Source organism: Hevea brasiliensis, chromosome 5 (genome assembly GCF_030052815.1).
Source record: "Hevea brasiliensis isolate MT/VB/25A 57/8 chromosome 5, ASM3005281v1, whole genome shotgun sequence".
Taxonomy (NCBI): Eukaryota; Viridiplantae; Streptophyta; class Magnoliopsida; order Malpighiales; family Euphorbiaceae; genus Hevea; species Hevea brasiliensis.
In genome coordinates, this window is record NC_079497.1 from 100,266,416 (window position 1) to 100,338,504 (window position 72,089).

General features: G+C 32.1%; 3 protein-coding genes across 5 annotated transcripts in view; all 3 read left to right on the forward strand.

The window, feature by feature from the left end:
• The first annotated feature begins 36,434 nt into the window (after positions 1-36,434).
• On the forward strand, positions 36,435-38,030 carry LOC110671742 (uncharacterized). Its single transcript, XM_058147748.1, has one exon. It carries the CDS (start codon positions 36,435-36,437, stop codon positions 38,028-38,030), a length of 1,596 nt encoding a protein of 531 aa, XP_058003731.1.
• A 13,303-nt stretch (positions 38,031-51,333) lies between these two features.
• LOC110671734 (UPF0481 protein At3g47200-like) lies at positions 51,334-52,884 on the forward strand. Its single transcript, XM_021834290.2, has one exon. It carries the CDS (start codon positions 51,380-51,382, stop codon positions 52,847-52,849), a length of 1,470 nt encoding a protein of 489 aa, XP_021689982.2. The 5' UTR covers positions 51,334-51,379; the 3' UTR covers positions 52,850-52,884.
• Positions 52,885-67,195: 14,311 nt separating this feature from the next.
• The window catches only part of LOC110672781 (L-galactono-1,4-lactone dehydrogenase, mitochondrial), an 8,178-nt gene continuing 3,284 nt past the window's right edge, over positions 67,196-72,089 (forward strand). For all 3 annotated transcript variants that reach the window (XM_021835651.2, XM_058147251.1, XM_058147252.1), the window contains exons 1-5: positions 67,196-67,986; positions 68,859-69,109; positions 69,576-69,761; positions 70,760-71,180; positions 71,735-71,875. In XM_021835651.2, the coding sequence (XP_021691343.2) occupies positions 67,333-67,986; positions 68,859-69,109; positions 69,576-69,761; positions 70,760-71,180; positions 71,735-71,875 (1,653 nt within the window). In that variant the 5' untranslated portion in view covers positions 67,196-67,332. The remainder of the gene's footprint in view (positions 67,987-68,858; positions 69,110-69,575; positions 69,762-70,759; positions 71,181-71,734; positions 71,876-72,089) is intronic.

Here is a 72,089-nt window from a genome sequence, read left to right on the forward strand (position 1 = left end):
TATTTACATACCCATTGTTGGTACCCCTTGGCTTTTGTTCTTAATCTTAGATTGAAAGACCGAGAGGTGAAAATCTATGATAGATAATCAAGATAATGAACTTAATCACCTAGTGTTAGAAATAAACTAATGGGTTAAGAGGAATTTCAAGTTGATTAAAGTGCTTAAAGGGTTTTGGGTAATTAAACATCGCATGAGAATGGGGTTTAGTTTCCTTTAACACACATTTTAGTTTGCTTGAAAGAGAAATTAAAGGAAATCAGAATCAACTTCCTTCAAACTTATATTTTCCTCAATCTTGGTTTTGCCTATCCAAATTCCAATGAAATTTACTTCATGAACCTCAACTCTGGAATCAATTTTTACCATTAATTAATTAAATCTTTTGTCACTTAGTGAAATTTTAATAAATTAGTATAGTGCTTAGAATTTTAATTGCTTAATTCATTATAATTTCCTTACTTTCTCAATTTATTTTGCTGCATCTCTTACTTTACTTTTGGAACACATTATCGATAGGTCAAATAATCGTGACTTTTATAGTTTGCCACTCAAACAACAAATCTCTGTGGGACGATATCTTTTCTTTACTACTTGAATGATCCGTATACTTGCGGAATGTGCAATCACAATAATAGAGATATAAGGATATTTTTGGAATAATAACATTTTGAATTGAATTCTTTACTCGTACCAAATACAAAATTCATTTCATTTTTTGATATACAATATACCGAACAAAGAAATATGCCGAACAAAGAAATTCATTTGTAAATGAATTTTATCATGAAATTCATTTACAAATGAAATGAATTTTACTATAAAATTAAACCAAATATGGTATTAATTTCATATATCAATTAATACATAAAATTAAAATCACCTACTGCCACCATAAAAAAAGATAGATTTGAGCAGTAAAATTATATATATATATATATATATATATATATATATATATATATATATATGCAAAAAGAAAAATATGGTAATAAACTAGATATAAAAGACTACCGCTAGAAAAAAGAATGAATTAAAACAACCAATATTTGACATAGAAACATATTTTACAAAATCGGGTATGAAACCAAATCAAGTTCAAACAAATCTGAAATTTGAAAAATCATTAGAAATTGCAGAAAATAAGTTTTTGAGTGATTCAAAAGGCTATTTCATAGGTAAATGACCCAATGAATCCAAACAAAGGAGATCATTTACATGCCCAAAATTGAGAAAAATAAAAACATGTCAAAATATACAAAATTAGAGTATAGGAAGGTGCCCGATCAAAATTACCTTTTTTGTAAATCTTCTTTGAATTTCAATGACTTAAAAAGATAAAAATACTCAAGATAGTAAAAAATAAAAATAAAACAGAGCCTATCTCTTGGCAACAAAGGAATTTTCACGTTTTATCTTTTTTTTTATTTTATCCCTTTTTTTGTTTTATCTAACTTACAATAATAATAATAATAATAATAATAATAATAATAATAATAATAATAATAATAATAATAATATAGAGGTAACTTTTTTGGCCAAACTTTTTTTTTTCATTTTATTAATTAATCAAAAGGTCTTTTAATGAAGCTCAAAATGTTCAAGCCAACATTTATTTATAGCTAAAAGTAGAAATTTTAATGGGTTTCATTATTTAATTTAATTTAATTAAATATTTCGTAGGTACATTTAAAATCTTGAAAAATATTAGATTAACCAATTAAAAAATATAGGCTCATAGCCCTTAAAACCTTTTGTTTTCCAAAGTTATTTTATTTTAGTAATTTTTTAGTCATTTCATAGCCTCAAAAATATTTCAGGGTCTTTACCGTCAAATGATATTCTTGATCGTAAGACTCCTCACTACTTCTATAAACATGCTTAAAACAAAGGGTAAAAAAAGTAAGTGTCTATAACTAGGACTTGCGAATATAAGATGGTATGATAAAAGGAAAATAAAAGAGTTTGAGTTGTTCAAATTGATGTTTTTACTCCTTATTGGGATTCAATATAACAATAGTTAGAATGGAAAATGAAAAGTAAGTATGATAAAAGTAGCACCAAATGAAATTGGAGAGAAAAACTTAGGTATACTTGATTTGGACTTAAGACATAAATATGTGGATATCACATATTTTATATATGAGTTATTTCTTAAGTTCATGATAAAACAAGTCCAAATAAGAATTTCTCTCTTTAACTTATTAAAATAGATTCTTTTTACTACTTGACATTTCTTTATTATAACTTATAAAATTTTTAGCCTCTATAGTTAAATTTTAAAATTAAGCTTAAATTTCTAATAAAACTTTAAAATTAATTTTTTATATATTTGGATATTCTTATAATATCTTTTTTTGAAATAAGGATAACAACAATTAAGCTTTAATTTGAAATTAATTAGGTCAACTTATATTCAGTTTCTTTAGACAGCAAATCTGCACCAATATTTAAAATTTGTAAATTTTTAATACCACTTTTCTTTAGTCATTTTAGATCTCTCATTTCCTCTTCTCACTTCTTTTTTTTACTAACTTACACTACAAAAATTATGGCTTTTAACGACCAATAATTAACGATAAAATAAAACCTTCCTCGTTAATGACATATAAATAATGAGCAATAATACAATTGGTCGTAATTATGTACAATTTTAACTACCATTTTAAAAACCCTTGTTAAAAGTTAAAATATTAGTCGTTATATGTAAATTTTTGTTTAAATTTTAATTTCCTGATTTTAGAAGTCTATCACGAGGACAAAATTGTCCTCATAAATGAATTTTTTTTAGATTTTCCTTTTACCTCCAGCGGTCTTTTCTTTCTTAAGAGGTTATTTCATAAAAGGTTTCTAATTAATAACTCCCGTATACTTGCGCAACTTGGAAAACTGAAACAGTCTATCACTGGCTTAATGAGTTCCTCCCAAGGGTTTTGCAAAATTGAAAGTCTATTACTCCCGATTCTCATTGGAAGCCTCTGCTGTGCCAAGTGTGGATTTGGAAGCTTCCTTCACGCTGTGTGTGTCTTCCATATATAGGTATGCCTCACATTCACAATTTCCATTCCAATTGTTGAGTCCCTTTTGATGGTTAATTCATTTAGAAACTTTAGATTTTGGAAAAAAGTCTGTAATGGGAGAAATTGATGTGATCCATGGTTGTACCCTTTTTTTCTTTTAATTTTGTTGGAATTGAAAGTGCTACAATCGGTGGGTTGATTCCCCATATTTGGTGCAATTTTCTCCTAATTTTTTCTTTATAGAGGTTCCTCATGGGTTCTATTATTCTTTTTTATTTTTTTCATGTATCTGTTTTTACCCCTATTCTATGTAGACTTGGTTATATGTTTTAGCAACAAATTGTGGTTGAGGGTTGATGTTGGTTTATGAATTTAATTTGGTTGATTGTCACTAATTGTCTTTATTCTTTTAAAATGCCTTTAGGTGATTTATTCAAAATCTTATATTGAAATGAATTTCTATTGGCAATCCTTTTAACTTTCAAAAGCCTTAAATTTATATTGATATTGGTAATTATGCCTCAAGTTATGTGATTTGGGAAGTTGGATTTATAGATGTTGGCTACTGAACATATTACTTTCACGAATTATTAATCTGAAACCTTGAAAACAAGATCTTGGATCTAGAACTTAGAAATTTGGGAAATAGGAGGAAATAAAATGAAATAGGAAGAAAGAATAAAAAGAGCACATAAGGGAATTAGAGAAAATAACAAAATTCTTTATTAATTTCTTGGACTTGTGACCATTATTTCTTTATTTTATGGTAGTCCTAATAGAATTTCCCTCCTAATTGTCTCTAACAGAACTTATCTTAAAAAACTACTCTTGATTTCCCTCTAAATTCTTTTTTTGTAAACTTGAGCTCTCTACTTTTCTCAACTATGTTCTTAGCTTCATTAATTCTTTTCTTTCTATATCTAGTCCTTCTATGTGTAACAAGAATGTGCTTACTTTGTGTATTTTGTGTACAAATGGACGCAAGCCTATTTTGTGATTTCCATCACCACACCAACTAGAAACAAGTTGTTCTTGTAATATGGATGAGTATGAATTTTAGAGGATCGTGTTTTTCATGTGCTATTAAAATGGAGAAGTTTGCTTTTATGGCACCTATTGATGGTGATGCTTGGTTTTCAAAATCACAATTTTACTTTTAAGGATTTTTAGAATAACATGTAATTAAAAGATTTTTATCCTAAGAAGTTTAGCTTGAGGATAATGTGTTGGTCATATGTGAATATGAATAAATTTATTAGCCATGAATGAACATGATTTGTTTGCCCTTCTTTTATGTTCTTATTTTTATTTTTATTTTAACTATCAAGTGTGGGCATGACATTGATGTAAAGCTAAAGTGTTGATAATAGTGGTAGGAGGTGGCAGTGATGTGGAGTTGGACATAAGGGGACTTTGTCAGAAGGATTTGTTTTTTTTTTTTAATTTATAGCTTACATTTAAGAATTTGGAGTTCTTATGTCACAATAAAGTTTTTCAAGTATACTCAAATGAAAAGCTGTTGTTGACTGAGTTTTGACAGTAAAGCAACATCCCAAACAATGAGTGTTCTAGAGATAAGTATGCCATTATGGAGGGTGGTACTGTAGGAACAACTAAATTATGGTATAAACTTAAATGTGGACAAATGGATTAGAATGAAGGAAAATTAATTAGAGATTTATGAAAGATGACTTGTTAAGAGTGCAGCACATCAACAGTACCTAGTTTTATCTTTGATTTATAATAATTGCATTGTTAATCTTGGCTTATTTATACTTTATAGAAACTCAAACTAATTGAGAGATACAGATACTAATCTGTAAGTATTTATGTATATGGGATCCTATAGATTTGTTTCTCTTCCCTTTTAAGTGTTCTTTGTGTTCTACACGATCACTTTTAGATTAGCTAATGGAAACCAAGGTTTATTTTTTCTTAATGAATTTCTTCCTTATTTTTCCAGCATTTGCAGTACCAAGAACCTAGGGTGCGGTTTATGGTGACCCTTCTATAGTTTGAAAACGTGGATTTGAAATTATTGAAAATGGATTCCTTGCAGAAAATTTGATTTTCTATCAGATATTCTAATGCATTGTATCTTTGCTATTGATTAAAAAAATGGAATAACTCATCTTTCTTTATCCTAAAATAAGTGGATTCTGCCATTTGTGAATTTACTGGATTTTATTTTGAAGGATGGAATTAGTTTAGTCATGGAGGTGCACATACTTAAGTTGTAGAATGAATTTTATTACCTAGTAGAGATTATTGTTGCTTTAAGTGTTGCTAGACCAGCCTTCAACATGAATATAGATTATAAATCTATAATCTATTATTTTTGAGTCATAAGGAAATTTTAAATATTTTCCAGTCAAAATCTTGCATATCTATCCTTTGCTCAGTTATACATTCTTTTCTAGCAAGAGCACCAAATGCATAACAGAGATGGTATTCAATTAGCAACTTATGATTCTAGTCATGTAGATGGATTGCACTTTGCCAAGCTTAAAAAAGACATCTTAAGAAAAAAAGACATCTTAAGACAAAAGGTAGTTAGGCTAGAGGGTTAATTTTGTTTAAAAAAATTATTCAAGTGATGCCTAGCAGATTGAGATGGATTGTGCAACCACAAACTTATAAAGCTATGTTTCTTATTGGCCTTTTCATACACCTCATTCCACAATAATGGTTATTATTATGTGTCGACACCATATTTTGGCCGATCCCCGAAATCAATAAACTTTGAAACCGATCCCCAGCACCAAGTCTCTCTTTGCCAGTTAATCACGTTTCCGATCTTTCTTCAAAAGGAATCAAATCAGTACTAAGTCTCCATATCATTTAAAGCCTCACCGATCTCTCAAACCAATTGTCAAGTCTCCTGGCCAGTCAATTACATTTCCGATCTCTCTTGTCAAACGAAATTGAACCAACATTAGGCCTTCATGCCACCAGTCTTATTGCCGATCTCCCTTTTAAAAGTTTGGGGATAATCGTCTAATAAAGTTAAGGTTCCAATCCGGTTTAATGATGATTCCGATCTTAAGTGTTCAAATCAAGTCCCGTTTGGCGTTTGTTCTCAGCCGATCTCATGCTTACAATGTTTTCCGACCTCTTACACTTGGATTAATAATCACCTTTAGTTGTTGTAATATGTTCAGACAATCAAGTGCTTATGCAACTTAGATACTTTTCGATCCCATCCATTCATTGAACAAAAAGGGGAATTTCATTTCATTTCAAATCGAAATATATACAAGTCATTCGGCTGGAGGTGATGTTCTACATTTTGTTCACCCCCTCTATCACCCTCGGCCTCCTCCTCGCTATCCTTTTCGTCTCAGGGAGCCAGGTCCACCATCCAGGTGAAGTCCTCCTCGGGATAACGCTTCCTGAGCTCGGCCAAGAGATCCCCATGAGCGTTCACATAAGCACCGGCCTCCCTTGTCACTGCCTCTTCTTCTTTTGCTTTAAGCTCCTCAGTGAGGCAAGTGACTTCAGCAGCTCGGAGCACCCGAACCTCTTCAAGAACATGAGCCTGCTCGGCCAGCTTTTCCTCGTAGAATTTCATCCGCCCTTCAATTTCAAATATGTAGTTTTGAGCGAATGAAAGTTGAGATCGGAGGGAAGCAGCTTCCTGACCACCTTCTCGACCTCCTGCCTCAAGCAGTGAGCCTTCTCCCGGACAATATGTTGGTTCATCAAACTCTCCACGCTCAGGCTCATAGTTTGGGACAAGATATCATCGAGGTTGTTCGGGGTTAGCCTATCTCGATCCTCCCGAAGGCAGATGGAGGACCCCAAGACCTTAGCAAAGCCCAGATTCTCTCAAACCGTGCGGTTCTTCTCCAGCGAGTGGATCAGGATTTGAGCGCCGCGGGAAAGGGTCCTCACAGGGGGTTGGGAAGGACCCCCTTCCGCACTTGAAGCAACCGGAGGAGGTGGTGGCAGCTCTTCTTAATGAGGAGGAGACCGGACCACTTTTATGTCCGAGATCGGCTGTCCCGACGGTTGCGACGAGCCTCCTTGCATCTCCCCGGGATCATGCCTGGGCATCTGAAGCAGCTCGGAATGCTTCATCTCTCACACTTTCCGGGAGACCTCTCTCTTCCGCTTCCGGCTCTCCTTAGAAGCCTCGCCGCTTGCCATACCTGCACAGAGAAAAGGTCAATGAGATCGCTAAGGCCCAAATATCAGAGATATAGAAAGTACCGAAGTCGAGGTCAAAGAGCTGAAGCCCGCATTCTTGGCCGGTGACCAGCTGCATAGTCCAATAATGCAGTTCGGCCGTCACTGCATCTAAACAAGAGAACTTCTTTCTGGCCGCTTAATCTTTCAGTTCCATCACCATTAGGCCATCTTCCCTATTCAGGGTGATGCGCTTGAAGCAGGCCCCGTGCAGCCAATACATGGGAAACCTCAAACTGCTCAGAATTTCGCTCCTCAGAATAAAGAAGCAATTCTTCCAATTCTTCAGGGAGGAGGGCAGATCGGTAAAGAGCCTGCAATGTGGCTTTGCCTGAAAGAACCAGTACTCGTCGTCCTTTTGGCGAGTTAGCCTATGTAGCTCAGTGAATACCTTTGCCGTTGGACTGAGTCCTTTGGCTCGACAAAGGCCTCTGAAGGCTATTAGGATCCGCCATGAGTTCGGGTGAACTTGGGCTATGCACACTTAGTGAAATTTTAGAACTTCCTTGAAGAAGTCATCAAGAGGGAACCGCAGCCCGGCTTTTAACTGCTCTTCGTATACCATAATCATATCATTCTCTTCGAAGAAGTGATTGGCTCAAAGATCGCCGTGACACTTAATGAGCTCGTGTGAATCGGGCTGAATGTTATACTCTTGGCTGAACAACTGTAGGTCGGTTTCTTGAAGGATTGATGGCAGCTCGTCCATGGGAAGGTTTTCTCTCCCTGAAGAATGTGTTTGCCTTAAGGGTACTGCTTGATCGTGGGCTAGAATGGAGGTCCTAGGGGGTTCAGATCACCCGCTTGTTCCGACTACCTCTACCTCATCTGACGACCATGAGATCTGAACGGAAGGGGGGCTTGCCGCTCTCTGACCCTCGGCGCCGCTCATCTTCAAAGAAAAGAGAAAATTTAAACTGAAAGAAAGATCAAAACCCTTATCGGAGTGTGATCGGTGTCGGAAGAACTTGAAAAAATGAGTGGATTTTGGAATCGCTCGCGAAAGGCTGAAAATGACATAAGGGGACAACTGGCGGACTCACCCCCTATTTATACTAGTTTGAGCATTTAATGCTCATGGTGTCCCAAGCGGCGCATTGGTTAGCGGGATTCGCCAGCTTTTTCTGACACATCTCACGAATATTCCAGAAATTCCATAATAAGGAGAGATCGGCTAGTTAATGATCAATGAATTAAGGCGGATGTTTGGAATTGCGGATTGGTTAAGGGTTGTTCAGTTAGGAATCGGATGGGATAAACACATCAGAGATCGAAAAATAATCAATGTAACAATAACAAAATGATAATTGCCAAAATAAAATTTTATCACATCATTTGGGCGATCTCAAGAGATCGGATTACATTAAAGGTCAGATTACATCATTTGGGCGATCTCTAGAGATCGGATTACATTAAAGGTCAAATTACATCATTTGGGCGATCTCTAGAGATCGGCAGTACATCCTATCTAGTAAAGGCCTATGTCAAAGCCTAGTCTCGTGGCCGAATCAAAAGATGTGTTTGACCAGGAGACCGGCCGTCGACATCGGATAGATGTATAGCTCAGATGGGGTGACTATGACTCTCATGAAAATGAGAGAGATCGTCATCAATGTTATCGCTCGGAACCGAGCAGCTGTCGGGACACCCAATGTGGTAAAAAGCCAAACGAACTTCGAAGGGAAGTCACCAAAGATCGGAGGGAAATTAGCAGTCTTCTCACCCGAAGTCAGTTCGCCGATTATATCGGTCGGCCGACTCGAGATTGATACGTTCGATATTCTCGATCTAGATCAGTAAATTAGTCCGGTCCTCTCATTATCATCAAACATGGCCATTGTAGTTTCCCGATCACTAGGGTCATAAACTTTCAGTCGGTAAACAAGATGGACAGCCGAAAAAAGATCAAAAGCAACTATCATGGCCAGGATTATTGTTGGAGCAATTAGAACAGGAAATGTGAGAAGGAAAGAAGAGAAAATCAAATGCGGAGCGGCATCCCGTTGAAGGTATATATATAGGGAAAGTCTGACCATTTATTGCTAGCAGAAAACGAAGCAAACGCCTCGGAAATTGAAGGAATAAATGCTTTGACTGAACAAGACCAGATAAAAGAGAAGACTGGAGTAGGAGAGATCGAAAGAGGGAGGCCCAGCATGAGAGATCGGAAAAGGATCGTGTTAGAAAGATCGGAAGGGAGGGGAGATCGGAAAGCAAAGAGAATAAGACAACTTTCAATAATTGTCGTCATAATCAGAGCCGAGGTAGTTAAAGCATTGCAGACGAGATCTCCACCGCACGCCTCATTTACAGAATTGCCCACACTACTGACAGGTGCCAGAGTATGTCATGATAGTTTTGTACATCCCAATCTCCACCGTTAATCTTACTTGTAAGGACAAGTCCAGAGCCCTTGGATCAAAGAACAAGACGACAAGATCGGCGCTTTTTATTCTAAGCCTTCGGATCGCCCTTGACAAGAAAATTCAGAGCCGTCAGATTAGAAAGGAGAAAAGACAAATATGCAGAAAAGGATCTCAGTCGTTCATTTTGATTCTCTTTAATTCCCAACCATTAGATCGTGTCCTTTAAAATCCAAACCTTCCATTTCCCTCAAAGGAAATCCTGACCCTTCATTAGGAACATCCGCTCCCTATAAATACCTGCATGAAAAACTGTTAAAGGGGAGGACGAAAAAAAAGGGTCGTGATTATAGTGGAAAGGCTCTGAAAATTGATTCAATTCTGCTACTCTGCTATTTTTAAGCTAGAAAGACTTTAGAAACCAGTTTTCTAAAGTATTTTCTTTGAAGAAGTGTTGGACATTGGAACTCTTGATTTTCAGTTTGTTCATCACTCTGCGATACCCTTTCTTAAGTTTCAGTTCTGTTTTTATCACCTTTATATCCACTTTTATTTTTTGAGCTCAATCTCATTCATTGTCATTCCAGCTCGATTACATGCTAGCTAGGCGTTCTTCATTTCAAGGCAAGCATTAGTCCTCAGACCATTAACACGCAACTCTGCAACATTCGCGACTCCATAGTTATTTCAATAGGTTCAACTTCCTGCAGATGAGTATCTGAACCATTGCCCTATCCGGTGTTCGTCTTTACTTTCTTTTTACGCTCGTAATTTTCGTTAAAGTTTATCTTACGTTGGAAGGTCCCGCGTGGGTGGTTATCCTCTTGAGTTTATTTTTGGTGTATCAGTTCATGTTATTTATTTATTCTTGGTCTTTTATTATCTCCTAATGTAGGTGTTCTGGTTTCGGGTAACGTACAGGTAGTTTGATAAAGTGTTGGTAGCAGTATCTTAACATAAGAGGTTTTTTTTATAAACGTTCGGATAATAAATCAGAAAGTTATGAAGTTGAACCACTAGACTAGCTCAAGAAGATGACTGGGTAAGGGGAGAGTCAGAGTAAAATTATATTTCAGGCTAGCAAATGAAATAGAGCAAATGTTGCTTGTCGAAAGGTACTGGTGAGCCGATCACGAAAAAGATCAGTAAAATTTAGTCCGGTGTTCCCTAATAGACACAAGGCACCAATGAGTTAAAAGAAGCTTAATCCGGGCTCCCAATGTCTTCGGATGCTAGAACCCTTAGCCCAAGGTCCTTACTCAATACGATTGTAATTAAATTTCAAGAGATCGGGGGAGAGTTCTTACCTGATCCTCATCCAAACAAAAGGAGATCGGACGAGAGTTCTTATCCGAGATCTTTCATTAAAATTCTCAAATTGTATTTTTAAAAGAGATCGGAGGAGAGTTCTTATCCGATTCTCAATCAAAATTTTAATAAATATTTAAAAGAGATCGGAGGAGAGTTCTTATCCGATTCTCAATAAAAAATTTTAATAAATATTTAAAAGAGATCGGAGGAGAGTTCTTATCCGATTCTCAATCAAAATTTTAATAAATATTTAACAGAGATCGGAGGAGAGTTCTTATCCGATTCTCAAAATCAAATAAATACGCAAAGTAATCTTATAAACAAAAACCGCAACACAACATCAAATCACTAAGGTCGTCTCATTTACTTATGTATCTGGGTAATCCGAAATCTAGTGAAAAATTAAATATTCCCTTTTGTCAAAGGGATTAACATCTCCATTCGAATCCCCTCTAACTATCGATTTTAATTTATAAAGAGCGTAAAGTTAAATCTGCTCACCCTCATTGAGGGACAAAGTGGAGTGCCTAACACCTTCCCCGCCCGTATACGGACCCCGAACCTAGAATCTTTGTTTTCGAAGTGGTTTTATGTTAGTTTGTTTTCATAAATGGTTTCCTTTAATTCCCCTCAAAATTAAAGTGGCGACTCCTCACTCTTTCCCACTTCGGTGAGTGTCCGTCCAGGCGACCGCAAAACACCTTGCGACAGCTTGGCGACTCCACTGGGGATACCAACACAGTCTTTAACCCTAGTCTAGAGGTCCAAAAGCAGATTTAATTTTACGATCCAACCATAGTTAGGTGGGCTCAGTTTGCAAAATTCCTTATGTTAATTATTGTTATTTTTTCTAGCCGTTTTGCTTGTTTTATTCCCTACAGCATTCTTCGTCTAAAAAGGAAAAAATAATAAAACACCCCCCTATACTGGGAAGAGGTAAAAGGTGTCCCTTCACACACTGAACACTCACACAATGTCCTCACACACTCCAGCCCTATACCTAGGCTTTCTTATCCCATTTAGGAAAATAGGAGGGAGTCATGTAGCGGTACCCGTGGGTTTTACCCCATTAGTATCCGTGAAGGCTTCTGCTCAGATTGAAACTCGTTCTATTTACTGTGATACCCGTGGAACTTTCCCGACAGTATCATGGGGGATAGAATGGGGCTCTACTGTTTACAGTAGGGGCAATTTGGGAACCTGTGGCTTTTAGAAATTAGACCTTGAGCTAAACTATCATGATAGTTGGAAGCCGTAGCAAGCTACCTTATAAGATAGAACTATCCAATTAGGTAGCACCTAGCCGGTACTAGGACTCTCCTTATTTTAGGACAAAAGGGGCATACTTACTCTTACCCTATTCTGCTTGTGTTTTATTTTGTTCTTATTTTTTAGGGTAATCTTGAATCATACTGTTAAGAAAACCTACACACTTTGCTACTTTGATAAATGTGTAGGTGTCACTCTGCCAACAGTATAATTCAAAATTACATGAATTTACCCTGCTAACAAATTTTTCCCATAGGCATCACCAAATTAAGGTCTGTAAAAGGATAAGCATCATTTTTAACATGGCATCCTCGAGTTAGTCGGCATAAGAAGTTCTTAGACCAGAACAGAATGCTAAACCGTGGCCCGAACCGCCTCATAGTTCAGTGCCCCCACAAAGTGATACTAGCTTATTACCTCCATTGGACCTGAGCAAAGTTGAGGTCAGAATGAACAGTCTCGAGGGTCTATCTAATGGTTGGAAGTCATTTCCCAATTAGGTCAAGGCACGATTTGAGGAGAAATATGGGAGGATTGCAACCTTGATACGAGTCAAAGTCCAAGTCCCGGCATTAAAGGCCATGCTGTTAGTTTGGAATCCTAAGTATGGAGTGTTCTCTTTCAACGATATTGATACTGCTCCCACTATGGAAGAATATCAGGCATTGCTAGAAATTCCTTATGAGGCGCAGAATCGGATCTACCTACACCTTGAGCATAGGCAGACCTGGAAACGGTTCGCACATATGATGGGGATTCCCCCGGAAGAAGCGAAGGCGAGGGAAACTGTCAAAGGGAACACGCATGGATGGTATTGGACTTATCTCAAGAAGTGGTTGGATCAATACATCCAAGATGAACAGTGGGATCAAGCTTCATTGGCGCTCACCTTAGGGATCTATGGCCTGATCTTGTTCCCTGGACCTTCGGGAATCATAACCTGCAGCGTTGCGGAGATATTCTGGGCAGTAGAAAAACAGGAGGTCAATCTAGTACCGGCAATTCTTGTCGAGACTTTATTAACCCTTACTTACTGCAGACAACAAGGCAAGGGATCTATTAAGTGTTGTTCTTAATTATTGCACCTTTGGATCATCAGTCATATGTGTCCTGTGGAGACGAAGGGGTTAACATGGTATCTCGATCAGCCTCTTATCGAGAAAATGACCAGATTAGTAATCAGCCCAAAGGATGAGTTGCAATGGCAAGAACGGATTTTGAGCTTCAACAGCCATGACTACTGTTGGAGGAAATTGTGGATGTCGGGTCAATCCATTTTGGTCAGCACGGGGGATAATCAATCAATATCCCTAATCGGAGTGACTGGATACACAAGTTACACTCCAGCATTAGTAATGAGACAGTTTGGCTTAACACAGTTCAGAATTAACATTGAAGAATACCACCGAGGTCATTTCTACCATGAGCTCAATGATGAGGAAGGATTGAAAATAGCTAGCAGATCCTAGGAAAACATCACTATAATGGAAAGGTAGCCTAAAGGTCCGAGTGCCACAGGCGATTATCTTAAATGGAGGGCTGGCAGGGATCAAGGACACTTAACTACAGATCCAACCAAATTCGAAGGCAGCAACCCTCGATAAAATGTCCTTTCAGAAGAAGCTACTGATCATTTGGCCGATTCTCTACAAAAGGCAAATACCGAAAACTCGCAACTGCAAGAACAAATAAAACAGTTAGAGGACCAACAGATCCTCAAAAGAAAAGTAAGAAGGCTCAGGGAAAAGGCAAGGACCGAAAAGATGGGGTTTGAAGAGCAAGAGACACAATGGAAAAAGGAAAAGAGCTCTCTCCAAGCTGCAATAAAAGAAGCAGAAATGCAGAATGGCAAGCTTCAAGAAAAAATGAAATACCAGGAGATACTCGTAGAGGAGTATAAACAACAAAGCAAAAAGAAGAAGCTTGAACTGAAGGAGCAAGCACAGCTTATCAATGATATCCTGAGAGAATGTGCCAAAGAAAGGAAGAAAAAAGAAAGACAAGTCACCCTTTATCAGGAGCTAAAAGAAAATGTTGACCAGCTTGAGAGAATGATAGCGCAAGGGAAACAAGAACTCTTACCTGAATCCGAATATGCCCTGAAGATATTCAACACCGCTAGACAAGAAGAAAGGCTTTATGAATATCTCAGGAAGTGTCATTACATTATAAAGAACCTTCCTGAGCCTAGGCCAATGTAAAGAATGGCATGTATGAACTATTCAATTAATGGAATAACTTTGGGCCACTGTTTAGCAAAATTGTGAATGAATAGTATGACTCTCGTAGGAACCCCCTCGCTAGGGTTATGCGAAAAATTGGATGCGCCATATGGACAGGTACCATAAATGCGCATCCAATCCAGTCATTCACCGTTGGACTATCGAACCATGCCATGATAAAAGTGATGTAATTATCCTTCTGCAGATTTCATTTCTGGCTCTCAGATGACACCGTATCCTTTGTCCACATCAGGACCCTTTTAATTTTAATCAAAATTCACTAAAAAATTTTTCTTTTTTCAACTTCCTCCAGAAAATCAATATTGCTTCAAACAAAGCAAGCCTGACCAGACACGCAGTTCAACCTAGACGAGTGTACTTAACAAGATCACAAATAAGAAGGCTAATGGAAGACCAGAAACAAGTCCAGAACCTACAAGGACAGGTTTCCGAATTGAAAGACCAAGTCTCGGAGCTCATGAGACTAATGAGGGAAATGTCCCATAATAAGCCTGCTTCAGAGCCTAACTTACCACTACCTCCCCCACCTTCTACAACGATTGATTCTCATCATGCTTCAACCTCTTTCACCTTCCAGCCATTGATCCCAGATCCGACAATCACCGTCAATCTGGCCCCACTGAATAATGACCCACCTTGCTCTTATTATCTGGCTATCTCGAATACCGAACCATACCCTTCAGTCCTGATCCCTCCAATTCATTCCACCCCTCATTTCCCAACTGGGGGAGTATCTCTTGCAGTGGGAGGAGAAAATAAGACGAGAGAAAATGAGAAGCTATCCGCTCTAGAAGAGAGACTAAGAGCAATAGAGGGACTGAACATGTATGGTTCAGTTGATGTGGCATCGCTAAGATTGGTGCCTGATGTGGTGGTGCCTCCTAAGTTCAAGGTCCCGGACTTCGACAAATACACTGGGAATTCAGACCCTCGCATTCACTTGGCCACTTATATTGCCAAAATGTCTGCCCTGACAGAGGACAATCGACTCCTGGTTCACTTCTTTCATGAGAGTCTCTCCGGGGCCGCCCTAAGATGGTGTATTCAGTTGGACAGGAGCAAATTGCACTCCTGGAAAGATTTGGCAGATGCTTTCCTGAAGAAATACAAGTTCAACTACGACATGGCCCCCACAAGGAGAGACCTCCAAAACTTGGTGCATAGGGACAGGGAGAGCTTCAAAGAATATGCCCAGAGATGGAGAGAGAAAGCGGCAGAAGTATATCCTCCGGTTACTGATAACGAGCTTTGCTCCCTATTCATTGAGACATTGAAGGCTCCATACTTCAATTTGATGATTGGAAACACTTCCAATAGTTTCTCGGACATCATCCAAGTTGGTGAGAGAATAGAAGCCAACTTAAGGATGGGACAACTGCAGGAGTTGACTGAGAGCCCTGCCAAGAAAAATGCCAGCTTTGGCAAAAAGAAGGAGGGTGATGTGCATTCCATCACCCGGCAGAACAATCACTCCCTACTTGCTCAGAATAACTACCGGCCATATCCTCCCCCTCATGGCCAAACCATTGCAAACATTCCACCCCCTTTCCCGAATTATCCTCACCCACGCCCACAGTATCCACCACCGACAAACTACCAGCCCAGACCACCTCCTCTACCTACTCAACCCAGACCACCTTAAAATAACCCGAGACCACCAAGAAATCCTGATCCACCTCTTCCCCTGCCACTTAGCGAAATATACCGATACCTCGTCGGTATAAACCAAATAGTGCCGATTCCCCTTGACCCAATTCAGTCGCCATACCCCAGGTGGTACGATGCCACTGCCTGGTGTGAGTATCATGGAAGGGCACAGGGACACTCAATGACAATTGCGGGGCACTCAGAGGGAGAGTGCACACCCTAATCAGGAATGGGTGGTTGAAGATTGAAGGGAATGGTTCCCTCCCCAATGTTACCTCAAACCCATTGCCCAATCATAGTACGGGTAATGGTGTGAACATGATAGAGTCAGAAGGAGAAGGGTCAACCCCGGAGGTAGATGAACTGATTCCTCACTTTGAGGAAATTTTTAGGATGGCAGTGAAGGAAGGTTACCTCTACCCTCAAGCACCAGAACCTGAAGATAAGGCGGAATGCCCCTATCATGGAAGGGCAGCTAACCATGAGCTGCAAAATTGTGAAGAGTTTAAGCAAGAGGTTCAGAACTTACTGTCCCTCAAAGTCTTAAGATGCCAAACGAGGTCGAAGATGGAGGGGGGAGTAAACACAGCCCGATTCGGCCAAAATGCCTCCACCTCTAAACACAGAATCACCTTCTCAGCCCCAGCCTCGTCACCACCAATAACAATCATCCGAACCCCATCTCAGCTCCTTGTCACAAACACCCATGCCGTACCTTGGAACTATAATTTCCAAGTCTTCACTCAAGGAGCATCAAGCAGTACACCGACTCCTAGCCTTGCCTCACCTTCAGTACCTCCTAAACAGTGCTTCGCTCCTCACGAGCACTTTAATATGACCTACGCGGGACCTTCTGATAATATTACTCCCCAATCTAACCCTCAGCCAGTCACTACCACAAAGTTCTCCCCACCTGAGCAAGAAGTTGAGTTTATAACCCGAAGTGGGAGGTGTTACGGGAATGAAGAAAGGGAAAAGAAGAGAGGGAAAGCAAAAATGGGAGAGCCACGGGAAAATACGGAAGAAGAGGCTGAGAAAGCGGAGAAGGAAGAACCTGTCAGTCCAAAAGAAGAGGAGGAACTATTGCTTCAAATAATGAAGCAAAGTGAGTACAACGTGGTGGAACAGTTGAGGAAGACGCCTGCTCGAATTTCACTATTGTCCCTAATTCTGAGCTCAGAGGTGCACCATCAAGCCCTGCAGAAAATTCTAGATCAGGCCTTCGTGAACCCCGACATCACATCGGGGTAGTTCGAGAAGATAGTAGGACAAATTCAGGCATCCAGTTTTGTCACTTTCTCATAAGAAGAGATAGACCCTGCAGGCTTAGCGCACACTAAGGCCCTACATGTGACAGTTAAGTGTAAAGGTTGCATAGTGGCCAAGGTCCTTATTGATAATGGATCCGCACTCAATGTACTGCCTAATGCCACCTTGGCTAGGCTACCGGTTGACCGTTCAAATATACGTCAAAGTGCTATGGTGGTAAAAGCCTTTGACGGTACAAGAAGAGAAGTGCTGGGAGACATTGATTTGCCCCTCTAAATTGGCGCATGCACCTTCAACGTCACATTCCAAGTGATGAACATTGAACCTGCGTACACTATGTTGATGGGGAGGCCTTGGATCCATTTAGCGAATGCCATTCCTTCGACTTTGCACCAAAAAATCAAATACATTATGGACGGTAAAATCATCACTGTGAAAGGGGAGGAAGCCATGCTGGTTACCAAGCCGCAATCACTTCCTTATGTGGAAGCTGCTGAGGAGTCATTGGAAAGCTCTTTCCAGGCTCTCGAATTACAAGAAACCATCTCAAGAAATGAAGGGGCTATGGCTATAGTAGCTAAGGTGATGTTGAGGAATGGGTATGAAGAGGGCAAGGGGTTAGGCGCCGCATTGCAAGGGATTATTGAACCTATACCGACTATCCAGAAGGTTAGCCATTGCGGTTTGGGTTATGAGGAAGACGCCCTTATGGATGGGCGATTCTGGATGAGGAATATGCTTCGGGATCAAAGATTTGATCAGAAAATCGGGAAAATGAAGGTAGTCCCGAGAGTCATGGAGGTCTTCACCAAACCGGTCATTGAAAATCCGGCAGAGATTGAAGAATCACCCGATGAACCATCCATCGATGTCATCCATCTTGATTCCTTGTATGAGGCTCTAGTCTCGCCAATAGCTAAAGGGCAAGAACTGGACAACTGGACAGCAAAGGACATCCCTGTACTTAATTTCGAGTAAAGTACTTTTGGTTATCCACACTTGATCATTTTGTCCATGGTGACAAGTGTAATACTGTAAATGGACCCTTTTCTTATGTCATAAATATTAATGAATTAATAGCGCATTTTATATTCAATTCTCTTCTTCCTTCCTTTTGAAATCCATTCTTATAATATATTCCATTTTCGTTTCTTCAGGAGCATTCATCAATTAACACCTAATAATTCAATAGACTCAGAAATTCCTCTGGTTAATTTTGAAATCCCCATAACTGCTATTACTTCAAGTGATTCTGAGGGAGAACTCGTAGAATAAAGGGATGGAAGAGATGAACCTTCCCTAGTGCCTTGCAGGGACGAAACACACACCGTGAATTTAGGCACAGAGGAAATAAAAAGGGAACTTAAAGTTGTGGAAAGTGTAGAATTAGAAGATATGGTCAGTCTGCTCAAAGAATTCCTGGATGTATTTTCATGGAGCTATGACGATATGAACGGCTTAGACCCTCACATAGTGATGCACAAAATTCCCCTAATGCCCGTGACGATCCCAGTAAAGCAGAAGCTAAGAAGAATGAACCCTGACACACTGCTCAAAGTCAGGGATGAAGTCAAAAAGCAGTATGATGCTGGGTTTCTGGAAGTGGTCAAATATCCCCAATGGATAGCTAACGTTGTCCCCGTGATGAAAAAGGACGGGAGAGTCAGGGTGTGCGTTGATTACAGGGATCTTAATAAGGCAAGCTTGAAAGATGATTTCCCTCTCCCTCACATAGATGTGTTAGTAGACAATGCTGCGGGATTGGGCAAGTGTTCCTGTATCGATGGGGCATCTGGGTACAACCAAATCCCGATGGAGGAGGAGGACAAGGAAAAAACTACTTTTATCACTCAATGGGGAGTATTTTGTTATTAGTCATGCCTTTTGGGTTAAAGAATGCTAGCGCCACCTACCAACGCGCTATGGTCACATTATTCCACGATATGATGCATAAAGAAGTGGAGGTGTACGTGGATGATATGATCATCAAGTCCAGGGGAAGAGAAAGCCATGTGCAGGTGCTGAGTAAAGTATTCGAGAGACTCATAAAATATCAGCTGAAACTGAACCCTGCCAAATGCATATTCAGGACTAGATCTGGGAAGTTGTTAGGATTCATAGTGAGTGAGAAGGGAATAGAAGTAGATCCAGACAAAGTTCGAGCTATTCAAGAGATGCCATCCCCAAAAATAGAAAGGGAGGTGCGCAGTATCCTGGGGAAGTTGAACTACATCTCGAGATTTATTTCTAACCTCCCTGCAAAAGTCGAGCCAATTTTTAGACTACTCCAAAAGAACAACATTACTCAATAGGATTCAGTTTGCCAAGAGGCTTTCGAGAAAATTAAGCAGTACCTGTCAAACCCACCAGTATTGGTTCCTCCGGTGGCAGGAAGGCCACTGATTCTGTATATGGCGGTCCAACAGAGCTCAATGGGATGTGTTTTGGGCAGCATGATGATACTGGTCAAAAGGAAAGAGCCATTTACTACTTGAGTAAGAAGTTCAATGATTGTGAGTCAAGGTACTCTTTCCTGGAGAAAACTTGTTGCGCGTTAGCCTGGACGGCAAATTGGCTTAAACACTACATGCTGAATCATAAGACATGGCTCATCTCTAGGATGGATCCTATTAAGTATGTATTCGAAAGCCCGTTTGTGCCGGGAAGGATAGCAAAATGGCAGGTTATACTCTCCCAATATGACATTGTCTACATGACCCGGAAGGCAGTGAAAGGTAGCATAATCGCTGATCTCCTAGCAGAGAACCCCATCCAAGATTATGAAGCCTTGGATTTTGAATTTCCTGATGAGCATGTTAATGAAGTGGAAAGCGAGGAAAAAGAATCCGCTGATGTATGGGAAATGTATTTTGACGGAGCTGTCAATTTGTCCGGTAATGGGATTGGAGCTGTGTTGGTATCCCCAGGGGGGAAGCACTTCCCGATAGCTATCAAATTGAGGTTTGACTGCACCAACAACGTCGCAAAATATGAAGCCTGTGTGATGGGTCTACAGGATGCCGTCGAAATGAAAGTCAGAAAGTTAGAGGTATATGGATATTCAGCCTTGATCATTTATCAAGTAAAGGGAGAATGGCAAACTAAGGATCCAAAGTTAATCCCATATCAGAAGTACTTACTGGAGCTGATTAAGAAATTTGAACAAATCTCTTTCACTCACCTCAGTTGAGACAAGAATCAATTTGCAGATGCCTTAGCCACCCTGGCTGTCATGGCTCAAATGGAAGAAGGGCAGACGACTCAGGTATTAAAGATTAAAGCAAGGAGTGAACCAGCATACTACTTCATGATCGAGGAAGAACCTGATGGTAAACCCTGATATCATGACATCCTGGTCTACATCAGAACCGGAGAATTCCCTCCAGGGGCAAGCAGAAACGAAAAGAGAATGATCTGGAGATTAGCGTTGGGATACTTCCCCAGTGGAGAAATTCTATACAAGAGGAGCTACAATGGCGAATTGTTGAGATGCGTGGATGCAAAAGAAGCAAAGAGGATCCTTTTCGAGACTCATGAGGGAAATTGCGCAACCCATGCCAATGGGCGTATGATGGCTAAGCAAATCATGAGACGGGGATACTTTTGGACTACCATGGAGAAGGATTGCATTGAATACTTTCGGAAGTGCCATAAATGTCAGATCTACGCGGATCCGATAAATGTTCCGCCTCACCAATTGTTTAACCTCGTCTCACCATGGCCTTTCGCAATGTGGAGCATTGACGTAATTGGTCCCGTCAACCCTAACGCATCCAACGGGCATAGGTTTATCCTGGTAACTATTGACTATTTTTCTAAATGGGTCGAAGCAACATCGTATGCTCACATCACGCAGAACACGTTCCTCAAATTCCTCAGAAATAATATCATTTGTCGGCATGGCCTCCCCAGTGAAATTGTCACTGACAATGCCAAGAATTTGAATGGTCCGAAGATCCAGAGGTTATGTGATCAATACAGGATTCGACATCTTAATTCCTCCCCGTACCTTCCCCAGATGAATGGAGCGGTAGAAGCTGCAAACAAAAATCTCAAGAGAATAATCCGAAAAATGACGGTCACTTATAGGGATTGGCATGATATGCTTCCCTACGCCCTTCACGCATACCGGACTTCTGTAAGAACATCAACTAGGGCAACCCCATACTCACTGGTTTACGGGATGGAAGCAGTACTGCCTATTGAAGTTGAAATTCCTTCCCTAAGGATTCTGAAGGAATCAGGGATCGACGAGTCGGAGTGGATCCAGTCAAGGTTGGACCTATTAAATTTGCTAGATGAGAAAAGGCTAGCGGCAGCATGTCATGGGCAGTTATATCTGTAACACCCTCACTGTAGCAATTCCGTACATTCTACTGTTCTGATGACCGGTGTCAGTCCGGACAGCTAGAACGTCTAGAAAAATAATTAGACTAGAGTGAGGAGTCATAAATAACTCAAATATTAATAAGAAAAATTTAGAAAAAATTTTAGAAATAAAATACAACCAAGTTAAATGAGCCGGTGCCCTAGCAATGGGTAACCCAGTGGGAAGTTGCGGTCTTCGCAACTAGGAGCCCTAGACCCGGGAGAAAATTCATAAAATAATTTTTGAGACTCCAAAAAAGAGTCATTGAGGTTTCTATGGCATTAGAATGCCAAGAAAAGGTTTAGAAAAATTTTTCGATCGGTACAGACAATTTTAGTCTGTTAAGCCAAACGGAGGGCATTTTGGTCATTTCGTCTTCAGAGATGATTTTTGGCCGACTTGTCCAGTTAAGTAAATAATTATTATGATCTAAAATATGAATAAATATTGTTAAAAATTAAATTGAAAATGAGTAGAAAAGAAAAGAAAAGAAAAATGAAAGAAATTGGGAATTATGACATCACATGATGTCATTAACATGCCCCCACCCAATCACAATTTGACAAATTAAATAAAGAGATAAAAAGGATATAAAAATGAGATAAAAACAAAAGAAATCAGCAGCCTCTTCTTCCATAACAGCCGCACCAAAAGAAAGAGAGACCTCCATTGATGCACTCACCCAAGCTCCAAAACCTAGCCAATTACACCATAAAACCCCTATATGCCTTCATAAAACTTGGTTCTCACACCTAGATCAAGCTTTGGACAGCAAAAAGAAAGGAAGAAAGTGAAGTTTTGAAGTCTTAGAAGTGGCTCCATTCAAGGTTAGTGCTAAATCTCTTACTTCTCCCTTTATATTTTTGATTTGAACCTTGAGTTAAGTTAGAAAATGGAGAAAATTTGAAGAAAATATGCATGTTATGAACATTCTAATTTTTGGCAGCCATGGGAGAAGGTTGAGAATTGTTGAATTGATTGAATTAAATTGCTTGGGAATGATGCTTGATAATTATATTAGAGTTAGAAGTTGATTTGTGTATATTAGATAAAGTGATGGATTATTAGGGTTAGGGTTTTGAGATTTAATTGTGGGTTAAATGCTTAGATGTTTAAATTAAATTCTAATGGTCAATTATTGACCATTTGATGAATTTTGACCTTAAATTGGAGACCATTGTGGTATTGAAATTGAAAGTGGTATGCTACCCCCAATGTGCCAGAATACTGGACTTGAGTCCAGTGTATTCCTAGGGTCATAACTTGAGCTATGTTACTCCAATTGATTCAAGGCCAATTGGACATGAAACTAGAAACATAATGGCACAACTTTGGTGAAGAAACCATGCCCAGAAAACCAAACTAAGTTGACCAAAAGTTTGCCCTAATCCAGGTGACCTGCAATCTGCCTAGGCAAAATGACCAAATGAACAGTGTTTGGTCATTTGGCCATAACTCAATGTAGAAAGGTCCAATTGACCTGAAATTTTACCAGCAACAAGCTGAGATATAGACCAACAACTTTCATGAAGAAATCTGACCCAAATTATGACTATAACCTAGTTAAATTGCCAACTAAACTTAGATCACCAAATCTGGCAGAACCAATTTGCCCAGAAAATCTGGGTACAGGTCACTCCGACCAGTTATGGTAAAATGACCATAACTTGAGCTACAAAACTCCAAATGGAGTGATTCAAAAAGGAAATTAAAGAAGACACAATAAGGAACAACTTTGATGAAGAAAGGTTAGCCCAGTTTCCACTCTAAAATTGTCCAATGGAATAGTAATCTTAGGTAGTAAAAACTGAAAATTTAGAAATGCATCTAGGGGACTTTAAATTGCAATTGGCAATTAATACTAGCAAATGTAAAACTCAAAATGTGGGATCTTGGTGTAATTAGAATTAATATATCCACTAAGTATAAAAAAAGTCAACATTTTGGTTGACTAGTAAGGTGAATAGTAATCAAAATGATTAGTAAATTAAGATGAAGACCTAGAACCAATTCTAAGCTTAAATGCTTAGAATTGTATGACAAATGTGGACTATGCATCCTAGTCAAAATTGTTGAAAAGAAATTAAGGCCATAAATTTGAAATCCATGAAATATTCATGGATTACTTGAAACATGAAAAATAAGTCACCTAATTGATGTGAATAGATAGTTAGGGCTTATATGCCCATCACAAATAGAATTCATAAAATATTAGTAACTCAACTTGAAATATAAAATTTGTAATTACATAAGTAGATTCTTGACTGTATAAATGAGAAAGGAAAAATGTTTTGAATATAATGGTACATGTGAACCATTGTTTAGAAGTGTGATCAATATGAATAACATAATGAATGAATAAATGAACCATATTAATGTATGAATGAGACATTAGTTCTCATTATTGTAGAGAGGAGACGTATTTTGAGTACAATGGTATAAAAGGATAATTGATGTGAATTGTGATCATATAAATGATCAAATGAATGTATGAATTATAATTGAAATTTATCATGAAATAATGAAGTCATAAAACACAATATATTAATATTTAATTATATTATGTGCCCTTGTATTGCCTAGACATGTGTGTCAGATTGGATAGTTTATCATGCCAATAGGGTTTCATTTTAGCAGTACTACAAAAGGCTTTATGCCTGTATTCATGGCTTTATGCCCGTATTCATGGCTTTATGCCCGTATTCATGGCTTTATGCCCACATTCATGGCTTTATGCCTGTATTCATGGCTTTTATGCCCGATTATGTGTTATCATGGCTTTTTAGCCATACTGACTGCATACGTGGTTGACGTTCCGCGTCCCATGATATGACGGCCCGAGGCACAGCGGTGTCCAGTGCCAACGACCCGTTATCCAGTTTAGTCAGCCTATCATAGGTTACTTGGGCAGTGTAATTTATTGAAATAAATTAAAACTATTAGTAATTAAAAATATTAGAAATCAAATAAATGAGTTAATAAGACTTCAAAAGAATTAGTTAAAATTATGAAATGATCCAAACCACATAAAAATTGTTAAGTAAAATGATAAAAGAGTTGCAAAAATAGGTATAACTTAACTAAATATTTTAAATGTACCTTCTATTGCCATATGAATATAAACTGAGTATTTTTATTAATTCTGTATATTGTACATTATCTCTATGAATTTAGGAATTAAACGCTTCCAAAGCGGAACAAATTAGAACAAAAGATAATTAATATTAGACACATTGTATTAAATTAAATTGATTCTTAAATATTCAAATTATGCTTCGTTCTTTCTTTATTTGTATATTTTATTTTCTTGTTATATTATTGCACCACTAAGCAGCAATGCTTAGCGCGATGGATTTGTTTCCTCGCGCAGGTACTTTGACTAAGATTTTTGGAGTCCAGATCTGCAGAAGTGTCTGAAGTATTCAAGGTTGTCACCTCCTCAGCAATGCATGTAGATAGGAGCCATATAGATTATATTTTATATTTTGTATAAAATGCTTAGATATTGTATTGTAATGTATATTATGAACAGGTAATTAATAGAAATGCGATGTAAATTAATTAATTAGCTTTTTCATATGTAATTAATTTATATATCATGTAAATTATGAAATTTTGTAATTATTTTGTAAATTATGTAAATTAAGGAAATTTGAAAATTTTGCTTATGTAATTTGAGAATGTTTACATATAAATTGAGTATGAATGGAAATGTATGGAATGATTATGAAATTGAAATATATGAATGAGATGTGAATTATGAGATGGTTATGAAAATAATTGATGAGATTTTTATTGTAAAATATTATTGAAATTTTCAAACAGGTGAATATTGAAATATGCCAAACGATAATAAAATAGGGAAAACTCTGCTGGTTTCTCCGTCGAAAAATAATTGATATTAAATTAAATGAATTCAAAATTATTTAGAAAAAATAAAGTAAGATAAGTTAGGGTGCTCCGGCACCGATTGTAGCATGCCTTGCTCGGCTACACTGTAGTCGGGTGAGGGGTGTTACAATATCAGAGAAGAATGGCTAGGGCATTTGACAAAGGTGTCCGCCCACGTGAATTTCAACCCGGGGACCTAGTCCTGAAGAAAGTACTCCCGAGTCAAAATAATCCCGGGGTAAATGGTCGCCGACCTATGAAGGACTTTATATGGTTAAGAAAGCATTTTCTGGTGGGGCCCTGATCTTGACCCATATGGATGGTGAAGAATTTCCAAGTGAAGGAACGGAAGCGTGAAAACACAAGTTTATACCATTGAAATTCAAAAATTTTCACCTAGGGTCACATGCATCACGCAAGATTTATTTTTATCTATTTGATTTCAATGATAAACAACATATTAAAACTCTTTTAATATGTTTTTGGATCTGTATTTGCCATTTAAGATTTTAAAATTAATCAGATTAATTTTAGAACCCTAGATTAAATCAAGAACGATTACACTAACCTCTTGATGCAATCGCAACGTGTTCGCGCTTTGAGATTCGTCTTCAGGACACCAGATGTTGTCCCTCTAGCTTGTCCACACCAAGAACACCTATGGCAGCCCTTGAACAGCTTCTAAAGCTTTTTCTATTAATTAGAAATTCAAGTTCTGCCTTTTAAGAGATTAGAGATGTAAACAGGACACTAGAAACAATTTCTAGCGTTCTTAATTCAAGAGATTGATGGCTAATCTCTTTGAATTGATGAGAGATGAAGAAGAATAGAGGGAGGGCTGCAAAATGGCGTGACAAAGGAGTGTGGCTGCTGGTTGTATTTTATTTTCTCATAACAACACTTAAATAGCTAGGTTAACACATTAAACCCTTGCCACATGTCACCCTTTGATTAGCTCTAGGTTTAAGTGACCCAATCACATTGTGCCTAGTGTCAAACCTATATTTAATCTTGATTTTAATCATCTTACATGATTAAAAACATTTGGCAAGCTTATGTGTAATCCCATGTGTCACCATCTCATGGTGCCACGTGTCACACTGAGAAATGACCAAAATGCCCCTGTGTCTTAATTTTGAGTTCTTAACCCAAAATAATTATTTTTCTTCTTCTAATTAATTTATATCAAATATAAATTAATTAATTAATCTCTATTAATTAATTTCTCATCAATTAAATTTATATTTAAACACTTTAAATATAAATTTAATTTATACTATACATCCAATAATCTAGATTTGGTTTCAAGTCATGCTAGGGACTTTGCAATCTAATTGCAAACCAAACCTATTTAATTAATCAATTAAACTCTTTAATTAATTAATTAAATCATATTTAAATAGTTGATAACTTGTGTATGTGTGTGACTTACTAGGCTCATCACTAATTGGCAATGAGACATGATGTCAACTCTTAATATCATCAGAACTCGTTCTTATCATAAATGATTTCTCTAAATCATTTTATGAACCTCATAGACCATGGTTAACACCTAGCATAGCATGCCATGGCCACCCAATTAGTAATAAGGTTTACCTTAAATGAACCTATAATCATATGTTACCATGCACTAGAATCTCTCTGTTACAAAATCCTAACTCAAGCTGGAGTCATGGTTTATGTCAAACTCCATTTGCTATGAATATTATGTTCTCTTTTAATTCCAGTTCTTGATTAAAAAGATTTTCTCATCAGAAACTCTTTTCTGAATAAATCTATCTGTCCTGGCTAGGAACTTGAAACATCAAGAATAGTTAAATGAACATAAGATTTTATCTCTATTTACTTAGAGGAACAGATTCCATCTTGATCAACACCTACCTCCATATATAACTAGTAGGAGCCAACACATGCCCATATACCCATACACAGTACAAGTATGAAAGCAGTATCAAACTCAAACTACCTATATACAAGATAACTGTATATCTCAGTCTAAAGATGATATGCACTGATATGATTTATGACAAAACATTGACAAGAGTAAACTCCATGTGCTTGTCATAAGTGTCACTGGTTCGGCCTACTTATCATTTATAAGTGCCTATCATGTTTGTTATATGGCATGAGACTCACCATTCCATCTTATTTATATCTCATATAAATAACTTGGGAATAAACATGAATACAATCTTTCTGGATAAGTCATGTCCTTATTATGAAGTATCATCAATTGTGAACCTATTTATGATACTTTGTACTAGAAATATTGTCACTCATATTCTTAACAACTTAAGAATAATATTTCTAACAAAATATCAATGGACCTTTTCTATTATACATAAATATATTATGTAAACGGAAAAGTGTAAATGCCTTTTATTAATAAAAATATGTACAAGATACATACTAAATGATATGTTCTAGGGCATACTACTAACACCAAGACCCGTGAATGCTAACACTGTTAAAAGATGTTATGCATAAGAAAGAGGGCAAAAACCCAAAAAGGGCGCCCAAAAAAAAAAAAAGGGTGAAAACCCGAAAGGGCGCCCTTAGAACCAAAAAATGGAGAAATAAGGAAGAAGATATGGGACCACGGAAGGAAAATAAACCATCACGACATGATTCTCCGTCAGTAGAATACTTGAAATGATGGCAGTTAAGGGACTTCAAAGCCAACTACACGGAATTTGTGAGATATGTCCTAGTACCTTTTTTTTTTTTTTTCCTTTGAAACTGTACCTTTATTTTCCAAACTATAATAAAGACATTTTGATATACTTTCTTTGCATTTGCCTTTTTGCTTTTATCTTTCCCGTATACTCACTCTTTAGTATTGTCCTTTTTCAACCTCCTTATCCAATGCGCTATTAATCTGTTAAAATTTTGCCATAAGATTAGGATTTGAATATTTATAACCTCATGTACTTTGCTATGAGATTTGCAGGGAATGGCCAAAAAAAAAAAAAAACTGGAGGTAAAAACCTGGAAGGGGGCTTCTAGTCAGATGGGAGAAGGGAAAGTGAAAACCCGCAAGGGCGCTTTTCGCAAAATAAGAAAAAAGTCGAGAATAGGAAAGGGGCATCCGAAGAAGTGAGTAAGGAAAGGAGGTCGTAGGTCAAGTCTTGTAACTCGTCCTCCATTAATCGTTGGCCCTTGGGATCCTATTAAGTACACTTTGTCGCGGAAGAACTTCTCGCGTCAGGTTAGGTTTACTTTCTAAGTTGATTTTAATTTTCCTGCATTTAAATTTCCTATTAATCAACCTCTGGTTCCTTGATCTAAGTTGATTTTAATTTTTCTGTATTTTAAATTTCCTGTTAATCAACCTCTGGTTCCTTGATCTAAGTTGATTTTAATTTTCCTGCATTTAAATTTCCTGTTAATCAACCTCTGGTTCCTTGATCTAAGTTGATTTTAATTTTCTTGCATTTAAATTTCCTGTTAATCAACCTCTAGTTCCTTGATCTAAGTTGATTTTAATTTTCCTGCATTTTAAATTTCCTGTTAATCAACCTCTAGTTCCTTGATCTAAGTTGATTTTAATTTTCCTACATTTAAATTTCCTGTTAATCAACCTCTGGTTCCTTGATCTAAGTTGATTTTAATTTTTCTGCATTTAAATTTCCTCTTAATCAACCTCTGGTTCCTTGATCTAAGTTGATTTTAATTTTCCTGCATTTAAATTTCCTGTTAATCAACCTCTGATTCCTTGATCTAAGTTGATTTTAATTTTCCTGCATTTAAATTTCCTGTTCATCAACCTCTGGTTCCTTGATCTAAGTTGATTTTATTTAAATTTCCTGTTAATCAACCTCTGGTTCCTTGATCTAAGTTGATTTTAATTTTCCTACATCTAAATTTCCTGTTAATCAACCTCTGGTTCCTTGATCTAAGTTGATTTTAATTTTCCCGCATTTAAATTTCCTGTTTATCAACCTCTGGTTCCTTGATCCAAGTTGATTTTAATTTTCTAGCATTTTAAATTCCTGTTACCAACCTCAGGGTCACTGACCTAAGTAGGCTTTAGTTCCCTAACTTTAATTTCGAAGTTCAAATTTTAATCGCCCAAAATATGGGTCTGAATCTTTACATAATCCCTACACGGGAAAATTTTTCCCTTCAGTAGGAATTATGTAAAGAGGGGCAGCTGTCGACACCATATTTTGGCCGATCCCCGGAATCAATAAACTTTGAAACCGATCCCCAGCACCAAGTCTCTCTTTGCCAGTTAATCACGTTTCCGATCTTTCTTCAAAAGGAATCAAATCATTACTAAGTCTCCATATCATTTAAAGCCTCACTGATCTCTCGAACCAATTGTCAAGTCTCCTGGCCAGTCAATTACATTTCCAATCTCTCTTGTCAAATGAAATTGAACCAACATTAGGCCTTCATGCCACCAGTCTTATTGCCGATCTCCCTTTTAAAAGTTTGGGGATAATCGTCTAATAAAGTTAAGGTTCTAATCTGGTTTAATGATGATTCCGATCTTAAGTGTTCAAATCAAGTTTCCAATTTTAATCAAGTCCCGTTTGGCGTTTGTTCTCAGCCGATCTCATGCTTACAATGTTTTTCGACCTCTTACAATTGGATTAATAATCACCTTTAGTTGTTATAATATGTTCAGACAATCAAGTGCTTATGCAACTTAGATACTTTCCGATCCCATCCATTCATTGAACAAAAAGGGGAATTTCATTTTATTTCAAATCGAAATATATACAAGTCATTCGGCTGGAGGTGATTCTACATTTTGTTCACCCCCTCTATCACCCTCAGCCTCCTCCTCGCTATCCTCTTCGTCTTGGGGAGCCAGGTCCACCATCCAGGTGAAGTCCTCCTCGGGATAACGCTTCCTGAGCTCGGCCAAGAGATCCCCATGAGCATTCACATAATCACTGGCCTCCCTTGTCACTGCCTCTTCTTCTTCTGCTTTAAGCTCCTCAGTGAGGCGAGTGACTTCAACAGCTCAGAGCGCCCGAACCTCTTCAAGAACATGAGCCTACTCGGCCAGCTTATCCTCGTAGAATTTCATCCGCCCCTCAATTTCAGATATGTAGTTTTGAGCGGACGAAAGTTGAGATCGGAGGGAAGCAGCTTCCTGACCCACCTTCTCGACCTCCTGCCTCAAGCGATGAGCCTTCTCCCGGACAATATGTTGGTTCACTAAACTCTCCACGCTCAGGCTCATAGTTTGGGACAGGATATCATCGAGGTTGTTAGGGGTTAGCCTATCCCGATCCTCCCGAAGGCAGATGGAGGACCCCAAGACCTTAGCAAAGCCCGGATTCTTTCAAACCGTGCAGTTCTTCTCCAGCGAGTGGATCAGGATTTGAGCGCCGCAGGAAAGGGTCCTCACAGGTGGTTGGGAAGGACCCCCTTCCGCACTTGAAGCAACCGGAGGAGGTGGTGGCAGCTCTTCTTGACGAGGAGGAGACCAGACCACTTCTATGTCTGGGATCGGCTGTCCCGAGGGTTGAGACGAGCCTCCTTACATCTCCCCGGGATCGTGCCTGGGAGTCTGAAGCAGCTCGGAACGCTTCATCTCTAACACTTTCTGGGAGACCTCTCTCTTCTGCTTCCGGCTCTCCTTAGAAGCCTCGCCGCTTGCCATACCTGCACAGAGAAAAGGTCAGTGAGATCGCTAAGGCCCAAAGATCAGAGATATAGAAAGTACCTAAGCCGAGGTCAGAGAGCTGAAGCCCGCGTTCTTGGCCGGTGACCAACTGCATAGTCCAATGATGCGCTTCATTGCCATCGCATCTAAACAAGAGAACTTCTGTCTGGCCGCCTGATCTTTCAGTTCCATCACCATTAGGCCCTCTTCCCTATTCAGGGTGATGCGCTTCGGAAGTAAGGGGCCCTGGTGCAACCAGCTAAGTGGGAAACCCTCAAATCCGTTCGGAATTTTGCTCCTCAGAATAAAGAAGAGATTCTTCCAATTCTTTAGGGAGGAGGGCAGATCGGTAAAGAGCCCGCAATGTGGCTTCACCTGAAAGAACCAGTACTCATCGTCCTTTCGGCGAGTTAGCCTATGTAGCTCGGCGAATACCTTCGCCATTAGACTGAGTCCTTTGGCTCGACAAAGGCCTCTGAAGGCTACTAGGATCCGCCATGAGTTCGGGTGAACTTGGGCTATGCACACTTGGTGAAATTTTAGAACTTCCTTGAAGAAGTCGTCAAGAGAGAACCGTAGCCCGGCTTTTAACTACTCTTTGTATACCATAATCAAATCATTCTCTTCGAAGAACTTGAAAAAATGAGTGGATTTTGGAATCGCTCGCGAAAGGCTGAAAATGACATAAGGGGACAACTGGCGGACTCACCCCCTATTTATACTAGTCTGAGCATTTAATGCTCACGGTGTCCCAAGTGGCGCATCGGTTAGCGAGATTCGCCAGCTTTTTCTGACACGTCTCACGAATATTTCAGAAATTCCATAATAAGGAGAGATCGGCTAGTTAATGATCGGTGAATTAAGGCGGATGTTTGGAATTGCGGATCGATTAAGGGCTGTTCAGTTAGGAACCGGATGGGATAAACACATCAGAGATCGGAAAATAATCAATGTAACAATAACAAAATGATAATTGTCAAAATAAAATTTTATTACATCATTTGGGCGATCTCAAGAGATCGGATTACATTAAAGGTCAGATTACATCATTTGGGCGATCTCTAGAGATCGGATTATATTAAAGGTCATATTACATCATTTGGGCGATCTCTAGAGATCGACAGTACATCCTATCTAGTAAAGGCCTATGTCAAAGCCTAGTCTCATGGCCGAATCAAAAGATGTGTTTGACCAGGAGACCGGCCATCGACATCGGATAGATGTACAGCTCAGATGGGGTGACTATGACTCTCATGAAAATAAGAGATATCGTCATCAATGTTATCGCTCGGAACCGAGCCGCTGTCGGGACACCCAATGTGGTGAAAAGCCAAACGAACTTCGAAGGGCAGTCACCGAAGATCGGAGGGAAATTAGCAGTCTTCTCGCCCGAAGTCAGTTCGCCGATTATATCGGTCGGCCGACTCGAGATTGATACAATCGATATTCTCGATCTGGATCGGTAAATTAGTCCGGTTCTCTCATTGTCATCAAACATGGCCATTGTAGTTTCCCGATCACCAGGGTCATAAACTTTCAGTCAGTAAATAAGATGAACAGCCGAAAAAAGATCAAAAGCAACTATCATGGCCGGGATTATTGTCGGAGCGGTTAGAACAGGAAATGTGAGAAGGAAAGAAGAGAAAATCAAATGCGGAGGGGCTTCCCGTTGAAGGTATATATATAGGGAAAGTCTGAGCATTTATTGCTAGCAGAAAATGAAGCAGACGCCTCGGAAATCGAAGGAATAAATGCTTTGACTGAACCGGACCAGATAAAAGAGAAGACTGGAGTAGGATAGATCAGAAGAGGGAGGCCCGGCATGAGAGATCGAAAAAGGATCGTGTTAGAAAGATCGGAAGGGAGGGGAGATCGGAAAGCAAAGAGAATAAGACAACTTCCAATAACTGTCATCATAATCAGAGTCGAGGTAGTTAAAGCGTTGCAGACGAGATCTCCACCACACGCCTCATTTGCAGAATCGCCCACACTACTGACAGGTGCCAAAGTATGTCATGACAGTTCTGTACATCCCAATCTCCACCGTTGATCTTACTTGTAAGGACAAGTCCAGAGCCCTTGGATCAAAGAACAAGACAACAAGACCGGCGCTTTTTATTCCAAGCCTTTGGATCGCCATTGACAAGAAAATTCTGAGCCGTCAGATTAGAAAGGAGAAAAGACAAATATGCAGAAAAGGATCTCAGTCGTTCGTTTTGATTCTCTTTAATTCCCAATCATCAGATCGTGTCCTTTAAAATCCAAACCTTCCATTTCCCTCAAAGGAAATCCTGACCCTTCATTAGGAACATCCGCTCCCTATAAATACCTGCATGAAAAACTGTTGAAGGGGAGGACGAAAAAAAAGGGTGGTGATTATAGTGGAAAGCCTCTGAAAATTGATTCTGTTCTGCTACTCTGTTATTTTTAAGCTAGAAAGACTTTAGAAACCAGTTTTCTAAAGTATTTTCTTTGAAGAAGTGTTGGACACTGGAACTCTTGATTTTCAGTTTGTTCATCGCTCTGCGATACCCTTTCTTAAGTTTTAGTTCTATTTTTATCACCTTTATATCCACTTTTATTTTCTGAGATCAATCTCATTCATTGTCATTCCGGCTCGATTACATGCTAGCTAGGCGTTCGTCATTTCAAGGCAAGCATTAGTCCTTAGACCATTAACACGCAACTCTGCAACATTCTTGACTTCATAATTATTTCAATAGGTTCAACTTCCTGTAGGTGAGTGTCTGAACCATTGCCCTATCCGGTGTTCGTCTTTACTTTCTTTTTACGCTCATAATTTTTGATAAAGTTTGTCTTACATTGGAAGGTCCCGCGTGGGTGGTTATCCTCTTGAGTTTATTTTTGCTGTATCAGTTCATGTTATTTATTTGTTCTTGGTCTTTTATTATCTCCTAATGTAGGTGTTCTGGTTTCGGGTAACGTACAGGTAGTTTGATAAAGTGTTGGTAGCAGTATCTTAACATAAGAGGTTTTTTTTATAAAAGTTCGGATAATAAATCAGAAAGTTATGAAGTTAAACCACTAGACTAGCTCGAAAAGATGACTGGGTAAGGGGAGAGTCAGAGTAAAATTAGATTTCAGACTAGCAAATGAAATAGAGCAAATGTTGCTTGTCGAAAGGTACTGGTGAGCCGATCAAGAAAAAGATCCGTAAAATTTAGTCCGGTGTTCCCTAATAGACACAAGGCACCAATGAGCTAAAAAAGCTTAATCCGGGCTCCCAATGTCTTCGGATCCTAGAACCCTTAGCCTAAGGTCCTTACTCGATACGATTGTAATTAAATTTCAAGAGATCGGGGGAGAGTTCTTACCTGATCCTCATCCAAACAAAAGGAGATCGGAGGAGAGTTCTTATCCGAGATCCTTCATTAAAATTCTCAAATTGTATTTTTAAAAGAGATCGAAGGAGAGTTCTTATCCGATTCTCAATCAAAATTTTAATAAATATTTAAAAGGGATCGGAGGAGAGTTCTTATCCGATTCTCAATCAAAAATTTTAATAAATATTTAAAAGGGATCGAAGGAGAGTTCTTATCCGATTCTCAATCAAAATTTTAATAAATATTTAACAGAGATCAGAGGAGAGTTCTTATCCGATTCTCAAAATCAAATAAATACGCAAAGTAATCCTATAAACAAAAACCGCAACACAACATCAAATCACTAAGGTCGTCTCATTTACTTATGTATCTGGGTAATCCGAAATCTAGTGAAAAATTAAATATTCCCTTTTGTCAAAGGGATTAACATCTCCATTCGAATCCCCCCTAACTATCGATTTTAATTTATAAAGAGCGTAAGTTAAATCTGCTCACCCTCATTGAGGGACGAGGTGGGGTGCCTAACACCTTCCCCGCCCGTATACGGTCCCCGAACCTAGAATCTCTGTTTTCGAAGTGGTTTTATGTTAGTTTGTTTTCATAAATGGTTTCCTTTAATTCCCCTCAAAATTAAAGTGGTGACTCCTCACTCTTTCCCACTTCAGTGAGTGTCCGTCCAGGCGACCGCAAAACACCTTGGGACATTATGTAATTATAAAGTGCTTTGAATGAGACCCTTTAACTAGTCCAAAATATTGGTTATTTAAAAAAAAATGTAAACGGGTTAAAATTTTTGTCCAAGCTCAAGCTACTAGTTCAGAAATTCTTTCTTGTTTTTTTTTTTTAATTTTAGAATAATATGTAAAATAGGACACCATATATATATATATATAATTTGGCCATGAAAATTGACTTCAAATGGCATCTACAGTTCTTGGTCATGTCCAGTGAAATTTGTCTTTGTTTTTAATGAAATTCTCCCTATGTTATTTGGATACTTTAGCAATGTCTTGTTTCTTGTTTACTAATTTGCTTAATACTATCTTGGTTTCAGGGGAATTGAAGATTGCCACTCTTATGCTTATTTAGTCAAACATTTGAATCAAGGTTAGTACCACTACAGTAAATATAGCTTTTAACGATCAAGTATTAATAATAAAATTAAAATTTTCTTTTATGTAAAATTTTCTAAAGGACTAATTTAAACTTTTATTAAAAATAATTATAATACTTTTAAGTTAAAAAATCCATAATTGCTTTTAAATGTTTGATCATTATAGAATTTTAGTTGAAGTAATACCTATTACACTATTAATGCTAAGATACTTCCCTTTCATGCATGTGTTTTCATTTTGTCTTTCAAAAAAAAATCACTATATTATTTGCACTTTATTACTTCTTTGCTTTATCTCAAAGTATACTTATTTTGAAATGAGTTGTCTCTCAATATCAATAATAATATCTATATACATTTTTCTTGACATAATTATGATTAAAAAAATTCAAGCTTCTTCATGTATTTTATAATTTTAATTAAAATTTATAATTTTTTTTGTTTTAATCCTTAAATTTAATATTTATTTTAATTTTAAATATTCAATTATCAAAACTGAAATTAAAATTTTTGTCCAAATTTAAAAATCATTTAATAAAATAAAGTGCTAGGTTTTCTTTGCTTTGCTTGTTGAGGTACAGTAATTTCTTTTATTGTGCTTATACAATGCTTAGTGGCCTCTTTATCCTTCATGGCACCATCCTTTTTGTGATCAATGTTATTTAATTTTTTAATGTTTATTTATTTAATAATGTAACCTAAATTTTAAACTAAATTTTTTTCTTTGTCAAATGTGTTTGCATTTTTTTTAGGTTATATTTCTAACTATCTATTTATTAGATAATGGCTCCTAGTAAAGGATGGATGGATCTTGTTGGTGATCGTCTTAATAATATATATTTACGTGGAGTTGAAGAATTTTTAGACTATGCTTTTAAGAAGACTGGGACGCATGGGGAAATACGTTATCCATGTGTCAAGTGTAGTAACACATATTCCGCCACACGAGAAGTGGTAGGAACACACCTCAAGGTGTATGGAATAATACATAATTACACATTTTGGTATCACCATGGAGAAAGGGTAGGTGAATCTGAATCTGATTCAGAAAGTGTTCAACTAAGTGAAAATGAGCCTAGCAATGAGATGCATAACATGTTAATGGATTTGTATCCAGAGTTTTGTGATCAAGATGCAAATGATATGGATACGGATACCTTTATCCATGATATTCATGAAGAGGAATCGAATGATGAAGCCAATAAATTCTATAGGTTATTAAGAGATTTTGAGCAACCATTATACCAAGGTTCTAAGAACTCAAAGTTGTCTTGCTTAGTCAAATTGCTCCATATCAAGAGCTTAGGCCTATGGAGTAATGAGTCATTTACTATGTTGTTACAATTATTGAAAGATGAATTATTACCTAAAGGATCTACTTTGCCAGAATCATATTATGATGCAAAGAAGGTAATTCAAGATCTTGGTCTCTCATACAAAAAGATTGATGCATGTGTAAATAATTGCATGTTATATTGGAAAGAGGATGAGGGGTTAGATTTTTGCAAGATATGTGGCTATTCTAGATGGAAGACTGATAAATATAATGGGGAAGACAAGCTTAAAGCCAATGGAAAGAGAATACCAACAAAAATTCTACGTTACTTTCCACTAAAGCCAAGACTTCAAAGATTGTTTATGTCCATAAAGACAGCGTCTTTGATGAGATGGCAAAAAGATAAGAGGGTAGATGATGGAGTGATGAGACACCCTGCTGATTCAATGGCATGGACTTCTTTTGACAAACTATATCCAAATTTTGCCTCAGACTCGCGCAATGTGAGACTGGGCCTTGCTAGTGATGGATTTCAACCCTTTGCCAATTCAAAAATGCCATATAGTGTTTGGCCAGTTTTACTCATTCCATACAATTTGCCACCTTGGATGTGCATGAAACAATCAAATTTTATTTTGTCAATGCTTATTCCAGGTCCTGAGGGTCCCGGAGATGCAATTGATATCTATCTTCAACCTTTAATAGAAGAACTAAGAGAGTTATGGGAAACTGGTATTTATACATTTGATGCATATGCACAACAGAATTTCAAGTTACATGCAGCTTTACTATGGACTATCAATGATTTCCCTGCATATGGGAACTTATCAGGTTGGAGCACTAAGGGAAAGTTGGCTTGTCCTTGTTGTAATAAGGACACCTATTGGATGAGGTTGGCTAATAGAGGCAAGCAATGTTATATGGGTCATCGACGATATCTTCCTCTTAATCACAAATGGAGAAATGATAAGAAATCTTTTGATGGCACAAGGGAGCGAGGGTTACCACCCAAGGCACTTTCAGGAGATGATATACTTAATCAAGTGAAAGATCTTGAAGGGACCATATTAACTAAGGCTCCTCATGTGAAGAAAGCAATCTAACATGATGGTAGGGGGGATAATTGGAATAAAAAGAGTATATTCTTTGACCTTCCATATTGGAAGACCCTATTGCTACGCCACAACTTAAATGTCATGCATATTGAAAAGAATATATGTGATAATATACTAGGGACAATCATGAACATAAAAGGAAAAACTAAAGATAGCATCAAAACTCGCCTTGACTTGCAAGCAATGAAAAAAAAGGCCAGAGTTACACCTAGTACAACAGGGGAATAAAGTTGTGATACCTCCAGCATTGTACAATTTATCTACTGATGAAAAATACAAGCTTTGCCAATTTCTAAAGCAATTAAAAGATCCAGATGGATTTTCATCCAATATTTCTCTTTGTGTAAACATGAAAGAGTGTAAAATCTCACAACTAAAGAGTCATGATTGTCATGTTCTTCTATTACATATACTTCCTCTTGCAATATGTGGTTTACTTCCTAAAGTGGTATATGAACCACTTATAGAGCTGTCATTGTTCTTCACTCATTTAGGTGCAAAGGCATTAAAGGTAGATGTATTAGAGCAATTAGAAAAGCAAATTCCTATAACTCTTTGCAAGCTAGAAAGGATCTTTCCACCTTCATTCTTTGACATTATGATGCATTTGCCTATGCATTTGGCTAATGAAGCTAAAATTGGTGGACCAATATAATATCGTTGGATGTATCCAATAGAACGAGCATTATATTCATTTAAGTCATGTATTCGTAATATAGCTTGTGTAGAGGGTTCAATTGCAAAGGTATACATTGCAAATGAGTGCATGACTCTTTGCTCAAGGTATTTGCATGGTATTGAGACAAAGTTTAATCGAATGGAGCATAACTATGATGGTGACAGTAACAAAAATGAAGGAGGCTTATCAATTTTCACCAAAGTAGGACGAGGATTAGGTGCTGGTAAAACTCGTAATCTTGATACACAGGAGTAGGAGCAAGCTCATATTTATGCATTGAAGAATTGTGATGAAGTCCAGCCATTCATTGAGTATGATATTTTTAAGCTTATCCATATTGTATTTACTTTTTTTTTTTTCAATTCATCACAATCACCCATAATCCTCTTTTTTTTCTCCCCTATAGAGTATTCACAATTGCCAGCAACCAATTTGGTAGGTATGTCTAAAGGTCAATGGATTTTGTTAGATGGTTTAAGACAAAAGTAAGTACTCTTTAAGTTTTATATGTATTTTGAGCAATTAATTATTTTAATTGTTTGCAACCACTAGGAATTGATTTTTCACTTTTTCAAACCAATTTTTTTATAGGTTGCATGGTTGCATAAGAATGACCCAGGTCAAATAATGGGAGCCCTACTCTCATTGTCACGCGGTCCTGCCCAATATGTGACATCTTTTTATGGTTACGTTGTCAATGGGTATAGGTTTTATATTGAATCTCATGACAAAGGTTTGAGGACACAAAATAGTGGAGTTGTTGTAATTAGAGATATTGGTGATGAAGTTAACAATATAAATTACTATGGCGTCTTAACTGAGATTATTCAATTACATTATCTTGGAGGAAGACGTGTGGTGTTATTTCGTTGTAATTGGTGGGACGCTTATGATCTAGTGAGGGGTGTTAAGGTTGATGAATATGGGGTTGTTAGTGTTAACTGCAAATGAATTTTGAAAACAAGTGAACCTTTTATATTGGCTAACCAAGCATCACAAGTCTTTTATGTTCCAGACAATGTTCACAAAGGCTGGCAATGTGTGATAAAGGCACATCCTCGAGATTCATATGACATCCCATTAAAAGAAGACATTGACCCTGTTGATTTGAATCAATTAGGTGAAGCATATCAGACTGATGAATCTGTTAATTCTAGATCCATGAAAACGACTACAATTGATGCAAATGACTAAATTAGTTGGAAAAGGATGGATATAGAGCCACAAATAGTTGATATATCTTCAGCACAAAAGAAAAGAAAACATGGATCATGAAGTTTATTTAATTTTTATTATTTGAATGCTAATATCTAATGTTTCTTTTAGAAATAAACTCTATAATACATACATAATTTATTTTGGATGTTTATGTGTAATTAAGTTATTCAATGTAATGTACATTTCATTTTATCTTTTTCCCATATTTATTTATACTTGTTCCCATATTTATTTATGTTATGGTATATTTTATTGGTTTGAAAAAAAAATGTCACATATTTAATGTGTTAATATTCCAGGTACATGATGTTAGGAAGAGGGTCACAAAAAAAGAAAGGACCTAGGACGAATATAGTGAAGAATTCATTTATACCACCAGGTGCATTAAGAAGGGCAAGGGGGCATGGACATCGATCAAGATTATTTTTACCTATGACATCCACACAAAGTCAAACTGCACTGATTGCACGTTGTCCGTTAGAGCTACAAAATGACATATCTCCTTTTCAAGATTTTGATCATAGGGAAAAAGATAGTGGAATACAAGGACAAACACCTGAACAAATGCATGAAGGTGCAACTCCTATTTTTCCATTTCATTTAGGGTTATGAATTTAGTTTATAACAATTTACTTTTTATTTTTAATATTAATAGATTTTGATACTATGCAACATAGTACAATAAGGCAACTTCAAAGTCCTAACACTTCTATTCAAGATTTTGAGATAATGGAAGAAGAGAATCCAGTTCAGGAAGAAACACAAGAAGGTTCAAATAATTATTATCATATGTATTATTAATAATTTATGTTCATTATACTTATTTATTATTTATACATTATTTCTATATTATTAATGAAGTTCTAGAGACTTTTTTTTTTATTTAGATATCTCCACTATACAAAAGAAGAGAAAAACAAGGGGAATGAATAAGGGTAAAAGGATTGCAGCACTTAAGGAGGGAGAGAAACTGGATGTGGTGTTTTATAATAATCGAGTTGTTGGAAAAAATCATGCAGAATGGTCAAGACACTTGGGCAAATAGTGCGTGACCCAAACATTTGTCCAATAAGAGTGCATTCATGGAAGGAAATTGGAGAAGATGCAAAGGATCATATGTGGGATGTAGTCAAGGTACCTTTTTTTTAATAAAACTTTTGATTGATTTAATTCACATTTATTCATTCATTCTAATTCTTCTTATAGGAGAAATTTAAGAATGCTGACATTGAGCTATATCGGGAAAAGACTTTAGAGCATATGAATCATCTATGGAATAATTAGAGAGGCGATTTGAAACGCCACTATATAAAGCCTTATGGTTCTTTTCTAGATGTGTTGAAAAATGTTCCTCTAGGGATGCATCAAGAAGATTGGGAATGGTTAGTTAAGAACTATTTTTGCACCACAAAGTTTAAGGTATGACATTTTATTTCACTAATACTAAAAATTATGTAAATTAAATAGATGTATATTTATCTTTAGTTTTATTATTCTTTAGAAGGATTGAAATAATGTTTTTAAATGTTTCTTTCAATGTAGGAAATAAGTGTTCGAAACTCTGGGAATAGAAAAAATTTAAATATGCTTCATCATACTGGTAGTAAACCTTACAGACAGATTATCTATGACTTGGTAATATTAGTAAAATTTTTTCATGCTTTTGTATCTTAGAGATTAAATATATTATGTTGTTATGTAACAATATTGTATTTTATAAAGGGAGGCAAGGAAGGCAATCCACTAGACATTGGAACTATATTCTTTGAAACTCATAAGAAGCGTATAGATTTAGTTGACTCTAATGTTCAAGAGAAATATGCATGTTATAATAGTTTTATTGCAAATATGTTTCTTTCCATAAATTATTATATTTGTGTCATTAATTAATCATAATTATTATAGAATCAAATTCGTGATGTCATCCAATCCAACCCCTCTTTGTCTCATATAGAGGTAGTAGAACAATGTTTTGAAAAACAATATTGTCATCATGTGATTGGTTATGGGGGTGGAATAAAGGCAAAAGAAGTCGAGAAATCTCATTCCAATGTTGGCCTTTAAGAGGAGAATCAATTGCTTAAAGATCACTTGTCTGAAGTAGAAGCTAAGATGAAACACCTTGAGGATTTACTATTGAGCCAACATTTTAATGCTCCATCTAAAACTCCTCCATCTACAGATCAATCTACATGATTGTGATAAGGTAATTATCTTCTTTTTTACTTAATATATTCTCTTTGTTATTTTTAATATAAGGCATATTTTAAGCTGTACATTTATAAATGGAAATCTATTATTTCTCTATTATATATTTATTAAAGATAAATCTATATAATTTAATTGAGGACCATGGGAATTGGATTGGAAGTTGATGAGTATTTTTGAAATTACGTTTTATGTAGGTTGTGAATTGAATTTGAATTGTTTGTTTAAAATTTTGGAAATGCCCAAAATACAAAAGAAACTCTGCTGAATTTTTTATTTGATATTTAAACTATTTAGAAATAAAATATTAACAAATTTTAAATTAAATGTGAAGTTTATTTCAATTTATTAGTGGATTTCAAAGTTTTTGCAATCTGATTATATTTTTATATTTTGTTGCAGATGTGAGTTTGCAAATACTGAAAGCATTAAAGTAATTTTTTGGATGAAGGTGTTCAAAAGTAACTTGAAAGATATTATTGAATTTTGTTTCAACGTTCACATATTTGTAGTTACCTTTATTTACATGCACAAATTAAGTGCAAACAATTAATATTAAACCAATGTTTGAGATAGTAGTTATGACATTATTTAGATTGATGTATGAATACATATTATTTATTATTATTAATTGCATATTAAATTTTCAAGTATTTTAAAAGTGAAAGCAATTAAATCATCATCATTAATGCTGATTTTTGTTTTTATGTTGGTTGTTAATCACTTCTTTTTGTTGTCATTAATATGTTTCACAACCACTTTTATGGTTGTTAATAATTTTTAATGACCGTTTTGCATCGTTATTATTAATTTTTAATGTCATTTCTCTACTTTCTCAATTGTTTTCAACGACTACCTTATACTATCGTTAGTAGTTTTTAACGATCATCATTTGTTCTTGTTAATACTTTTTAACAACTGTTTTTTTTTTTGTCGTTAATAACCTTTAACGACCATTATTTATTTTCGTTTATATTTTCCAACGACCAATTGTTTCATCGTTAATAGTTTTTTAGAGGTCGTTACATTGCAAAATAACTGTCTTTTAATTCAAATTTAACGATCATTTCTCAGTCGTTAATAACATTAACGAGAGCTAAATTAGTTAAATTAGTTGTTAATACAATAATTTTAACGATCAATTGTTGTGTCCTCGTTATTAGTATTAACAATGAGTTATGTAAAGTCCTCGTTAAACTTTTTAACAATGGAGCTTATAATGACGACTTAACGACCAACTTTTGTGGTTGTTAATTACTATTAACAATCACTTTTTAACTTTTAACGATGATTTTTTCTCTTATTAAAGACCAATTTTCTTGTAGTGTTATAACTAGTAGATATTACATATATGACGAGAATTAATTTTATCCATTAAATTATTTTTATTATAAAAAATAGTCTCAATTAATAAATAAAGAGACTTAAATTTAAAATGCCAAATTGTCAAAAAAAAACTTAATTTTTATGTGAATTATCAATTTTTGCCATTTTTTTTTTGTCAATTTTGGTCCAATTTCTTACCGTACAGCCATACGACTGGCCATGTTATATGGTAGTGAGTGTTGGGCACTGAAGGAGTCGTATGTGTCTAAGCTAAGAGTTACGAAAATGAGAATGTTAAGGTGGATGAGTAGTCAAACTAGACTAGATAAAATCCGTAATGAGAGTGTTAGAGAAAAGGTAGGAGTGGTGCCAATTAAGGATAACTTGAGAGAAGGGAGATTGAGGTGGTTTGGTCATGTGAAGCGTAGACATACAGAAGCTCCAGCTAGACAAGTAGAACACATTAGGTTAGAGGATAGAAAGAAAAGAAGGGATAGGCCTAAACTGACTTGAAAGAGAGTAGTACAACATTACCTAAAAGCATTACACATTTCTGAGGATTTAACCCAAAATCGTTTAGAGTGGAGAAAGAGAATCTATATAGCCAACCCCAAATTTTTGGGATAAAAACTTAGTTGAGTTGGTCTAATTTCAAAGTTTAGTGTTTATTATGGCCAGGCTTCAAAATTGGAGATTTGGGGGACAAATGTAGCCAACAATGTGGCTAAAATATTATTATTTTGTATGGTGTTGGTAACATGGCAGCTGACTTGGCAAAAATATTATTATTTTATATGTTTTTCCAAGACATGGCATAAACTTTGATAATAAAAAAGCCAAATGCTTTTAATTTTTGTCAATTTTAACCAATTCTATTCTATTTTTGTTAATTTTAGCCAATTCCATTTGGATGGAATGAGAGTCAGAGAGAGAGGTTGGTGGACAATGGCAAAGAGATGTTCTCTTTCTAAAAAAATATTTATTTTACGTAGTATAATAAAAAATATTATTTTTTAGGGAGAGTATCTCTTTCCCCCACCCTGCACCCTGCTTTCTCTCTCTCTTTCTGCCTTTCTCTCTCTCTGTGTAGAGAGGTCTTCTCTCTAAAAAATAACACACAGAGAAAGAGAGAGAGATAAACAAAGAGAAAAAGAATTAATTTTTAGAGAGAGGACCTCTTTCTCCCACATTCCACCCACCTCTCTCTCTCTCTCTCTCTCTCTAATAAAAATGTTTATTAGTATAATTTATTAATTTTAAATTATAATTTTAAAAAATAATTTATTTTTTAGAGAAAGAGATAAAAAGAGAGAGACAAAGAGACACATAGAGAGACAGACACAGAGAGAGAGGTGGGTAGAGGGTGGAGGAGTGATGTCCTCTCTCTAAAAAATAATAAATTATTTTATTATACAAAGTAACATAAAAAGTTTTAGAAAGAGGACACCTCCCCACTCCCCCCCCCCCCAACCCTCCACCCAGTGCTCTTTGTCTCTCCCACCATCAAAATAGAATTCGCTAAAATTGACAAAAATGAAAATGTCTAACTTTTTTTATTATCAAGTTTTATGCCACGTCAATAAAAATATATAAAATAATAATATTTTCATCACGTCAGCAACAATGTTTAAATTAATTGCCATGTCATATGCCTTGTCAGCAACATCATGTTAGTAGTATGCTCTAGAGCATATCATTGTATTGTATCATGTAAACATTTATTCCCATTTAATGGCAAATATTATTTTCTTTTAAATTTGAATGGTTTGAATTTAATTGAAAAAGTCCTTTAATATCTTGTTAGATATTCTATTCTTAAGTTGTTAAAAATATGAGTGACAGAATATTCTAGTACAAGATATTATAAATTCACTTCACAATCAAGGATACCTTATTGGACGTGATTTATCCGGATTAATTGTCACTTATGTTTGTGTCCATGGATTAGTATGAGATACTAATGGGATAAAATGGTGAGTCTCATGCCATAAGACAAACATGGTGGGCACTTATAAGATAAGTAGGCCAAACCAGTGACGCAAGATAACTTGTACATAGAGTTTACTCTTATCAATACAAAGTCATCTAGATCATAATAGTGCATATAATCCCTTGACCTGAGATAACACAGTAATCTTGTATATAGGTGGTTTGAGTTTGATACTGCTTTCATACTTGTATTATATATGGGTATATGGGCATGTGTTAGCTTCGACTAATTATATATGAAGATAGGTGTTAATCAAGATGGAATCCGTTATCCTAAGTAAATAGGGATAAAATCCTATGCCCATTTAAGTGTTCTTGATGAATTCAAGTTCCTAGTCAAGACAAATAGACTTAGTCAGAAAAGAGTTTCTAATAGGAAAATCTTATTAATCAATAATTAAAATTAAAAGAGGACATATGATTCCAAGCAAAAGAGTTTGATATGAACTATGACTCTAGCTGGAATTGGAATTTTATAATGGAGAGATTTTAGTGTATGATGCGTATGATCAAGGTTCATGAATTAGAAAATTAATTCATCACTAGTTGGGTAGTCATGATACATTATACTAGATGTCAACCATGATCTATAATAACTTAAATAAAAAGAGAATTTCATTTTAAGTTTAGAATGGTTTCAATAATATTAAGGATTTAATATTATTCTCATTGCCAATTAGTAATGAACCTAGTAAGTCACACACATAAGAGCAACTTAATCAAAGCAAGATTAATTTGATAAATTAATTAAATGGTTTAATTAATTAATTAAATTAATAAATTTAGTTTGTAATTAGATTACAAAGTCCCTAGCATGACTTGAAACTATATTTACCAATAGAAGTGTTCAAGTTAATATTTAAAGTGTTTAAATATAAACTTGAAAATTTAAGCTTATGGAAGAAATAAATTTTGACTAGTTTGAATAAGTCAAAATTTGACAATTTTGACCATTTGACTTGGTCAAAAATGAGATAAAAAAATACTAATTAATTAATGGTTAATTAATTAGTTAATTAGTATTTAAAATACTAATTAATCAAGGTTAATTTTCTTAATTGAGATTAAAGGAATGATATGTGAACCAATCATGAGATGAAAACTCATTCAAAGGTTGAATGAGAGTTAGACATTTGTCATCTTAATTTTAGTTAAGAAAATTAGAATAAATATAAAAGATAAAGATGAGAGAAATATCTCATCTTCTTCTTCTTCCCAACCTTGGCCAAGATATTCCTTTCTTCTACTTTTGTTAATTCAAGAAGATTAAAAATTAATTCTCTTGAATTTCAAGTTGAGAAAGTGTTTCTCACCACTTCCATCTATTGGAAATCAAAGAAAACTTTCTCCTTGTCTCCTTTCATACTTGGCCGAACTAATTGGAGATCCAAGGAGGGACTTTGCTTGATCCAAGGAAGCTTTGATCAAGGGGCTTGCATGGACAAACTAGAGAGCCAACACGTGGTGGTTTTACTCCCCAAATTAGGTAGTAGAATTGTGATTCTGCACCTTAGGAGTAAGAATTTCTCCAAACCCTTACTTGTTAGAATTTAGGGATTTTGTTTCCTAATGGCTAATTAGGCATGTTAGCAATTGATTATGATCAAAACTAAGTGTTTTTGCAATAGTATAAAGTGTTTATGCATGTTGCATGAAACCTAGGGTTGTAAAATTTAAAATTGCTAACTTTGCACTCTAAGGCTAGTTATGGTGTATTTTTCTTTCACATCATCTAAAATAATAATATTTTAACCACGTTATCCACAATATCAACTCCCAAATCTCTAATTTTAAAGTCTAGCCAAAATAAACACTAAACTTTGAAATTGGATCAAAATTGACAAAAGAAAAAAAAGGAATTGGCCAAAATTGGCAATTCACGTAAAGATTTGGCATTTTTGATAGTTTGACCAATTTAAAATCTATTCATTATCTATATATTCAAAGGTTAAGGAAGTTAATCAGACTACTCTAATTGTCAATAACAGTTGTTCTTTTATCATATTATCAAATGATTAGTTAGATAAGTTTTGATTTGTTTTAAAAAATTATTATTTTTGAAGCTGGATAAGGATGGTAATTATTGTTTTTTTTCTTGTCAAAATACACTTAAGCATTTGTAATTTTGCATTATATTAAAAGAGATTTTAGGGTTTTTTTTTTTTTTTTGTCTTAACAACCTGTGGTCTAATGCTATTAGCACTTAAGGGACAAAGTCAGTAACAGTGTCATAATTCACTGACATGGTAAGCAAGCGCTAACATGGCACTGACATTAATGCCACATTAGGGACAAGTTAGCGCCAAGTCATCAATTTTGTTGTTATTATTTATTTTGGGACTTAAATATAAAAAGTTGAAAGCACATGTCTCTTAAGTATAAAAAAAAAAAAAAGAAAGCTTGAGTCCTGATGCTAAAAGTTCGAAAGTACATATTACTTAAGTATACTTTACCTTTTGATTTACAAATAAGTCATTATATTTTGACAAATAAATCATTAAATATTATAATTATTTCTAATCCTTTGTCCTTATCTCTCCCTCCTTCTCTCCTTCTTTGTCTATTTCTTTCGCCCTCTCTCATCCTATTTAGGTCTCTCTCCTTCTATCCATCTATTTCGCCTTCTCTCTCTTCCTATTTAGGTCTCTCTCCAACTATGTCTCCCTCTCTCCATGTCTATCTCCTTCTATCCGTCTCTTTCACCCTCTATCTCTTCCTATTAGGGCCTCTATCCATCTTTGTCTCCCTCTGTCCATCTTTGTCTCCCTTTATCCATCTTTTTCACTATATTTCTCTTCCTATTTGGTTTTCTTTCCATCTCGTATACTCTCCATCTCTCTCCCTTTATCTCCTTTCTCTCTTCTGATTTTCATCTTTTTTTCTTATGTTTCTTCCATTGTCTCTCCCCTACCTATCTCTTTCTATATTTCTCAAAGGTATTCGCAAAATCTAAAAACAAGTTGTTGAAATTTTATCTATATGGTGTTAAAACTAAGGATTATTAACTTAGTCGCAAATGGTAGACTTTTAGATAAAAGGTGGCAGGAATGAACCGTCCCACATTCGAAAGGGAGAAAAAGTGAACAAAATATATAAGAATATGACTTGTCTAACCACATAGTGCACTTTTAAGCCTAATGATGGTGAGGCCAAGGGGACAATACTATGCAGTTGGGCCGAGGCGTTACAATGTTGATCAGTTAGAGATGAAAACAGGAAAAAAGTAAGGGAAATTTTTCAAAAGGGAAAAGGACGATAATAATTTGAAATGAGCATTGAAAATTTTTTAGGAAAAAACATACGTAAATAACATGTACTTCAAAATTTTTAGCATTTAGGATCTGAACTGTATTTTTTTTTATACTTAAAGGACTTGTGATTTCAGCTTTTTATACTTAAAGTAAAAAAAAAAAAAGTACTAAAATTGTTGATGTGGCATTGACGTCAGTGCCATGTTAGCCACGTTAGCTCGTGTCTAATGTCGTTAGTCACTTAGTCCCTTAAGCTTTAACGATATTAAACTATAGGCCTTTAAGTATTGAAAAAAAAAAAACACTACTCAAACCCCTTTTAATAAAATATATAAATCACATAGTATTTAAGTTTTTTTTTTTTTAAGTCGGAGAATGGTGTTGTTATGTAGAAAACCAAAGTTGAAAGCAATATTCCTAGCTGTAATGAATAGAATGTTTGCAATAATGTGAAAAACATAGTAGGTGGTCCACATGAAGTGAAGTAAAGTGAAATTGATTCCTCTCACTAACCTATAACTAAAGAAAAGCAACTGATTCCAACACGTAGATTAACTAAAACAATGCCAATTTCCAAAGCAATTCATAATTAATTAATGCGCCATTCTATTTAACTAATCCTCTCGAGCTACACATGTTCATCTATAAAATTGTGTGGCAAATTGTAATTTTAGGCACTTTAACTTTTAGTTTCTTTTTATATTACGTTCTCATTATTTTGTTTGTTACATTACATCCCAATGCTTTTTTAATTGCATTGAACATCTAAACTTTTATTTTTATATATTATTTTATTTTTTTAATAAAATTAATAAAATTTCCAATAATGCTTTTGACAGCACATTATAAAAAAAAAATAAAAAAAAAAAATCTCTCTCTTCCTCTCTATCCAACCAACCGTATCTCCTTCTGTGCAACACTTTCTCTCCATCAAGAAGCTAATTTTGGTCTAGTTTTAGTATGAATGGCAAATTGTAGAATACTCAGCAAAAATCACTCAATTCAAATTTAAATTTGATTAATATTCTTAATATTTGAATTAATTCCAAACTTGATTAAAATTTATTTATAACTATTTGAATTCTTCTCAAATCCTATTATTATTATTTAAAAATATTCAAATTAATTTTATTTTATATATTTTAATTAATATTCTACATAAAAAAGTTTTTATTAATAATTTATTATTTAAAAATTTAATAATTCTATAAAATAATTAAATTCTATTTTATTTAAAATAAAATATATAAAAAATTTATAAAAATTATTAAAACAAATATATATTTTATTAATTAACCGGCTCGAATAATGGATATTCAATATGCAAAATTTGAACCTGGCCGAACCCGTCGCATGCATTACTACTTAAACTCAAATTAATCGCAAATCTGATTATATGGTATTTAAACCCATCATGCTGGGGTTCAGTCGAGTAGGCACCCGCAAAATACCTAGCCCATTGTGATCCCTAGGTTTTAGCTTGGAATTATTAGTTTGATCTACTTCTGGTTCAAAAATGATTTAGTTCGAAATGGGTTCAATTCGATTCTAGTTCGGCCCTAGGGCATATCAAACTATAATAAATTTTTAAACATCATTTATTTAGATTTTAATGTAAAAATTTAAGAAGAGCTAAATATAAACTTAATATAATTCTTAAAAAAAAAAAAGAAAGGAAAACATATTTTGAATCAGCCGGTTTCAATTTAAAATTATAGATTCAAACTAATCGGTTCTGGACCAGTTCCAAGGGTAGAGCCCTGAACCATTGATCAAGACCTGTTTTGAGTTTGACCTAAGCTAGTTATGATCTGATTCACGTGCTGAACTAGTCCTTGGCCAGATTTATGTCCAACTCGCAATTATCAAACTCGGTTTAGAGCCATTCTAAACTAGAATGAGAAGCATTCTATATTATATTTTAATTTTGAAAATTCTTAAAATTTTCTTGTTATTGAATTAATATGTTGCTGATACAACTATTACTTATTATTTACTTAATTAAATTTCTTTATTAATGTTTAGATCTCTTTATTATTAAACCACTTTGGCATGTTGATATATACATGGACAATATAATAATAACATAATATTTCCCTTGAGCTTTTTTTTTTTTCTTTTTGATTTCTGTTTGTTTTTTTATAGCTTAAAGAGAAATTAAGAGTTTATTATTTGTGTAGTATTTATTTTTTAGTGTAAGAAACCAAAATTTTAAATTTTGGTAGCCTCATCCTTTTAAAATATTTTCGATGTACCAAAAATTATTTTATTTTATTTCTTCTCTTTTAGTTTCCAAAAAAAAAAATTAAAGGAGAAATTGCATTGTGCATTCTTTTTTCCTTTTGAATTCCTCTCACTTTATCTTAAAAGCAAACAAAGCTTAGTTTGCACTCAAGATACAAAACTTGATACCTTTCTAAAGTTAAAGAGAGGTAATATTCCTCATTCTCAAATTTCTATGCAGAGAGTGAAGAATATATATATATATATATATATATATATATATATATATATATATATATATATATATATATATATATATATATATATATATATATATATATGTATGTATGTATGTATATATATATATGTATGTATACTATTCTAATCAAGCATTACAATACCAAAATTGAAAAATACAAATTTAATTACTTACCCAAATTAAAATGTCCAGTGACGCGATTTCCAATGTGGAAGTGCAAGCAACAAATGTTGTCATTGTCAAACCAGAAGCAGATCAAGCAGGTGGAAGCCATGACCTGATCAATGTGGAGGACGAAGCAAGTGGAAGCCATGACCAACCCATTGAGGAGACCAAGAAGCTGAGCATCGTAATCCATGGAAAACCAACAACCAGCAAGATTTTGCGGGAGAGGTTGGACTCCCTGAACCAGCCAGCTGAAAAACCTGTCAAATCGCTGATACATAAGGTTCCATCCATGCTGAGGGAGAACAAGGAATTCGAGAAGCACTATGAGCCAAGGGTGGTTGCAATCGGTCCTATTCATCATGGCCGTCTCAATTTCGACTATGCTGAGACGATGAAGCATAAGCTAGCAGGCCAGTTCATGGAAGAACGTGGGATAGATCCAAAAGCTCTTTATAACAAGATTATGAAGAATTTAAAGATATTGAAATCGTGTTATGAGGAAGATGTGATAAAGTGCTACAGTGATGATGAACTCGCCTGGATGTTTCTTGTGGATGGATGTGGAATGTTGCATTTCATTCATTGTATTGTGAAGGATGATGGGAAGTTGCAGAAATTGAATATCAAGAAAGACCAGGTGGCTTTTGCTCAACGTGACATGTTCTTGCTTGAGAATCAACTTCCCTTCGAAATCCTGGAGCTATTGATGAACTCGGTCGTCCAGAATACAGAGAAGGATGGCATCAGAGAAGCAATCAGTGAATTCGTTTGTAACATTTGTGATAGCCTTATAACCACAGAACATTCAGCAACAGGAAAATCTGGAAAGAAGCAGCAATCCTGCCATCTTCTGGAGCTTCTGCGGGAAGAACTGATCGCCAATTTCGCCAAAACCGGGGAAAAAACTGAAAGGAACAAAAATGGGGAACCGCACTCGTTTCGCAATGTCAAGGAGCTTATCGCATCAGGAATCCTGCTGAAGCCAACTGGTGAACGTTCCTTAAATATTTTTTTCGAACGATCTTTCTTAAGTAGAGGAATCTTAAGGCTTCCTTCCCTGATAGTAGACGACACAACAGCACCAAAGTTAAAGAACATAATAGCATTGGAAATGTGTCCACATTTTCTTAATGATTTTCAGGTCACCTCCTACATATGCTTCCTGGACTCGCTTATTGATCATCCTGAAGATGTCCAGGAGCTTAGAAAGGCGAAAATTCTCACAAATTGTCTTGGCAGTGATGAAGAAGTAGCTAAACTCTTCAACGAGATAGGCACAGACTTAGTTCCAAACCCTGATCTATATGCCAAAGTGAAAGCTGATATCCATGAACACTACAAGAATCGATGCAAACCCTATTTAGCTGAGGCCTATCACACCTATTTCAGTAGTCCCTGGACTTTCCTTGCTTTTCTTGGTGCCTTGCTTGCACTTCTTTTCAGTGCTGTTCAAGCTTATTTCTCGTTTCCCTCTGAAAAAAGTTAATGAAAGGTGCTTAGGATCCTGGTAATTATGTATCATCATTGCCTAAATTACGACATTTTCCATCTTTTCATCTTTGGCTTGGACGATTGTTAATTTGTAATGACAATAAATCAGAGTAATTTTTTTATTCATTATGTTGTTTGTTGTTTTAGGACTTTGTATTTACCTTGATTTTAACTATTTTTGTCTCTAATTTATATATTTAATTAATTAATTAGACTTTAACAATTTAATGATAATTATTGACAAAATAATTTTGAAAAATTCACTATTGGATTAGAGCATCTAAATCTGTCGCTAATAATATAAACTAGCAAAATACCCATGCTATGCATGGGTAATTTATAATTTTTATTTTTTTTATTTAATTTTTAATTATATTTTAAATAAAATAAATTATTACTATTAAATTAATTTTAAATTAAAATTTTTCTCTTATTTAATTTAATTTGAATAAATTTTTACCTACCACAATAATAAATTTTTAATTAATTTATATTATAATTAATTAAAATACCTATTTAATTCTTTTTATACATTTATTAAGAGTAATTTTCATGATTATTTTGTTTAAAATGTAATTAAAGTACTTTATTTAAAAAATAATTTAAATTTCATAAAATTTTTATATTTTATCTCATAATTTATATAAATCGATATTTATTTTTTATAAATTATAGAAAATACATTAAATTAATGAAAAAATAATATTATTTTAAAAATATATAAATATAATATTTTTGTTATTAATATAATAAAAAATTATCAAATTGCCAATGATGAATTGAATTGTTTAATTTCAGTAATAATGAAAATATATAATATTATTATAAATTAAAAATAACATTCTATTATATTATTTTTAAAATTACTACATCTAAATGTAAATTTTTTTTATTAATCTCAATTTTTTTATAAAATAATTATTTGATAAAAATAGTTATCACCTTACATAAATTTGTAATATAAAATAAATATATTTCATAAAAGTTATAATTTTAAAATATCGTGATTTTCTATTATTAAAATAAATACTATAAATACATACTATTTTTTAAAAGGCAGATTTCATGATTATAATATTGTAACTTTAATTGTTCTTAATTATTTTTATTTTTAGCTAAATTTTCAATGTTATTATATTTGCAATTTATTTTTAAAATTCCACTTCTATATTAAAATATAGTTAAGAGATCATTTATGCACTAAGATATAGATATTTAATTGAAATTTAAAAATAATTTTGATGAAAATTAATTATAATAAAATATAGATAATCAAAATATTAATTATAATTTTATTCAATATATAATTATAATGAAATAAGACATTCAAAGTTTAAGAAATATTGAATAAAAAAATTTTAAAAATTAATAATTAAATAAATATTAATTAAATATATTTAAATAAATAAATTTTGAGAATGATAACTAATAACTTTGAAAGAAATAATAAAATATAAAAAATATTTGAGCACATTTAAGTTAAATAAAAATACTTGTTAAAAGAATAGTACTTAATGTGTATCAAAAATCTCATATGATACTATATATTGACAAACAAATAAAAATCATTTAAATAAAAAATAATTTATAACTAAATATTATTGAATTGAAAAATGATAACAAAAACATTTAAATTCAATTTTTAAAAGTAAAATGTTTCTTATTTACTTGGCCATTTCAATTAAATGGCCATAAGTTGGCCATAATGATGATGATGATAATAATAATAAGCATTAATTAATTTTAGAAAAATAAAATAAAAAGAATATTAAATTATTAACATAAAAAATAATATATACTAATTATAAATAAGTCAAATCTCTATATTTTATTTTTATAACTTTTTATGTATACACTTTTGTCTCTTAAATTTTTTAATAAAGATTTTATAATAAAAAATATAATAATGCAATAAAAATATTTATTAAAGATATGAAATAATTTAATATTGAATTATATGATAGTTGATTATTAGATCACAAATTAATGATTATTTTTTTAAAACTACTGGCCATCAATGATCTATTATTATTATTATTATTATTATTATTATTATTATTATTATTATTATTATTATTATTATTATTATTATTATTATAGAGGGTAACATTTGGTAAATAATATTTTTGCAAAAAAATGAATTTATAAAAAAATAATATAAATAATTTTTAAATATTATATTTAATCATAAAATATCTTAATTTTTAAAAATCAAAATAAAAAAAATAATTTAAATCATAAATATTAAAGTAATATTATAAATAATTATTATTATTATTATAAGAAAAATAAAAAAATAATAATTAGTATTTATAAAATAATATAAATAATTTATAAATATTACATTTAATTACTAAATGTTTTAATTTTTTAAAAAATAGTAATTTGAATCATGCTAAGGTAATATTATAAATAATAATGATAATTAAAAGAGAAATAAAAAAAATTAAATAATAATTAATATAAAGGAGAGTATTTATGATTAACTATGAAATAATAAATTAATAGTTAATATTCTTTAAATTAATGGTCATCAATTACTTTTATTATTATTATTATTATTATTATTATTATTATTATTATTAAACGTAACATATGATAAATAATATTTTACATAAATAAATTTATAAAAAAATAATATAAATAATTTTTAAATATTATATTTAATCATAAAAGATTTTAATTTTTTAAAAATCAGATTTTAAAGAAAATAATATTTTAATTAATAAATGTTAAAGTAGTATTATAAAAAATAATAATAATTAAAAGAAGAATTAAAAATTAAATAATAATTAGTATTTACATAATAATATAAATAATTTATAAATATTATATTTAATTACAAAATGTCTTAATTTTTAAAAAATTAAATTTAAAAAAAAATAATTTAAATCATAAATTTTAATGTAGTATTTTAAATAATAATGATAATTAATAGATAAATAAAAAATTAAATAGTAATTAGTATAAAAAAAGAATATTTATAGAAAATGATACGTGACAAATTTTTTAAGGAAAGTATTATATGTCATTTTCTTGTGAATACATTCCTACTTTATATATATATATATATATTATTGTATTTAGAAAATTAAATTATATAATAATTATATATTACAACTTTCAAAAAATATAGAAAAATAATCATCAATAAATTTAATTAAAAATTACCAATAGGTATAAATATGATAGATTTAACTCCTCTTAAATTTGTTTTATAAAAATACAGATCACTTCTTTATTAGAAAGTGAAAATACAATATATATAAAATTAGTATATATTTTTATTATATAAAATTAATAAATTAGTTTAATTAATTTTTAATTTTTCCTTTGTCTAATTAAATTGAACCTTTCAGGTAATAATAATAATAATAATAATAATAATAATAATAATAATAATAATAATAATAGCTATTTATTATAGTATTAAAGTGTAATAATTAAATAATTTGTAATTTATATATACATAATTAGGAAAATAATAACTTAATCACAATTTAAAAAAATTATATAATTAATTAATAAAAAATAAAACTTCAAGGAGGCAGGGGTAGGAGTGCATATATATATATATAATTTTTTTAAATAATAATAAAATAATACAATATGATTAATACTAATATTAGTTATTTATTAATTATACTATAAAAAATATCAAAAAAATAATAAAAATTGAATATTAACATAAATTTCTTATTTTTCATTACCATGAAAATAAAATTTTATTTCATTTTTTCATAATTTATTTTATATATATATATATATATATATAACATTCAATATATAATTAAAATATATTTTTATTAAATATGTGTTAAAGTAAAATAAAATCAAGGTAAATTAAAATTTATTAAATATATAAAAAAGAGAGAAAAGGTAAATTATTTAATTCTATGTGATAAGAGGATAAAATATTTAACTCCATATGATAATTTTTATAGTATAATTATAAATTATTTTATTAATTTTAAGATGTATAATTCTTAAATTTTTATAATTAAATGAAATAATAAAAAAAATTAAGAATCTTTAAATGAGAAATTTATAAATTTTTGAAATACATCTGCTATTTTTAATTAGTTAGCCATAAAAATTATGGTAATAATGGTAATAGTAAATATATTTAAAAAGAAAGTGTTACATGTCATTTCTCTGTAAATACATTCATACTTTATATATATATATATATATATATATATATATATATATATATATATATATATATATAAAAGGATTGTATTTAGAAAATTAAATTATATAATAATTGTATATTACAACTTTCAGAAAATATAGCAAAATAGTCATCAATAAATTTAATTAAAAATTATTAATTGGTATAAATATAATAGATTTAAATTCTTACCTCCTCTTGAATTTGTTTTATAAAAATATAGACAAATTCTTTATCAGAAAGTAAAAATACAACACATATAAAATCAGTATATATTTTTATTAGGTAAAATTAATAAATTGGTTCAATTAATTCTTAATTTTTCCTTTCTCTAATTAAATTGAACTTTTTATGTATTTATAATAATAATAATAAAAATAACAATAATAATAGCTATTTATTATAGTATTAAAGTGTAATAATCAAATAATTTGTAACTTATATATACATAATTAAGAAATTAATAACTTAATTATAATTTAAAAAAATTGTACAATTAATTAATAAAAAATAAAACTTCAAGTGAGAGCAAGTGTGTATATATAAATATATATATTAGTTCAATTAATTCTTAATTTTTTTTCTCTAATTAAATTGAACATTTTTGGTATTTATAATAATAATAATAATAATAACAACAATAATAATAACTATTTATTATAATATTAAAGTATAATAATTAAATAATTTATAACTTATATATGCATAATTAAGAAATTAATAACTTAATCATAATTTAAAAAAATTGTACAATTAATTAATAAAAAATAAAATTTCAAGTGAGTCAGGTGTGCATATATATATATATATATATATAACATTTAATATATAATTAAAAATATGTTTTTATTAAATATGTGTTAAAATAAAATAAAATCAAGGTAAATTAAAATTTATTAAATATATAAAAAAGAGAGAGATGACAAATTATTTAACTCTATGTGATAAAAGGATAAAATATTTAACTCCATATGATAATTTTTATAGTATAATTTTAAATTATTTTATTAATTTTAAGATGTATAATTCTTAAATTTTTATAATTAAATGAAATAATAAAAATTTTAAGAATCCTTAAATGAAAAATTTATAAATGTTTTAAATATATCTGCTATTTTTAATTAGTTAGCCATTAAAATTATAATAATAATAGTAATAGTAAAGATATATAAAAGGAAATTAGAATTAAATAAAAAATAAAATTAAATACTTAATATAAAAAATAATAATTACTTACATTAATTATTATAATTATAAAATATAATAATTTTTATATAGTAAATGCCACGTGACAGTACTAAAATTTGGAATGTTACATGGTAATAGAAAGAGAAAACCTCATTACTTTATATATATATATATATATATATATATATATATATATAAAATTAGTATATATGGCAATACAATAAATTCAATTTAATATTGTCATTTGGCATAAATATATTAGTTTTAGAATCTTATGTGGCAATTCAGAAGAAAACTTAACTGCTTTAAATATTGTCACATGGCATAAATATCAAGGTTTTGAAATCCTACGTGACAATACTAGAAAAAACCTATCTGCTTTATATATATATAGAGAGGTTACTGTTGAAGCCTTCTAACAACGATCATAGTCCATCACTAATTTGTAGCCTTTAAAATTTAATTTTCAGTAATAAATTTTAATTTTTCACTAAAACATTCATCCTAAAGTATTACTGATAAATTAGCTATGTATTAATGGCAAATTCATTGCTAATTAGTGTTATTTTTTACAGAAATTTGATGCATTGTTGAGATAATAAATGGAGTGGATTGAAAGTTTAATTAAAATTTTTATTAAAACTTACATACCGTAATTAATATTAATAATAAATAGTTAAATAGATATTTTTATGTATTTAATAATATAATAATATTAATTTTTTTTAATCTATATATATAGTCTGAACAATAATACAATTTAAATTAACTAATAACTATTGCATATATATATATATATAGAGCTCATCTTGGTCAGGTTCGATCCTACAGTTCATTTTAAATTTTCTTAGGTTATTAAAATGTGATTACAAATTTGAAACAAGCTCTGCTCTTCTCTTATTTCCTTCTCCCCTCTTTTTCTCTTATCCTTCAAATCTCTTTCTTTGGATGGTTAACGGTGAGTTTCTCATTTAGTTTGATTTTTTTTTATTATTTTTTTAATAAATCCCCGTATCTATATCTAATTGAAATATATCTGAATTTTTCTTCTTAAATTTGTATCCGTTATAAATAGATATAAGATTTTCTTCTCAATATTTAGCCGTATTCTTTCTATCATTGGAGCTTTGTTTTCTCCTCTTAGTAGTATTTTGTTTATATTTTTTTTTGCAATATTTGAATGGACTATTAGCAAAAATATAATGTGGATAATTATTTTTTTTTTGTTTGAAATTTTGAGTTTTCATATATGGGTAATAATTTTCTATCAATGTAACTTAATAGTATAGCCTATTTCTCTATTGACATACATTTAGTAGTTTAATCTTTTCTGTGAGCCATAAACCTAACAAGTTTCCAAAAGAGCAGTATTACAAAAGTAAAATTTTTTTAATCTATAGTCAAAATTGATTTAAATCAGTTAACAAGATGTAATTTTGATTGTAGATTTCTCTTCTAGTCTAATTTTGATTGTTAATTTATTTTAATTTTTGTTGCTCAATAAAAACAATAAATGCCTAAAATCAAGGTAAAATTCTTAAAAATTAAAAAATTGACTATAATAATAACAAGTTTAAAAAGAAAAAATTAAAAAGTGAGAAGGGAGGAATATCATGATTTCTAAAAACACCCATCATTATTTTTATTATTTACAAAAATACAAAAAACATTTTTATAAAAAATTAGTAGTTCTAAAATTCTTATTGCAATACGATAAAATCAATAAAACACATTTTTTTACCTTACAATCTCTATTTTAAATGGATTATAATAATTTTATTAAAAAAAATTGAAACTATTTTCGAAATAAATTTTACTAAATAATAAATTTAATTTGTAAAATCAAAATATTCATATTCCCATACCATATTTATGGTATTTTATTTATATTATTTAATCTCTAAAGTAATTATTTATAATATTTCAATTGACTAAAGTAATATAATTTATTAATTTTATTTTCTTATAACTTTTTTAAATGAACTTTAATTAGAAGTAAAATACAATGCTAATGAATAACTAAATTTAATTGGCTATTAAAATATATATATATATATATATATATATATATATATATATATGTGTGTGTGTGTGTGTGTGTGTGTGTGTGTGTGTGTGTGTAAAAAGATAATAATATATTATATAAAAAATTAAAAGAAAATTATATAAAAAAATTTTAAATCACAAGTTTATATAACGAGTAAATAAATGTATAACGCATGTTAAGATAAAAATTAGTCTGTATAATGTATAAATGCACAAAGGAGAGGGAAATATTTGGATTGGCTAAAATACCCCTAGCAATTTAATATTATTATAATAAATATATAAATTTAATTGGCTATTATAATCTTTTATTAATATTTTTAACAATTCTAATTCTAATACAATTATAATTCTAAATTATAATAAATATATATAATTATAATTCAAAAAATTATGAAAATTTAATTTCTATTTCTAACAACATACGTATAACTAAGTATAAAAAATATTAAACTCTAATTTACTATGTGTCATATTTTTATTATTTACAAAAATACAAAAAACATTTTTATAAAAAATTGGTAGTTCTAAAATTCTTATTGCAATACGATAAAATCAATAAAACACATTTTTTTACCTTACAATCTCTATTTTAAATGGATTATAATAATTTTATTAAAAAAAATTGAAACTATTTTCGAAATAAATTTTACTAAATAATAAATTTAATTTGTAAAATCAAAATATTCATATTCCCATACCATATTTATGGTATTTTATTTATATTATTTAATCTCTAAAGTAATTATTTATAATATTTCAATTGACTAAAGTAATATAATTTATTAATTTTATTTTCTTATAACTTTTTTAAATGAACTTTAATTAGAAGTAAAATACAATGCTAATGAATAACTAAATTTAATTGGCTATTAAAATATATATATATATATATATATATATATATATATATATATATATGTGTGTGTGTGTAAAAAGATAATAATATATTATATAAAAAATTAAAAGAAAATTATATAAAAAAATTTTAAATCACAAGTTTATATAACGAGTAAATAAATGTATAACGCATGTTAAGATAAAAATTAGTCTGTATAATGTATAAATGCACAAAGGAGAGGGAAATATTTGGATTGGCTAAAATACCTCTAGCAATTTAATATTATTATAATAAATATATAAATTTAATTGGCTATTATAATCTTTTATTAATATTTTTAACAATTCTAATTCTAATACAATTATAATTCTAAATTATAATAAATATATATAATTATAATTCAAAAAATTATGAAAATTTAATTTCTATTTATAACAACATACGTATAACTAAGTATAAAAAATATTAAACTCTAATTTACTATGTGTCATATTTTTATTATTTACAAAAATACAAAAAACATTTTTATAAAAAATTGGTAGTTCTAAAATTCTTATTGCAATACGATAAAATCAATAAAACACATTTTTTTACCTTACAATCTCTATTTTAAGTGGATTATAATAATTTTATTAAAAAAATTGAAACTATTTTCGAAATAAATTTTACTAAATAATAAATTTAATTTGTAAAATCAAAATATTCATATTCCCATACCATATTTATGGTATTTTATTTATATTATTTAATCTCTAAAGTAATTATTTATAATATTTCAATTGACTAAAGTAATATAATTTATTAATTTTATTTTCTTATAACTTTTTTAAATGAACTTTAATTAGAAGTAAAAAACAATACTAATGAATAATTAAATTTAATTGGCTATTGAATATATATATATATATATATATATATATATATATATATTATATAAAAAATTAAAAGAAAATTATATAAAAAAATTTTAAATAACAAATTTATATAATGAGTAAATCAACGTATAACTCATGTTAAGATAAAAACTAGTCTGTATAATGTATAAATGCACAAAGGAGAAGGAAAAAGTAGGATTGGTTAAAATATCCATAGCAATTTAATATTATTATAATAAATATCTAAATTTAATTTGCTGTTGTAATCTTTTATTAATATTTTTAACAATTCTAATTCTAATACAATTATAATTCTAAATTATAATAAATATATATAATTATAATTCAAAAAATTATGAAAATTCAAATTCTATTTATAACAACAAATGTATAACTAAGTATAAAAAATATTAAACTTTAATTTAATATGTGTCATATTCTTTTTTCTAATAAATGATTAATTAATAAATTAGTATTTTACCAAATTCTTTTTTAACAAACTCTAATTAAAATTCTTTACACCGTTAATTATTATAAAGGTTAATTAATTATTCATATGATTATTATTATATTTATTTATTATTTAATATTAATTATTTATAATAATTATTATTATATTTATTTGCTCAAATTGATTTGTGATTGAAAATTATATTAGAAAATTATCAATGGCAAAATATTCAAATGTAAACTTATAATTCTATAACTATAATTTCTAATATAATTATAGCTTTAAAATTTAAAATTTAGAATTTAATATCACATATTAATAATTAAAAAATTAAATAAATCATTCATATAGTACAAAACTAAATTGGCATAAAATTATAGTAATATTAGAATTTTTATTTGAGTTTGATAATTCTTCTAAATTGAGATTGTTATTATTTGTAATTTTATTTATTTATTATATATTAATAATTAAAATTAATTATAATAAATAATTTATCATAAAAATATAATCTAATTAAAGATATAACAAATTTTAATTTAATAAATATTTTGCAATTTTTAATTTAATAAATATTTTTATTTATAAAATTAATTAAATTGACATTAATATTTTTTTATTTAGATAATGAAATTTAACATTTAATATTTATATGTAAATTATAAAAAGAATAATAGAAAATGTGTAGAGATAAAATTATTATTGTTATTATTATGAAATAAAGTTTTTTAGCTAAAAATTGGTTTTAATTTTTGTAAAATTTAATATTTTAAAATACTACAATTTTAAAAATTTTTATAGTTAATAAATTATTTATTTTTTAATTAAGTGATATTAATTTGATATAATATATTAAAAATTATTGAATTAAAAAAGTTAAATAACAAATAACGAGTATTAAATAAGGTGTGGTGTCATTGACATGGGATTGGACATGCCCGAAATGGGTTGCTTTTTCCTAAGCGAACTTAGCATCATTTTCATTCAATCTTGTGAGGGAACCTTACCCCAATCCAATCCCTAGAGGAGCACCGCCGAAACAAAATAAAATATTAACAAGCTCACTTAAACTGCTTGAATTAATCCTCGTACCAATATTCATCATAGCATATTTTATATATATATATATATTAACACTAATAAAAATTGATTCAATTGATAAGATTTAATTAATATTCACATTAGATTTAGAATTCGAGTTCAACAAATTATCATTTTTAATAGGCAATTTATAAATTTTATTATAATCTTTAGTGAAGTTAGTAGTATACCCTAATCCTTTACTGAGAAGCTCTTCACTTAAACTTTTTAATTAAAAAATAATAATAATGAGATGAGAAGGTGATTAATTGGCATCCCACTTCCATTTCAGTCTTAATTTTCATTCTAACATAAAATATATTATATATGTAATTTTAAATTATATAAATATGAAAAATATTATTTAATTTAAAATAAATTTTTTATTTAATTTTCTAAATTACAATACAATAATGTATAAATATAAATATAAATATAAATATAAATATATATATATATATATATTTCTTTTTTATTAAATAAAAAAATAAAATAAGAATACACGTTCCAAGTGTATGTATTATTTCAGTGTTTAAATTCATAAATGTTAAATTTATTTGTTTTTATTATTCTCCCAAAAGTATTTATTCACAACAAGATTCCAAGAATTCACTAATCTATTTGATTTGAAATGAAATATAATTTGTTTAAAATTAGGGTAATTTATAATATATCCTTAAGTTATGTTAAAACCTACAAATTAGTTATTGGTATAATTTTTTATTATCAATTTGATCCTTAAAGATTAATTTTATTGACAAATAAGTCTCTATCATCTAAATTAATCATTAACTGCTTTTTAATTTAAAATAATTTAATTTTTGAAATTTTATTTTATCAATAAAATAATCCTTAAAATTTTATTTTGTTATCAAAATAATCTATATTTCTAAATTTTATATTTAAATAATTATCTAAATGAATTAAATCATGGATAATGAAAACGATTCATTTGCAAACTCTGTGTTTAAGAGGAAAATAATCATTACACCCAGAAAGTTATTTTTCTTTAACTAAAAAAAAAAACATAAATTAAGGTGCCTAGGCAAGGGCAGATATACTTGGCATTGAGTCGACCCCACTCAGTTTTTTTTTAGGAATTTCTTATATATATATATATTAAAATGATTTTTATTCCATTAAAAAATTGAAAATGTTGTTATATTTAATAAATTTAGATTTAATATTATTTTGATAGTTATTGTACTTATTATATAATAATAATAATTAGTATTTAGAATAATAATTATTCTACTTATTGTTTTAATAATTAAAATATAATATATAAAAAATCTAGTGTATTGTTAGTTTGTTGGCTAGTAAAATTAGCATTGTTATTATCTATTGTAATTGTAAGTATTAAAGAGTATTTCCTATAATTAAAATTGTGAAAACTCAATTGCATAATCGAGTAAAAAAATTAGTAGTTGAATGATTATTTTATTATACATATTAAGAAAAAATATTTTTATATTATTAACAATGAAAAAATCCAGCGCTTTCAAAAAATGAAAACTCATGAAAAATAATAGTAAATTTAAGATCATAGCAAAAATTTATTATTTTATAAAAGTATTCTTTTTTACTCAATATTTACATATATTATTATTTTTTTCCTCATTAGATAGTTATTATTATATATAATAGTTTGTTTCCTCTAAATCAATCAAAATAAAATTTTTTTTTACCCACTGATTCAATTTGCTGGTTTGCCTAAATTGCCACGTAAGGTGCAATACAGCGCTAATTTTTATCGACTGTCCTTTAATTTTAAAATTTATTATACTTTCATTCTTTTACATTCATTTTGTTAACATAAAATCTCTTAACTTAAAAAATATTATATAAAAGTCTCTCAACTTAAAAAACATTACATAAAATTTAGTCAACTTAAAAAATATTACATAAAAGTTCCTCGTATCAGAATTCCATCATATCTTACCAATTTGATATCAATATTACACTGTAAAATAATATGTTTGACATTGCTTTTAGAAACGCTATTGAAAAAAGTAATTTCTTAAATATATTAATTATAAAATATTAAAATATGATTTAAAAACAAATTTGATGTGTTTTAGCATAAGAATATAAAAATAATAAAATAATTTTTTCTATATTATTTTTTTTAGTAGTATCTAAAATGATACTTTTTTTTTTCTAAAAAGTACTTTTTGGCCTATGAAACTCAATACAAAACAGGTTTGAAGACTTTTTTTGAGTGCAAAAAAAATGAGTTGAGTATATTAGATGGGTTTTCTGATTTTAAAGCTTTTTTTTTTTTCGGGCGGAACAATTTGTTAAACTAAATATATCTTATTTATGTGTTTGGATATGAAATTGAAGAGTTCCAATATCTGGGCGTTTTTATAGTGATATGGTGACCAATCCCTAATTGATCAAGAAATATAATTTTTGAACTTTTGAATAGAATTAATAAACATGAAGTAGAGGTTGCATGAGAGAGATTAATATGAATTTCATATATGATACTTTAATTTTTTTAATTTTTTTTACTTATTTTATAGTGTAATACTATCATCTATCAGATTTATTGAAAAATATATGAAATTCTAATAGAAGGGACTCTTATGTAACTTTTTTTTTTAAGTTGTAAAATTTTTATGTAATACTTTTTAAGTCGAAAAATTTTATGATAAAAAAATAAAGATGAAAAATGAGAGTGTAACAAACTCTAAAATTGAAAAAGGATCGCAAAAAATTAACCTCAATGCAGGCATTGTTTGATTGTTGGGGATTTATGGGTGACGGGACAAAAACTCTAGCTAAGCCAAATTAGTATCTAAGGACAAAATCTGTTATTCATTTACTCAAAAGCAGAAGAAGCTCCAAAAAAGGAAACTGCCTAGAACTTGTATGCTGTTGACCTCAATCTTATGGGATAAACATAAGCACTTCTAACATGGAAATAGATCACCTCACCTCCCAAAAGCATAATTTAAAAAGCATTGTTTAAATCAATATAAGCACAAACAATGAAGGATAAATTATAAGTTAGTTCTCTAAATTTATCAAAATCTATATGTTAATTTCTTTTTTTTTTTTGAAAAATTATTTCTCCCAGATTTTATTCGATAAATAAAATAGTTACTTAATTTAAATTTAATATAATTTAGAGTTTATTTTATAAGCAATGACCAAAATTATTTTAATTACAGTTTCAATTTAAAGTAATTATGCCTCTTAAAGTGTATTTTATCAATAAAATATTCACCCATTATATACATGTTTTACCGCCTTATATGATGGGTTTTTTTTTTTCAAATTTTATCATTATATAGTTTAAATTTTTATTTTAAATAATAATAATAATAATAATAATATTATTATTATTATTATTATTATTATTATTATTATTATTATTATTCTTCGTGTGATTGCATTCTTAAAAACAGAGATAAGTGTAAATGGATATTTTTATGGGAGTTTTACCTTGTTTGCATAGGTAAAAAGCAGGGAGGAAAGGAAATAATAAAAAGAAAATAAATTGTTTTTATTTGGATAAGAAAAAAAAACAAAAGAGAAGAGATCCAAAGAATAAAATAGTTTATTTTTGATAATTTTTATTTTTTAGTTTTTATTTTTTAGGGAAAAATAAAGGATAAAAAATAAAAAAAAAATCTTTTTTTTTTTTTATTTTCCTTCCTCTAATAATTTGTCCAAACACAGTGTTAGGAAAGGAAAGAAAAACGAAAAGAAAGAAAAGCCTGAACGTCCGCACAAGAAGACTAAAAAACCCACAAAAACTTCTTTCTTCTTGGATTGATCCACTGTCACTCCCTCGGACCTAGAAATACTCAAAATGTTCAGAGCCCTCTCTCTCAGACGTTCCTTCCAATCTCTCCATCACCACCACCCCTCTATAGCTCTCGTCGCCGCCGCCGCCACCGCCACTAGCGGCACTTTGAAAGACCCATTTAACCCACTACGTGCATTCTCAACATCCACTCAGCCTTCTTCTTCTGATGCTGAGCTTCGCAAGTACCTAGGCTACACAGCGCTTGTCCTTTTCTGTGGAGCCGCCACTTACTATTCCTTCCCTTTCCCAGAAAACGCCAAGCACAAGAAGGCCCAAATTTTCCGCTATGCTCCTCTACCCGAGGATCTTCACACTGTCTCTAACTGGAGTGGGACCCACGAAGTTCAGACCCGAGCCTTCCACCAGCCCGAGGATCTCCAACAACTGGAGGAGTTAGTGAAGGAATCTAATGAGAAGAAGGCCAAGATCCGCCCTGTGGGGTCAGGGTTGTCTCCAAATGGGATTGGGCTGGCACGGGCGGGGATGGTTAACTTGGCGCTGATGGATAAGATTCTGGAGGTGGATAAGGAGAAGAAGAGGGTGAGGGTTCAAGCTGGGATTAGGGTTCAGCAGTTGGTTGATGGGATTAAAGAGTATGGCATTACTTTGCAAAATTTTGCGTCCATTAGAGAACAGCAAATTGGTGGCATTGTTCAGGTTTGCTATCAGCTTTATATTTTGGGTCATCAAATGTGTAAAGTTAGTATTTTTATGTGAGAAAGAGCTGTTGCACTGCACATGTATAAGTTGATTCTGACCCTTTTCTCATACTTTTGGTTTTGGAGAGGAAAATTTCATTTTTGTTCCCTAAAATTTAGTAATTTGAATGGATCCCACATTCATAGCAGCTGAAATTTTTCCTATATTGGGTTATATATATATATATATATATAGAGAGAGAGAGAGAGAGAGAGAGAGAGAGAGAGGTTTCCTGGTCCAGTGGTCCTTGTAATTTGTAATTTGTTATGCTTCCCTACGTGAAACTGCCTGTTGGTTTGATTAAAATGATTCTTACTTTTGGGTTAGGAAGCTCAACTAGTTGGCCGAGAAGATACTCATAATGTTAGTATGCAACAGTTAATAATGCGTGTTCTATCCTAATGTACTTTGATGCATATTTTTTTATTCCCACTTATAGCATCGGTTAGCAGCTCAGTTTTTTTCTCTTATAAGATCTGGCAGTAGAAAGAATTAGATCTGTACACTACAGTATCTGATCATTTGAGAAATGAAGTGTCTAAACAACACGATATCACACATTTTCCTTGTATGAATTATGATTGGCTTGTGCAGTCATTGATAAGCTAGGAAGAAGCTGTATGGTCATTGAGTTCAGCTCCTCATTTAGAAATGGCTTGTCTCTCTGCTTCTTAATGTGATACTTAAAAGATTATATGCAACCATAGTAATAAAGAGAAATTCTGAATATCTAATTGAACTAGGCCTATCAGGAATAAGCTGGTATTAAAGTATGCCCTTTTTGTATATTAGTTTGAATTTGAACTCATTGTCTATTTGCTTCTTGTTAGGTTGGTGCACATGGTACTGGTGCAAGATTGCCACCTATTGATGAGCAGGTAATTAGCATGAAACTAGTCACTCCTTCCAAAGGAACAATAGAGATTTCAAAAGAGAAAGATCCAGAGCTCTTTTATCTAGCTCGCGTTGGTCTTGGGGGCCTTGGAGTGGTTGCTGAAGTCACCTTACAATGTGTTGATAGGCAAGAGCTTGTGGAGCATACGTTCATCTCGAACATGAAGGAAATCAAGAAAAACCACAAGTAATCATTTGCTTATTATCATGAGGATGGTTGAAAATTTGTATCAAATTCAAAGAAATTCGATGTTTGGGAAGTTGCAGCTTTTAAATTTCTCCAAAGATTAATAATCGAAAAATACAGGTGGTTTGGGTCCTCAATTTCTATCACAATCTATTCGATGGTGAAATATTTGTAGTCAGGAACCTAGGAGATTGTCCAACTCTAGTGTTTGACTATACGAGTATCCTTCTAAGTAAAGTTCATCCCATAGTATGTTGTACACCGCCTTTATCTGTCATATGATTGGCGATGCATCATTATCTATATTTCTTGTGTGAGACTAATGCAAAATGCTTTTATCTCTTCATATTTTTTTTTTTCAAGTAAAAATGTCTCGCTATTCGCTCATTGGATAGTTGAAAGAAATAATCTTTGAGTTTCTATTTGTTTCTCTGGATTTAAAATCCATATATTTTTTGTTCTGCAGGAAATTGCTATCTGAGAATAAGCATGTGAAATACCTATATATCCCATACACTGACAGTGTTGTGGTTGTGACATGCAACCCTGTTTCCAAATGGAGGGGTCCACCCAAATTCAAACCAAAATATAGCAAAGATGAGGCTATACAGCATGTTCGTGACCTTTACAAGGAGTCCCTCAAGAAGTACAGGTAGAGTTATTGTCAGTCTTTTGTGGCTTAATGTTACACATTTATACTTGTTTATTTGTTCAGTGTGTTAGACTGGGGACTTAAATCTGAGTGAACTGATGATAGTTGTGAATTTTATTTGTATTACATATCTGCATATCACTTATAAAAATATACCTATATATCTCAAATTTGCTAACTAGTAACTTTGGTCAAGTAGAGAAAACTGGAAATCGTATTTCTTCTGGGCTCTATAAAAGCCTGCAGAAGCTGAACTCTTTTATTTACTTTCTTCAAACTTTATTTTTCTTCTCTCATCTTTAGCTTGGCTTGAATCTTTAAAAGGTCTTTATATTTAGCCATCAGGTAGTGAAGGCATAAAAAAACTTTTGGATTTGTTTGGCATAAGGAGAAGAGAAAATATTTGAAGTTTCTTGCTTTTCTGCTTTATCTTGCTTATAGACCGTATAATTTCCTTCATTGGTAGGCAGTAGCATATCTCTGGTTTATTTAGTATTGAAACTGACTGCCTGAACTTCTGCCAAACCAAGCAAATTTAGCCTGTCCTTTTAGCATATGATCTTCTTGCAACAAATTAAACATACAAAAGTCATAGGGGATTTGTTAACAATGTCTAGTTATCTATAGAAACAAATAAGAAAATAGCACCAACTATAATAAGATAGAATAAATTCAGAAGGCTTGCTCAACAAGACAATAAATTCAGAAGGCTTACTCAAGAATAAAAATGAGTAAAACAACAAAGAGGAGAAAAGAATAAGGAAGTCACTTTGAAGGGACAAATGTTGATGCAATATAGGGTTTGGTTCGTTAAAACTTGTTTTAGGGAGTTTGTAGCCACTGATTGAAATCTTCTTGTTTATATGGTTTCCCTACTCCAGTTATTTGTGGTATCATTTTACTTTTGTAATTACTTTTTCTTCAATTTATCCATTTAACAATTTCTGTTATTTTGTCTGTTTGTCTGTCTGTTAATCTTGTACCTCAGTTACTTGCAGGACTGGAGTAAATGCAGCTAAATCTGTTGATGATGATGAAACGGACGAAAATGAGCTTTCATTTACAGAGTTAAGAGATAAACTGCTTGCTCTTGATCCTCTTAACAAAGACCATGTCATAAAGGTTAATCACGCTGAGGCTGAATTCTGGAGGAAGTCAGAAGGATATAGAGTGGGATGGAGTGATGAAATCCTCGGCTTTGATTGTGGTGGGCAACAATGGGTCTCAGAAACTTGTTTTCCTGCTGGTACCTTTTCAAAACCAAGCATGAAAGACCTTGAATATATAGAAGAGCTGAAGCAACTCATAGAGAACGAAGAGATACCTGCACCTGCTCCTATAGAGCAGCGTTGGACATCTCGCAGCGAGAGCTCCATGAGTCCTGCTTCAAGCTCATCCAAAGATGATATATTCTCATGGGTAATTTCAGTTCACCTTTCACTAATTTTATTTCACTGGATTCATTATTTGTTGCTATGCCTTTGATTTGATGGGTAATTTTGACATGATGCAAAAGCCTATTGAATTTTTTTATCTTTTTTTATCATGCTGTATGCTTGACCATTTTACTTCCCTGTACACTATGATGGAAAATATCCTAGTAAATACAAGAATAGGAAAAAGTATATATATATTTGTCCATGTTTCTCCATCTGATAATCTACTCCCCTGTAATTGGTATGATTCAGATTACACGACTTCTCCAATTTATGTACCGCTGATCTCTTTAACCTTAATTGGTTCTGATTAGGGGTGTACACCGTCTGTTTGTGCAGTTTGGAGAAATTTTGAAATCTAACATAAAACTCTGATTTTTAAATTTTCAAATCAAACTGATCTATTTAACTAAAGAAACCAAACTGTAATATTTTGTTCAGTTTGGTTTTGTTTCTTTACTGGTGTCTAGTACATGCATCTTTTCAGATGTCTAATTCTGGCAATTGGCTTCTAACCTTATTTTGAATTTTTATCAGGTTGGTATAATCATGTATCTTCCTACAATGGATGCTCGCCAAAGAAAGGAAATCACAGAAGAATTCTTCCACTACAGGCATTTAAGTCAGACACTGTTGTGGGACAAGTATTCTGCTTTTGAACATTGGGCCAAGATTGAGGTTTTGATTGAATCTTTCCAAGATCTTTTATTTTGACTTATGTTTGCAAGTTTAATTATAAAGAATTTATGTAATATGGTATTTTCTACTAATCTTATTATTATTTTTTTTGGATATTATATGCACTTCAATTCTTTCCTATTTTTAACCTAAAACGTTTTGATGTTAAATTTTTGTTTCAGTTCTATCAATTGATGCATGTAGTCATTTTACA

Coding starts and splice junctions, on each gene's coding strand:
- LOC110671742 (XM_058147748.1), top strand. CDS start 36,435: ATGGCTCCTAGTAAAGGATGGATGGATCTTGTTGGTGATCGTCTTAAT.
- LOC110671734 (XM_021834290.2), top strand. CDS start 51,380: ATGTCCAGTGACGCGATTTCCAATGTGGAAGTGCAAGCAACAAATGTT.